Source organism: Panicum virgatum, chromosome 7N (genome assembly GCF_016808335.1).
Source record: "Panicum virgatum strain AP13 chromosome 7N, P.virgatum_v5, whole genome shotgun sequence".
In the NCBI taxonomy this organism is placed as follows: Eukaryota; Viridiplantae; Streptophyta; class Magnoliopsida; order Poales; family Poaceae; genus Panicum; species Panicum virgatum.
Genome location: NC_053151.1, coordinates 24,231,812 through 24,303,900, shown reverse-complemented (window position 1 = coordinate 24,303,900; position 72,089 = coordinate 24,231,812). Strand labels below are relative to the sequence as shown.

General features: G+C 44.2%; 2 protein-coding genes across 2 annotated transcripts; both read right to left on the bottom strand.

Moving 5' to 3' along the window:
- Positions 1-34,607: 34,607 nt before the first annotated feature.
- LOC120683530 (transcription factor BHLH156-like) lies at positions 34,608-36,215 on the bottom strand. Its single transcript, XM_039965608.1, has 2 exons — positions 35,215-36,215; positions 34,608-35,096 (listed from the first exon to the last, which is right to left on the bottom strand). Exons 1-2 carry the CDS (start codon positions 36,139-36,141, stop codon positions 34,980-34,982), a joined length of 1,044 nt encoding a protein of 347 aa, XP_039821542.1. The 5' UTR covers positions 36,142-36,215; the 3' UTR covers positions 34,608-34,979.
- Positions 36,216-45,118: 8,903 nt separating this feature from the next.
- On the bottom strand, positions 45,119-50,073 carry LOC120682421 (small ribosomal subunit biogenesis GTPase RsgA 1, mitochondrial-like). The gene is made up of 5 exons (XM_039964333.1): positions 49,418-50,073; positions 48,303-48,524; positions 46,302-46,490; positions 45,977-46,170; positions 45,119-45,641 (listed from the first exon to the last, which is right to left on the bottom strand). The coding sequence occupies exons 1-5, from the start codon at positions 50,024-50,026 to the stop codon at positions 45,464-45,466; spliced, it is 1,392 nt and encodes a 463-aa protein (XP_039820267.1). The 5' UTR covers positions 50,027-50,073; the 3' UTR covers positions 45,119-45,463.
- Positions 50,074-72,089: the final 22,016 nt, after the last annotated feature.

Here is a 72,089-nt window from a genome sequence, read left to right as displayed (position 1 = left end):
CGACGAGTACCTCTTTCTTTTTGATCCAGAATTTTGAGTGGATATTCGGTATAAGAGAGATCGGGTTCCACTAAAATTTCTTGTTGATCGATGATTTTCGTAGGAACTCGAACACATTTCTTGAGTTCGGATATGTGGAAAACATTATGGATGGCGGCGAGTCGTGAAGGAAGTTGCAAACGATAAGCCACGGGTCCACATTCTTCAATGATTTCATATGGCCCGACATAGCGAGGTGCTAGCTTACCCTTGACTCCGAAACGTTGAACGCCTCGAGTTGGGGACACTCGTAAATAGACGTGGTCACCAACCATGAACTTCAAAGGATCCCTTCTTTTATCGAAATAACTCTTTTGCCGAGACTGGGCTGCTCGGAGATTTGCTTGTACTATTTTTACTTTCTCCTCAGCCTTGACCACTAATTCGGGTCCAAATATTTGACGTTCTCCAGTCTGGGACCAACTCAAAGGAGTTCGACACCGTCGACCATATAAGGCCTCGAATGGTGCCATCTTCAGACTGGCCTGATAGCTGTTGTTATAAGAAAACTCAGCCAAGGATAAACATTTGTCCCAGTGCTTGTCATAATGGATGACACATGCTCGAAGCATATCCTCAAGAATTTGATTCACCCTTTCGGTCTGTCCGTCAGTCTGTGGATGGTAAGCTGAGCTTCGAATTAATTTAGTTCCGAGAGCCTCTTGGAGTTGCTCCCAAAACCTTGCCACAAACTGAGGACCACGATCCGAGATAATCGTTTTGGGTACACCATGTAGACACACAATCCGATCAATATAGATTTGGGCATATTTCTTGGCTCGATATTCAGTATGCACTGGAATAAAATGAGCAATCTTCGTGAGCCTGTCGACATTGACCCAAATGGAATCATGATGTTGAGAGGTATTTGGTAAGCCCACGATGAAATCAATGCTGATATCTTCCCAGTTTCAAGACGGAATTGGCAGAGGTTGGAGAGTTCCAACAACTTTCAAGTGATTAGCTTTTACTCTCTGACATGTGTCACATTCTGCGACATATTTGGCAATCTCTCTCTTCATGCGAGTCCACCAGAAATTTTATTTGAGATCTTGATACATCTTGGTGCTACCCGGATGAATGGAGAATTTAGAGAGATGTGCTTCGTCCAGGATTTGTTTCCGCAGCTCATGATTTTTGGGAACGACTAGGCGATCCTCGAACCACAAAGTTCCTTTATGGTCCACTCGGAAACACTTGTATTTATTTTCAGCTTCTGCTACTTTCTGCTTGATGATACCAACACTTTTGTCATGTAATTGTGCCATGATGACCTTGTCATAAAGTGTCGGTTCCACAGAAATATGATTCAGAGAGCCCTGAGGAATGATTTCCAATTTCAGCTTTTGCATTTCAGCACACAATGTGTCATTATATGACTCCACTGAAAGGCAATTGCAGTGAACCTTACGACTGAGCGCATCGGCTACGACATTGGCTTTGCCCGGATGATAATGAACTTCCAGGTCATAATCTTTGATTAATTCCAGCCATCTTCGTTGCCTCATATTTAGCTCACTTTGAATGAAAATGTATTTGAGACTCTTATGGTCGGTATAGATATTGCAATGAGTGCCCATAAGATAATGTCTCCAAAGCTTGAGAGCATGAATAACTGCGGCTAGCTCAAGGTCATGAGTGGGATAATTTAGCTCATGTGGCCGAAGAGCTCGGGAAGCATATGCTATAACCCGATTGTTTTGCATTAGAACACAACCAAGACCAGTACCTGAAGCATCGCAATAAACATCGTAGGGTTTATTGTTGTTAGGTTGAGCCAAGACTGGTGCTGTGGTAAGATGTGCTCTCAGTGCATGGAATGCTTCATCGCACTTTGCATTCCACTTAAACTTGGATTTTGCAATTCTGGAGAAATCCGGAATAAATCTGCGGTAATACCCCGCTAAGCCGAGAAAACTGCGGATCTGATGAACTGAAGTAGGAGGTTTCCAGTCCATCACTTCTTGTACTTTGCTGGGATCAACTGAAATGCCTTCACTGGATATAGTGTGACCCAGAAATTTGACTGTGTCCAGCCAGAATTCACACTTGGAGAATTTTGCGTACAGCTTATGATCTCTGAGACGTTGAAGAACAATGCGCAGATGTTGCTCATGTTCTGCCTCATTCTTGGAATAGATCAGAATGTCGTCAATAAAAACCACGACAAACTTGTCAAGTTCCGGCATAAATACCGAGTTCATGAGATACATAAAATAAGCCGGAGCATTGGTGAGACCGAAAGACATAACCAAATATTCATAGAGACCATATCGGGTTGAGAAGGCGGTCTTGGGAATATCACAAGGCCGGATTTTAATTTGATGATACCCCGAACGGAGATCAATCTTGGAGAAGATCTTTGCTCCAGCCAACTGATCAAACAGTACATCAATGCGGGGAAGTGGATATTTATTTTTGATGGTCACCGCATTGAGAGGCCGGTAATCAACACACAACCTCATACTATCATCCTTCTTCTTTACGAACAATGCTGGACAGCCCCAAGGTGAAGCACTTGGGCGAATAAAACCCTTGTCCAACAGTTCTTGTAGCTGGATTTTTAGTTCAGCTAATTCTTTAGGTGGCATCCGGTACGGCCTTTTTGAAATAGGTGCTATGCCAGGCTAAAGTTCAATGACAAATTCGATATCCCGGTCTAGCGGCATACCAGGTAAATCGTCCGGAAACACATCTGCATATTCACGGACTACCGGAATATCTTCGAGATCAATATCTTTCATGGCATAGGCACAAGAGTTGTGACATTGATGATGAGGTAAATATAGAACCGAATGACCATGAGTTGGAGAATTTATTTCAACGGCTCGGGAAGAGATATCTAACATTACCCCATGTCTTTTCATCCAATCCATTCCCAGAATAATGTCCATACCTTCTAGTGGCAACAATATTAAAGTGGTAGGAACGGTTTTACTACCCAAACTAAGTGGCGCATTATGAACGATTTGGTTTGATGCGACTTTACCACCCGGAGTAAATATCATGAATGACCCTTTTGTGTGACAAAAATCTAACCCAACCCTTGCTCCGAATTTAGAACTAATGAAGCTATGAGATGCACCAGAATCAAATAAGATAATTGTGGGGTGATGGTTTATCGAGAATGTACCCGACATAATTGGTGCTCCCTCAGGAAGGTCAGCAAGGTTGGTGAAGTTAAGTCGGCCCTGCCTGACTTGAATGGTTTGTCTCTTGCCCTTGTTGTGATCATTTCTGCGGGAAGCCTGCCCTTGAGATTGTCCCGCCTGGGGGCACATCTTGGCAAAGTGATCTGGACTCCCGCATCTGAAACAACGGTTATTGTGGTCAGGGCGAGCGGCTGGCTGAGCATTCGGCCTAGGGCTGAGCTTGCTGAGGAAACCCAAATCGAGTCTGCTGCTGTTGAGGAGGCCGAATAATCCAACGCCCTGGCTGAGGGGCCTTCTGAGAGGGTGCGGGTGGGTTATTCTGCACAATACGATACCTCGGTGCAGAGGCACTCGAGGGTCCAGCAGGTGCCTTGCGCTTCTTTTCAGCGTGGTGTGCAGAAATAAGATCCTCCTGAGATATAGCCATATTCACCAATTCATTGAAAGAGTCTGCTCGGACAAGATTTAGCCTTTCTTGTAACTTGGTGCTAAGGCCTCGACGGAAGCGTTCACGCTTCTTAGCGTCTGTATCTGCGTGATGTCTAGCATATTGACACAATTGATGGAATACTTGGGCATACTGCACCACAGTACGAGTGCCCTGAGTTAAGGCCAAGAACTCGTTGAGCTTACGGCCAAGAAGTCCAGCTGGAATATGATGATCTCGAAAAGCCAATTTGAACTCATTCCAATTCACCACATGATCAGCTGGTAGCATCCCGTGGTAATGATCCCACCACATACAAGCTGATCCGCGAAGCTGCTCCGCGGCGTAGCGAGTCTTGTTCGCTTCGGAACAAGGAGTAGTCAATAGAGAAAACTTGGACTCGATTGTGCGAATCCAAGCGTCCGCGTCCAGAGGCTCATCCGCTTTATTGAACAGCGGAGGCTGAGTACTGAGGAAATCTTGGTAGCTCGCTTCTTGTGCTTGATGAGCATGATGCCCACCCCGCGGTTGTTGCTGAGCTTGAACCAACTGCCGCAAAATTTCTGTCTGGGCGGCAAGAACCTCAGCGATGCCCACTGGTGGAGGAGGTGGAGGTGGATCGCCATTCCCTCCGGCTCCAAAACCACTAGGGGTGCCTCGAGTTGATCCCACCATCTGAAATGTGAGTACTTTTGCATTAGGCTCAACATTATCATCATTTCAAATGGAACCTACAACTCAAAATGACATGGAAGTAATGGAAATCGCTTTAATCATGTTATGCAGCAAAACCAGTGATACGAAAGCACTCATAACTGGAGTTCTGTACATGATGTAAACTTGAAACTTTTACAGGAAATAGATAATTTCATGATCTACAACTTTGGTAGTCATCACAAAGTCAGATTTCCAGAGTAGGTTAGTCGAAAAAAATTCATTTACTCCTCCTCTGGTTTTTCTGTTTTACAGAAAACAGAGCTTCTGTAATTTGCGATTATCTCCTGCGATACTAATCCGTTTGGGCTGAAATTTTGTGAGCATCTTCCCGATGAAGTTTGGAACAAATTTGGTATTCAACTCAGGAGCTAATTCAGAAAGGAAAAGAGGATAAAAATTCGAACTAGCTGCTGCCTTGAGCTTTTCACAGATCACTGATAATTCACATTAGTAGCATTGGGGATTCATTACATCCATCCTCCTCTCATTTCTACTTGGTTACTTCTAACATCAGTACTAAGGGGGTCACTCAACTCTAAGTTAGCCTAGTAGCCATGATCCAAAAGTAGGCTACACTAAGAGGAGTCTACAAAAGCTAAGAAAACAGCGCCTCGGTCTACAAGTTGACCGATGCCTCACTCGCCGCGGAAGTGTGAACCTCAACCGGTGCGGGCTGCGGCGCCTGGTCCTCGGAGTCCATCTCTGAAACGCCCTCGATCTCCTGGGGCTCGTCCTCATCGTCCACCTGCATCTCGTCTGGGGGTGCGTGAAGGGCATCCTGCGCGTGCTGTATCGCGTGGAGCTGCCCCTGGGCCTCGTCCAACTCAAGCTGCAGGTCGTGGAACTGGTCCTCCAAAAAGTTGATCGTAGCGTCACGATCCATCACCGTGTCCTGAAGCTTGTGAACCTGGCCGTGGAGCTGGGCGATAAGAGTAGCCCTGCTCTCGAGCTCGGTACTAGCCTCCTGAAGCTGTCCATCTCTCAGCTGGACCGCCAGGTGCAAGGCCTGAGCATGGTCCACCAACTGAGCGACGGCGTAACTCTGGTAAGTGTGAAGTCTGTAAAGACTGTCCAAGCACATCGCTGTCGTCCGATGTGCCCCGACCGGGTCAAGGGTAGCGACCACGTCCACGTGTGCCATCCGGTCGAGCCAAAGCGGGTCTGTCGGGTCAGGTGCAGGGAACAACCCGAACGCGGTCAGAACCACCTCCAGAGGGTGCGAAGAGCAAAAAGCGGTCATCGCCCTCATAGCGGTAAGCTCCCAAGTGTCCAGCAGGTAGTGACCGGCCATCTGAGTCACGATCGGCTCCCACCCGTTGAGCGGGTGCTGCGGGATCACCATCGTCACACTGCAGCGACGAACTCCATCCTCCACAAACTCGTGGCCATCGTAAATCGGTGGCTGGAGGTAACCGGCTGCACTCAAAAGCTCCCAAAGATGGCGGGGAAACCCGTCCCAGTGCAGGCAAGCGGAGTGCACGTGCCCCTGCGCGTCAACGACCAGCAGCTCTTCCATCTGTCCCAACAAAAGACCGATGGATTAGCTGATGGTAACAAGAACTACTAACTCTGGACAGTGAAAGAAATTGCCAAAATGATAGATACTGTGCTCCGAAATTTTCAAAAATTTACACCAGATCCCTATGATATTAAGGAACGATTAATCTAGTCATCACTAAGATCAATTTGGACTCTAAGGAGGTGATATGCTCAGGTTTTCAGAATGACGTCAACCAGGAAAACTGGGTGTCCAGAGAGGGTGTATTTTGTCCATAACTCTCAAACCAGTTGTAAAAAATTATTAAAATTTTTATGGAAAGATCATCACTTAGTTGTCTACAACTTTCATGTTGAATGATTTTTCGTTTGAACAACTTATAAAGGTCGAAAATTTTCAGTTGTCTATACTGTTCCGAGTTATCAGTTTTACACAGTGTTGATCTAAAATCACAAATACTAAGCTAGATGGCTTCAAAAATTCTCAAACTTTTACAGTAGTTTAGTGATTTAGGTAGCTTCATTTCATCTTACTGACCCATCTTTATTTGAGCAAATCTTCATCTCTTAAAATTCAAGAAAGACATTTTTTTAAAAATTGCAGTCTGTCTAGATGATCCTTGAGATTGTGTTTTACTCTTTTTGATTACGGTTTCTTCCAAAAGTTTCTTTGTTGGTGATTTGAGAATGAATGCAGAACCTATTTGCCCTCACCAAGGAAAAGAATTGCCAAGTAACCTTAGTCTTACGCAATGACTTTGGTGGCATACATATTACGTCTCTCACTATATAGCTACTCGATATAGCTAGATAGCCTAGAATTCGATTTCGAGTTAGCGTACATGCAGAAAATTGACAATATATAGATTGAACCTTCCGTTCCAGCACTCACAAAAGCATTCCCATACATTACCGATCACTATAGAACCAGCATCCATACAATTACCGCCGTATGGACAACGTTAAGCATACTTCATCGAAACAACGTATTGACCGAGTACCGTCTTCGACGGGGAATTGAATTCCAATTTCGAACCATTACTCCCCATATAATCAACCGAAGTTGGTATATGGGCAGCAGCTCAAGTAGGCCACTACTTGAGCTCCAGCGTTCGGCTCGAATCACCGACGGGAAGGTCAGAATCCCTCAGCTGACTGAGTAAGCATACCTCCGCGGCGACGATGTAGTTGCAGAATTTAAATTGCGGAATTTAAATACTGAAAAGTAATGTGCTGGAAATTAGCCATACAATATAAGCCACCTGATTATACCCATAAGATCCCCTAGGGCTTTACGTCCTAGACTTGTCCTTGAAGATCCTAAACTCTTTCAAAAACTTTAGTAGTTTTGAAGTCAAGTTTTAATTTGTTGTTTTGAAAACCGAGGCTGCCATCTCTGGTAGGCTGTCTGCGAGTTCTGATACCAGCTGTGGCGGAACCACCCAAAACTACTGGGCTCGGGTGCACTGATCTTTGTTGCTAAGCAACTTTGATCCAATTTGACACTCACCGGTAGTTCCTCGAGTGAAGCCTCGATAAAAGCCACGCTATTCCAGGATCAGCAGACAACACTCACACGAAGGTGAGCCCAGAGATTACAACACAAATCATTTCATACATCTCAGAGTGATTGCAGCAGAAAGAAAATTTATTACAAACCAGGTTCAGAGTAGCAAAGTACTACAGAGTTCCAACTACTCAAATTATTCAAGTCTCATGGTTCAGCGGAAGCATTAAAAGGTAACTAGCGAAATAACATGACGCATCGATAAAGCCCGTAAGAAAGTGTCACTCAGCAGGAGGGAGGTCAGCACCAACTGAAGGGCCACCCCACTCAACAGACCAACCCGGAGGCAAGGTACACGGCCAAGTAAGACTTGCAAACAGATCCTCAAAGTTAGTACCTGAAAAACAGTGCCACAAGCAAGGCTGAGTATACTAATACTCAGCAAGACTGACCCGTCACCGGATATAACATAGTCTGATAACTAGACATGCAAGGCTTTTTGGTTGGTGGGGTTTGTTTTGCCAAAATGCCGCTAAATGTTGGTCCTTACTTTCAGGTTTTACTTAGCCATATTCTAGTTGGATTAACCATTCTAAATTTGCAATTTAACTCTACACAAACACGGTAGAGCAACCATTTAATCAACCAACAGTATTATCATCATCAATTCCACTTGTTACTCTGTGTGACCGAAAACATTAAGCAATCTCATGCCGTGAGAGGCGGACGATTCCGAATCGAATTTCAACCTGGCCAGGGGAACCTACACCACACGCATGGGGATCGACTTCGCTCCCGCCCATGCTACTTTTCCCCTTTCTTTCCAGTCCGTGGATCCAGAACACCCTCCCCGACTACAGAGTCCGACCACTCTGCACCCGTACGTCGCGACAAAAATATAAACCCTACTTCTACCAGGAGGGTGCGAGATCGTTCCACTCGCCGGTCCAATCAGGTACTTAAGCTTACCGATTACCATATTTCTCCGTATGTGGCTAGTACTTTCAAACGCTTAACGAAATGAGCCACACACCGCGATCTTAGCCATTTTGACTACACCAGCGGGGTATCACAACTACACAATCCCGCCCGTTGTCCTTACATTTCAACAGGAATTAAAGTCAGTACAATTCCTATTTGCTCGCGAGAGGCAGGAAAGCACTCGACTTCTACCGTACCTATTTAGCATGGCAACTAGTCGATAAAAAGATCCGGTATCAAATATAGGTTCCTAGGGATCATCCATCTACGGTTTTCGATCAACGCCTAGAAAACTTAAATGCAGAAAATAAAATATTGCAATACATTAATAAATAGATAGCTGAATGATAATTCGGAAAAATAGTGGGATTATGCTCTGGGGCTTGCCTTCTTGGGCACTGTCAGGCAGAAAGGCCTCTGGGGCTTGGCCCAGATCTTGAGACAAGTTAGTACAGTTCAAAATGACCTCCTGATCCACACGAGAGTCCGCGGGCACCAGTTCGTAGTCACCGTCCGCGAGATTAACCGTTTCTATATGCAATGCAAGATTATGAGTTATTCAAGAATAATGATTTCTTTCCTTCACGATAAAGTTGTAGTTCAACAAAAGTGAATTCAAAGATGATCTTATCAATTTCATTTCATGGGCAGTTGTTTATAGAGTAGTAACCACAATTATATTTCTTCATGAATGAGTGGGGGTTTTGGTTTTCATTCTCAAATTTAACACATAGCATGCTTTCATTATTTTATAACAATAAATCTACTCATGAGCTAGTGATGAAAAACTAAAGTAACACAGATCTAAACTTCAGCATTTAGGGTATAAATTTCAGCATTTAACCATAAAGCAATTACCATAACTAATCATGTAAGTAGATCACTCTAGTTACTTCATCTTTTTGTACAGAACGTTTAATATGGGTTATGGTGATACAAATTTTACGAGAGCAACTTCATAGAATATACTAAGCACTGAAATTTTTCCAGATTTTATGCACTTATACAGCAGGGGTGACAAAAAGAATAAAAACAGCAAGCCATTAAAAAAGATTAATTCTACATAAAGTTTTGCTAGGGATATGGTTCTCAAATTTTTACCAGAATCTAAACATGAGCTAAACATACTCCAGAAAAATTATCGAGCTTTATAACCGCCAGATATATTAGTTATGCATTTAACTTAACATGAATTAGCATAAATTTCTCAAGGTGCATTTAATCAGTAATGCATATGAACTTTTTATTACAGATAGAACATACTCTAAACAAGATCATGTCCAAAATCAGGATCAGTTATGGTGTAGATTGCTCAGAACAAAAACAGTAAATCTAGTCCTAAGTTGCTAAGCATGATTATTCACCAAAGCAAAACTCAGTAACTGCAGCTCAAAAATTTTAGACAGGAACACAGAGCTAAAAAGAGACTTCAGAAATAAATATAGATTTTGCTGAGCATAAGAACTATATATATGAAGAATTAAGTTGATTAATCAAGCATAAATCATGGTATATAGCAAATGAACTCTAATAAATCTTAAATTTAGGTATTAACAGAGTTTCAGTTGCACATGCACGCAGTAAAAATTGCAGAGCAAGTTCATGTGCATATTTTCCAGTATTTAATCGAGAAAGCTAGCAACAGATTAGAGAATCTTGATTGTTCCAACATGATATCTGTTTTCGTTGGGTGTCATCTTTTTACTGTGATCTTAATATTCCATTAGTGATAACATATCCAAAAATCAAGGTCATTTGCTAAGTAGAACTTCCTGAACATGCATAAGGTGGTTTTCTTATTCTTTTTCCCAGATTACATTCGGTTGAGTTTCTGCAGATGTGACTGTTACAAAATTTGTAGATCTTGTTACAAGGATTCCAGATCCGTTGAGTTTGCATTTTTACAATTTTTCTGTGATTTGTTCTGCATTTTAGAAGTTCACTGGTATACACTGGAATACTTGCAAAAACACCCTTGAACGAAAAAAAAGAAATTACAACCGGGCCCTTCACCGGCCTTCTCCGCCGCTGCAGCTCGCCGGTGGTGTTCTGCTAGGCAGGGCTTACCGGGGCTGCAACGGGGAGGCGCGTGGGAGAGTAAGGATCGAGGAACACCCACCCTGGTCGGCGTTCGAGGGTTTGACGCATGGAATCGAGCTCGTCGGCGTCAATGGCGGAGCAGTTGTTCGGTTCGCCGGCGTTGGAGGTGAAGGAGGGCTCGGGGTAGGGGAACAGGACGCGCACGAGCACCGCGTGAGCTTGTGGATGCGCCTGGGGTAGCTGTCGTGCACGGACTCCCTCTGGGCTGGCCGGTCCGCGGTGAGCCCGAGCTTGCCGGCGGCGGTGCAGAAGGGGAACGGCGTCGGGAGAGGGATTGGGTTTGATTCCGCGCGCGTGGAGCTCTACTGGAAGGTGGAGAAGCTACTGCGGTGGTTGGACGGACAATGTGGGGCTGTGGTAGCCGGTCCGCGCGAGCTAGATCTCGCCGGCCATGGCGGAGCTGCGGGAGGAGGAAGAAGGAGCAGAAGGCGCGCGACGGTGGAGTTCAGGGGGTTCTTATAGGCCAAGGAGATCCTGGGTGAGGGGAGTAGCACCTGGGGCGGTTGATTTGGCCCTGGACGGCTCGACGGCGGGGTGGCGGGCGAGCGGGCGGCGCTGCGCATGGCGGGGGTGGCGTGGCGGCTCGGGGAGGCGTCTGGGACGCGTGTGCGCGTGAGGAGGTGCCAAGGGGCGGGCCAGGTGGCGCTGGAGGGCTCCCCGGGTCCATTTGGCCGCGGGCGCGCGGTGGACGAAGTCCACCGGCGGCGTACGGCGGGCGGCGCGAAATAGAGCACCAGAGAGGAGAGAGATGGAGGTGAGGGCCTTTCTGCGATTTCTAAAATTCCAGGGACCTCTCGGTAATCTAAAAATAGCTCCTATTTAGAGGGCTCAAATGAAAAAGTGTTGAATACCACTTTTGCATAACTTTTCAAGATCTACAACTTTCGTGTTGTGCAAATTTTCATTTGAAAGTTACATTTTGAACTAATTGTAAATTTGCAAATTTGCACAAAAGGGTTTTGGTTTTATTCAGTTTTTGACTTTATTTTGGCTGAAGTTCAATTGAGCACATGTCAATTGAAGTACCTCTCATGAGCCAGCTAAAATTTTGTGCATATTTGTGAATTGAAAATTGAGTAGCTTTTCACTCTTTTTCTTTTCTCCTTTAAATTCCTCTGTTTACTTTGACTTTTATTTGACCTCTCCTCTTTGAATTAATTGCTAACATCTTTCTTTTAAGTTTAAAATGTGGTGCGGTGATTGTATTTAAGTGTACTGACACCCGAGGTGTCACAGAATATATCAAATTCGAAGTAGCCGACTTCGAATCTTCCTACCACGCTATCTTGGGAAGACCTGCACTAGCCAAGTTCATGGCAGTACCACACTATGTTTACCTGCTCCTCAAGATGCCAGGCAACACAGGAGTCCTTTCACTACGTGGAGACCTCCTCAAGTCCTTCGAGTGCGACAAGGAAGCAATAGATCATGCCTCCACTACCCGGGTTCCTAGTTCTATCAGTGAAATACTTGCTGCTGCCAAAGAACTCTCACTCAAGGAGTCGATGCCTTCCAAGAAGCCAAGCCATTCATCGGTTAAACCAACCGGTGATATGGGCACCAAGACTATCCAGTTGCAAGAGGGAGATGACTCCAAAACATCCATCATCGGAGCAGGACTGGGTGACAAATAGGAACTCGAGCTCGTCAACTTAGGGCCAACCGAGACGTATTCGCGTGGAAACCAGCGGATATGCCAGGGGTGCCCAAGGAGTTGATCGAGCATGCCTTGAAAGTCGACTCTAAGGCCATACCAAAGAAGCAACGGTTACGGCGTTTCTCACCGGACAAGCGAGAAGCCATCAAGAAAGAGTTGGCAAAACTACTCGCAGCTGGGTTCATCAAGGAAGTTTACCATCCCGAATGGTTGGCTAACCTTGTTCCCGTCCAGAAGAAGAACAACAACGAGTGGAGGATGTGCGTCGACTATACTGATCTAAACAAGCACTGCCCGAAGGATCCTTTCGGGCTACCACATATTGATCAAGTAATCGACTCGACCGCAGGATGTGTCATGTTATCCTTCCTCGACTGCTACTCAGGGTATCATCAGATCACCCTAAAAGAAGAAGACCACATCAAGACGGCCTTCATCACCCCTTATGGGGCATATGCCTACAAGACCATGTCCTTCGATTTGAAGAACACTGGCGCTACCTACCAGCGTGCGATACAGCTGTGCTTCTCCGATCAGCTACATTGCAATGTTGAAGCCTATGTTGGCGACGTCGTTGTCAAAACCAAGACCTAGGAGCAATTCATTACTGACCTGGAAAAGACCTTCAACAGCCTCCAAAAATTTCGCTGGAAGCTCAACCCAACCAAGTGCGTCTTTGGTGTACCCTCTGGAAAACTACTCGGATTTATCATCAGCAACTGAGGAATTGAGGCTAATCCAGAGAAGATCAATGCCATCATGTCCATGGACGCTCCAGCTACTATCAAGGACGTTCAGAAGCTTACAGGCTGCATGGCAGCCTTGAATCGATTCTTGTCCAGGCTTGGCGAACGGGGATTACCCTTCTTCAAACTCTTAAAGTGACAAGATAAATTCGAGTGGACTACAGAAGCCGCGGAAGCACTCGAGAATCTCAAACATCATCTCCAGTCACCGCCGATTCTAACAGCTCCACTACCCGGTGAGGAATTACTCCTCTACATCACGGCGACTACCCATGTAGTCAGTACGGCGATAGTAGTCGAACGTCCGGAGGAAGGCCACGCTTACGGTGTTCAGAGCCCTGTCTACTTCATCAGCGAAGTACTCTCTGAATCAAAGGTTAGATATCCATCAATTCAGAAACTTCTGTATGGAATTCTAATCACCTCCAGGAAGCACCGGCATTACTTCGACGAATACAAGATCTCGGTCATAACGGACTTCCCATTGGGGGACATACTCCACAATCGGGGTGCCACTGGACGAATCTCAAAGTGGGCAGTTGAACTGGGAGACTTAGAAATCAACTTTAAGCCAAGAACAGCAATAAAGTCACAGGCACTAGTCGACTTCTTGGCTGAATGGCGGGAAAATCAAATTCCAGCACCCCAGAACATTCCAGAGCATTGGGTAATGTACTTCGATGGCTCACTCAAGATCGACGGAGGCGGTGCAGGAGTTTTGTTCATCTGCCCCAAAGGAGAACAATTGAAGTATGTGTTCCCAATCTTGTTCAAGGTTTCCAACAATGAAGATGAATATGAGGCACTGCTACATGGCCTCCGACTAGCAGTATCTCTCGGCATCAAGCGATTACTTGTATACGGCGACTCTCTACTCGTTGTTCAACAAGTCAATAAAGAATGGGACATCAACAAGGATACAATGGACGCATACGTTGAAGAAATCAGAAAGCTCGAAAACAAATTTTCAGGATTGGAAATCCACCACGTCGATCGCAACAACAACGTGGGAGCCGATGTCCTCTCCAAACTTGGGTCCACTCGAGCAGCTGTTCCACCAGGAGTTTTTGTCCATGAACTTCACCACCCATCAGTCAAGGAACAAAGCCAACAAGCCACTGACACGGAAGCCCCGGCCACAGTCAGAGAAGTGCTGATGATTGAAGAAGATTGGCGGACTCAGTTTATCGACTTCATCAAGGAGTTCAACCTTCCACCACATGTTGATCCTAGAAGTGCTGAAGCTGCCCGCATCATCAGGCGTAGCAAGGGTTTGGTCATCATTGGCGACAACCTATACAAGCGCTCTGCTTCAGGCATCCTCATGAAATGTGTTACCCTTGAAGAAGGCAAAGACATCCTCTGAGAAATACACGAAGGAATTTGTGGCAATCACGCTGCATCAAGGACACTAGTCGGCAAGGCGTATAGGTCAGGATTCTTCTGGCCAACAGCTGTTTCGGACGCAGAAGACCTGGTCAGACGGTGCCCTGGCTGCCAATTTTTTGGCAAGAAGAGTCACCTCTCAGCACATAACTTGATAACAATCCCTCCATCATGGTCGTTCGCCTGTTGGAGTTTGGACATGATCGGACCATTAACCGTAGCTCCAGGAGGATTCGATCATGTGCTGGTAGCAGTCGACAAGTTCACCAAGTGGATCGAGTACAAGCCCATTGTCAAGATCTCATCTGACAGAGTAGTGGATTTCATCTCTGACATTATCCACCGATTCGGCTTTCCTCACACCATTATTACTGATCTTGGTTCTAACTTCACATCATAATCTTTTTGGGATTTCTGTGACAACTCCTACATTGAGGTCAAATATGCCTCAGTAGCTCATCCTCGGGCAAATGGACAAGTTGAGCGAATCAATGGTTTAGTACTCGACGACCTGAAGAAAAGACTCTATGATGCTAACTCCAAGAAAGGTGGCAAGTGGATTCAAGAACTTCCTCATGTAGTCTGGGGGCTGCGAACCCAGCCTAGCAAAGCAACTGGACAATCTCCTTTCTTCCTCACTTACGGATCAGAAGCTATACTACCCGCTAATATTATGTGGAAATCTTAGAAGCCTATCAAGAAGGAGAAGCAGATGAAGCTCGACAACTTGAGTTAGACTCAGTCGAAGAGGCCAGAATCAATGCCTTAACTCAATCGGCTAGATATCTTCATGAAGTCAGACGCTATCATGATCGCAATATCCATCAAAGATCCTTCAACGTGGGAAATCTAGTACTACGCAGGATTCAGGATGAGACAGGACTGCACAAGTTAAATTCCAGATGGGAGGGTCCCTTCATCGTAACCAAGGTTACAAGACCAGAATCACTGATGCAGATGGCAATGAGGTACCGAATTCATGGAATATCGAGCACTTGCGCAAGTTTTATCCTTGATCCAAGCAATCTATTCTTGTCAGTCGATTTCTTTAATGAAGCAAGGGTTCTTAACAGTATATCGACTACATTAAAGGCAATCTCTCGGTCTAACAGCATCACCAGTTCAGGATAGCTTATACAGTTCTCCATCAGGATAACTACACAAGCCGCTTCATTGCCCTTAATGTAAGGGCGCAACCTACTCGCCTAGCTCGGGAAGGTGTTTGGATACCTTTACTAGTTGTCCATCTTGGGTAACTCGACGGAGTTCATCCTAACAGGTCAACTATGAGGAACTCCAGCCTTGTTATAAAGGCAAAACTACTCGCTTGCTCGAGTACGTTATGAATACTACTACATTTTGTCCATCTTGGGCAACCCGACGGGGTTCGCCCTAATAGGTCAATCTTAGTAGTTACTCCAGTCTACAAGTTAGACACCTTACTCGTCTCGCTCGAGTAAGTTTCGGATATCTTTCTGGCATTTACATCTTGGATAACCCGCCGGGGTTCATACCTAACAGTTTTGCCTTAAGGATTACTCCAGTCCTTGGTCAAAGGACACCTTACTCGCCTTGCTCGAGTAAGCCTTGGATATCCCTATGACATTTACGTCTTGGGCAACCCGACGGGGTTCGTACCTAACAGTTTTGTCTTACAGATTACTCCAGTCCTTGGTAAGGAAACACTATTCGCTTGCTCGAGTAGTTTATGGATACCTTTACAATTTTCTCAAATCGGGTAGTCTGACGGGACTCACCCTAAATGACTAACTTTAAGGATTACTCCATTCAAGTATGGTACTCGATTAGTTCATATTTATCCTATGGTATCAGGTCATGCTTCTGAAGACACATCAACAGGATACAAATTATGGACAACGACAAGAATCCAACGAAGATTATAAGAGTTGTTACAAGCAGTCTACTCTGCCATGTTCTTCAGAATTTCCTCCGCAGTCACTTCTGATTCCTTACAATACTCTCGGAATTTCTCATCATAGCAACTGGGAGCTATTCCTTTAGCTATCGAAGCTAAATCATACTGAGGCAAGTACGACTTGACAACTCCTATCATGTGGGTTAGATAATTCTTGGAAGTAGCCGTCATAACATCAAAAATTTTCTGGGGAGCTTCTTCCAAATGCTCCACCAAGGACTTGCCACTTGATGACTCTTCTTCAGTATCAACCACATCCACAAGAGCTTGAGCTAATGCTATTAGTCGAGTATGGTCTTCCGGACAACCTGATGGGAAGATATCTCAGAAATTGATTTGACAAAGCAAAATCAAGACAAAAGATCGAGTGCTTACAGACTTGGGCAGTCTGCAATTGCTTCTAAAGCCTGGAATTTTCCTCTTGAAGCTTTGATCTTTCTTCTTTAAGGTTCTTAATCTGGCGCTTCATGTCACAAACCTCCAGATGATGCTGCTGACTTGCTTCATAAAGTTTGTTCCGAGCAGCAAGGGCTTCATCCAGTTGTTTGGCAATCATGGCTTTTTGCCCCTCCAAGATCTTTCGGTTGTCTACAGTCTTATACAGAGCATGAGACTTTAGGAAAGATCGATTGGCTACATCCTGTAACATCCAAGGCAAATCTGGTTAGACATCAACAACTACTCGATGAAGACAAGTAGCGGCAGAAGACTCACCTTGGTAAATTTAAAACTCCACTGCATAGAATCTGCAAGTTTCTTCATGTTGTCTAGAGACAACAGTGGATCATCAAATAGTTCCTTTCCCAACTCTTTCTGGGCTGACTGAGGATAGACTGGAATGGTACCAGTCGAACGGAAGGACCTTTTGACCCTTCTGCTCCACTACTCCCAGATCCACCAGCATTGGAGGCTCCTTCAGCAGCCGCAGGAGTATCAGATGTTCCAGGGCCTGGTTCGCTTGGATCCTCAGCTGTATCTGCACTTGGCAAACTGGCAGCCGGGGTCTCGATCAACCCAATTATAGGAGATTCGAGGGCCGATCGACTAGTTCCTTCCAAACCACTCGACACCCAGTTGCGGAAGTCTTGGACTTGATCTTTCTCATGCGCCGAAAGGTGTTGGATTCTAGCCAAGCAAGATTCTGAATAAGAAAGCTGAGGCAAACGGGATACAATCAACAAAATATTATATACTTGCTGGCCAGCATCGAGACGAGGAACTTTCCTCTGCAACATTGATCCGGGAGCCACCTTCCATTTCTTGCTATCGTCAGAATCAGCATTTACAGAAGTCGAAGGCATACAATACCAAGATTTATAATTTTTCTGCAGAAAGAAGCCAATACTTAGTCAGAATATCAAAAATGGTTAACTATAAGTACTCGACATGGTATCTAAAACACGTACCCAGGCATTCTCGGGAGGATTTTGTGCCGAGAAGAGTGTTGGAAGCGTCAAAGATTTGTCGAAGTTATCGAGTACTTTGCAGCATCTCTTTATTACTTCAGACTGAGCCATTGGCTCTGGGGACATCCTAGTGGGATCCTGCGTGCCTTCATATCTAAAGGCAGGATGCTTTCGCAGCTGGAGAGGCTGTGTCCGGCGACCGATAAATGAAAAGACCACATGATCTCTAATGACTCCTTTCTTCTTAACAATGGCAATCGCATGAAGAATGGCTTCAACTTGCTTGCCACCAGGTCCTTTACTTGACCAGCTTTCCTAGACTTGTGGGGCACCAGCAATCCTTTCTGGAAGTAGAGATTCAAAGTTCCCGACATGGAACCAAAACTTCTTCCATTCGGCTCCCTTATTCACCATATCATAAGCCAAGTACTCACTTCGGGTTTCCGGACAGAGTACCAATTCACATCCCCCGACGACGGCGAGATTGGTGGAATTTGGGAGAGGAACAAGGAAGAAGAAATGTTGAAAAAGGTGGAAATAGGGAAGAATTCCAAGGAAAGCCTCACAGAAGCGAGTGAAAATTGAAAGATGCAAGATGGATTGGGGAGTAAGATGGTGTAATTGAATTCCCCAAAACTGAAGAAGTCTATAGAAAAATTCTGACACGGAAAGAGTGAGACCACGTTCTACAAAATCGTGAAACATAATGGTCTCAAGGGTACCTTCCATGGGGTAATCTTCGCCTTCACCAGCGCGCACTGGCTTACGCCCTGCTCTTGGAGGAGACCCATACTTTCCAACTCCCGGACCAGTGATTCAGACATCTTGCTTTTACGCCAACCTGTGGACATATTGGCGATCGTTTCCTCTTCAATCTTGGACTTGTTCTTCTTGGGAGCCATCTCATAGTCACGAGTTTTAGCTCAGGGGCTACGAGAGGGGCTTTTGGATTTTGACTGAGAAGAGGCGAATGTGAATCTGAGTCTGACGGTGGCCATGAGTTCAAGGGGTAAAACCCTTGGAAGTTTTCAACTCGCTTTATACGGTCTTCGGAGGCAATTTTGTGAATATTTGGGACGCTAACGGATTCTTTCCTTCTCAGGGAAGCTTCCAGTTTTTGCCACGAGTTTACATTGATTCTTAAATCTAAATGGAGGGATTTAAATTCAAGACTCGGGGGTTGCAGAATATATGTATCAGAGATTTATTTTTCTATTTTTTTGAAAAATAATAAAGAAGAAAAAGACTGAAGTGACCCTCAGCCTGATTCTACGATTCAACCTAAGGCTCGGGGGCTACTCCATATGGAGCGCGAGTACTTCGCGCATCATATATGATCAAGATTTCGGGGCTTGAGCACCTCACAGCCTCGGAGCAAACGGAATTACTTGAAGCACTACTCGACGTATCTGAAGGAAGAACCGGAAGCAACCGGAAGGATGTTCAGACTACTCGAAATACTCAAAGACGCCTAGCCAAGTACTCGACGCCTGCAGGACTCGGCTACGAAGAGCTCGGGGGCTTGTCAGACCCGGGACAGTGGGACTGCTCACAGGCATAGAATGTTCTAGAGTAAGGGATAGCTCATGGATGTACCTTACCTCTTTTGTAACTACCCGAATAGGCGTAGTACTAGCTGCAGTACAAGGAAACTACCCGATCGTATTGTAGAAGGACTCCACCTGTACTCGGCTAGGACTTTCCATGTAACCCTGTCCCCCCGGATATATAAGGGCAGGCAGGGACCCCCTCGAGAGACATCAACACCTAAGGCAATACAAATCACCACACAGGACGTAGAGTATTACGCAACTCGCGGTCTGAACCTATCTAAATCTTTGTGTTCCTTGCACCATCGAGTTCCAGAGCAGTCGATCCCTACCTACAAACCTTACTGCTAAGGATATCACTGAGCAGGCTTGGCGGTAAACACCGACAGTGAAGGGTGCGCGTATGGTACTGAGCTTACCATCCCATTATAAAGCATGTGGTTTGTATGGAAAAGTGCTGAAGAAACCAGCATCCAAAGAGACGGTCCTTAACCAACTCAAGCAAGTCTAAGCCACTTGGATTCCACTCCCAACATGGCCCTACCACACTTTCTCAAGTCTCGATCCATCATTCATACCTTGTTCATGTTTTAATCTTTCTCATCTACTCAAGTATATTTAAGCAAACACCCTATAGCTCGTGAGTGATGGTGACCTTTCCATCTCTCGACTTCTACCGTAAGCTAAGCATGGCTAAGCAAATTAATTTGAGAAGTCTAAACATACATACTTTACCTAGTATAAGTTGTTCTAGAGCTAAAAGGGAAAACATGCCATGTGGGTTCTACACAAATCACATGACTAGATAGGGTTAAGCCCATGCACAAGCAATAATTTATAATAGCAAATTAAGATTCAAAAGTAAGGTTTGAGATACATAGGTGCCTGCCTTGGTACTCCGCAACCGCGACACTCCGGAACGTCATTCTCTAAGAAAGTAGACAAATGTATGAATTAGAAAGGATGCCAATGCATATGCTAATGATGAGTTAGAAAAGATGCCATGAGTGATTGCTAAGAGATGCATATGATATGATAAGCTTGATTTATTAGTGCAAAACCATGATAAAAGAGGCTAAATACATAATATATATGGGGATCAAGTATAATTAAAAGTAATGGGATTAAATGACTATCAAAGGACCATATTATAGGAGTTCCCGGACACTCCGGACTTCAGTCCGGATACTCCGGACAGTCAACCCCGGATAGTCCGCGTTTCAGCCTCGGATAGTCTGGGCCCCGGACTTTTCTACAGTAACTTCGGACTTTCCGGCAGCTCGACGTATGAACATTGAAAAGTCCGTTTCCGGTGATTCCGACCTCGGTTTGGGGTGAGCTTATTTCTAAAGGTCCGTAGGAATGTGGGGAGTCTATTTTGATAGCTAAAACCAACATGCATTGAGGTTTGAGAGCTCTAGGTCATCAATGGTGAAAGGGGCTCCAATGGCTCCTACCTAGGGCAAAGGGGATAGATCAAGGGAGGAGATGAGCTCACCGGCGACCAGTGCTACACCAGTAGGGTCTTGAAGATGGTGGTGAGGGCTTGGTGCAGCTCGAGCTTGTCCTCCTTGCTTGCTTGGGGCTTGAAGCAGAGGAAGGAAAAGCTTGGGGGAGCTCCTAGCTCCAAGGATGAAGATGAAGCCAGGGTGGAGCAGCTCGCCGGCGTCGATCTTCGGCATCCTCCGGTGATGCTCCGGCGAGGTGGAGGGTGCTCAATGGTGGGAGGAGAGGGGGAGCTCCTCCATGGCTTGGAGTTAGAGAGAGAGTCAGGGAAGGGAATGAGGGTGAGAGAGAGGGCAGGGGGTGGCCTGGTAGGTATAGGGCTCGGGCTGACATATGGGCCCGAGAGGAGGTGACGTGGTAGCAAAGTGATGTGTGTTTGACACGTATTCGACTCGCAATACCCGGATACTCCGGGTGTCGATTCCGGATACTCCGGACCGAAAAGTTACGTAACATTAGAAAACTTTTTTTTCTCGTATCTCCTAAACTAATCTTCTAGGCCTTCAAAAAATTACACTAATTTTTGTGTTGATATTAGAAATCAAGAGCAATCCATTTTGCTTGGAATTGGTAGAAAAACTATTGTAGATTTGAAATAAAAATTCTTCCCGAAATGCTATTTCTGGGTTTTTGGCTAAACTGTTTGGCTTCAAGATGGTTTCCTAAAATCCGGGAAAAATCACCTAAATTCAAGTTTTTGAAAGTAGTATTTTATCAAAATAATTCCCAACATAAGTCATATTATAAAAATGCAAGTTGCTTCACAAAGCATGGGTTCCACAAGTATAAACAATTCAAAATTAAATTTAGATGCATTCAAATCAACCACAAAATATTTATGAATGCTTAACAAAAGCTCATATGCAATGCTTAACATGATAATTACATTTGGGTCGTTACAAAAAACATTTCTACCCCAGTTTGCATCGAAATGATGATTTTACCCTTAATTTTTTAACTTTGTGATTTTACCTCTACGATTTCAAAATGAAGCCAGACTTTACTCCTAGTCTGTTAAGTCCCTCTAAACGTGTTAATTTTTGGATAGATGGACAACTTTGCCAATGCGTTTTTGCCCTTGCTTGTTATGAGAATTGTGTTTTTACCCTGTATTAGATGAGCAAGTTGACAGTTTGTGTACGGGAATTGTCTATGAACTATTTATGCATTTATGTATCCATGATCAGGCTTAAATAAGATCTGTGTGTGCCATTTGGTTGCTTCTTTTATACAAATGAAATTAAAGATAAATGAACATCAGGATTGCCGTGCCTTTTGGAGCGAACATACATCATATGCATTGCCCCAGGACTGGACGCCATGAAATTTATCCACCATTCATCCCGTCATCCAAATTACGGATACAGGCAAGCACTGCAACCAAACTAACATATCTCCCATGATTAAGAGAAGTAACTCAAGACTAGAAGCAGCTCTAGCACTAGCCGAGTTCAGATAACAACTACATATAGCTATATTCAAAGAGCACTTGTCCACATGGCATTAGAAAAATTACACAGTATATGTCTTATATATTTAGTCTGCTATAATATCTAGTTACAGCCGGGGGCTAAACAAGAACAATTAACATCTGGAGTATCTAAATATCAACCCTCCTCAAAGTGACTTGGAAGGACAACAATGGGCACCCATCACCTGGAAGCTCTGTTCCGTCTCCATCAAAATTATATCTCCAACTATATAGTAGAACATTCAGGTCGCCATTTATAAGAACACTAGCTAACTGTTTGTATTTGTAACAATTTGAAAACAGTCAAGTACTCAGTGGTGAAATAATCTGAACTGAGTGGATACACTAGCTTTCAATGTGACGGCTGTATTGCAAAGGCGGAGGGGCATTGGAGGGGGGCGACGCCGGGTGTGGCGTGTCGGGCGGGTGCCTGGGCGAGCGCGTGCCGACCTCTGTGCACCGGGCTCCCATCCGCCGGGCGGGCGTCTGGGCGAGCGCGAGCGCGAGCCGGACGGCCGTGAGCGCATGCAGGGACGGTGGGGAGGGGGCGCGTGGAGGGTGGGGACGGGACCGCAGGCCACCGGCCGCCGAGTAGCGCCGTCGCCGGTGCAGGCCCTCCACGGGTGGGGAGGGGTCGGTTTCTGAGATCCCCATTCATTCCCCACGGTGAAAGGAGATAAGGTCAGGGGGTATTACTATCTTGGCAATATATGTAGTGGAAACCACAATATTTGCGAAAACCCGTGCAAATCACGACAAAATAATCATCAGAATTCATCAAAAAAATCACACATGTAGATCATATGTTGATACACAACCGTACAAAATATCTTGTCCAAACTCGACTTCGTTTGTGAGATATAAAAATAACAAATTTCTAACAAATCATCTAGACAGTTTTCTAGATTGAAAATTGTTATTTTTGTATCTCACAAATGAAGTCGAGTTTGGACAAGATATTTTACAATGTTATGTATCATCATATCATCTACATGTGTGATTTGTTTGGTGAATTTAGACGACTTTTTTATCATGGTTTGTACGGGTTTTCATGAAGGTTGTGATTTCCACCCGATACATTCCCATCTATCTTTTCCTCTAGGTATTTTTTTATTTTTCAATTTTTTCTTCCACTTGATTCTAGCAAGGCAAATGGTGTTACAGAGTAGGAGCAAATGGTTGCTTCATTTCAAAATAATAAGGGCAAAATCACAAAGTTTAAAAAGGAGGGGTATAATCACAATTGAACTTTGAAGTAGGGGTAGAATCACTTTTTTCCCATATAAAAATATGTATCGCAAAGTGATATATTTATATTTTTTTGAAAGTATTTTTCAAGACAAATTTATTCATATAGTTTTTTATTTTGAAACTCAACAACTTAAAAGTTATTCATGATTTATATTCCTAATATTTGACCCAAACCTTATTTAAAATGACTTTCTTTTCGAGTATGGGGGGAGTATGATTGTGATGGATCGGAAACAGGTTGTTCATTCAACATTCAGGGTCTGATCGGTTAGATGGGATTGGACCTAGGAACCATTCCATCCCGGGGCTTGTTAGGTTACACATGAATTCATTCCAGTCCGGGAATGATAGAAATAATAAGAGACATAACAAAAGACAAGGATTTTTTTATTTTGGGTTGGAAACTAATTGCAACAAAATAGACTCATAATAGGTACAACAAGAGACCATGATTATTTCCACACCTCTGGACTCATGGATTGATTTCCGGTCTCTTATTGTAGCTATCATGAGTCTATTTTATTGAAATTGGTTTCTGACCCGGAATAAATGCCAGTCTCTTGTTATGTCTCTTGTTATTTCTATCATTTTCGGCCTGGAATAAATTCATGTGTAACCGAACATGTCCTTATCAGTACTATACAAATTAGTGAACCATTCCAACCGGGATCGATCTAGGGACACGTTCTAGAGTAATCGAACGAGCCCTCAATGGGGTAATAGAATAGTCTCAGTGGAGCAGTAGTGTGTAGTGACAATAGATGTGTCAGGGAGGGTGGTGTAATAGGGTAAAGCCTAGTGGTCTCTTAACTAATAAACTTGGCCTTTACATATTTTTAGCTTAAAACTAGAAAGATGCGCGCCCTTGGCGTGCTATATGAACCCATCACCGGCACACATATCTTTGTGATTATGGAGAGATTGCCATGATATTGTCATAATTAAAATGATAATTAGGAAGCTGTGTAATAAATGTCTGCTACCATATAGTTGTATAATATAAAACATGTTAAGATGGTTGAAAGATGTCTCCATTGTTTCAACTAGACAGGATAAATAGAATATAGCATAATTAACTTTTGCATATTACAATCCTGAGGGTTTGAACATTCAAACGACACTTTGTGCATAATATATACAGACTTCATCGCATCTGATAGCAAGAGATGTTGAGTTCGCAAAAGTATCAAAAAGAGTCCATTGGTGATGTTGCTTGCTGTTCATCTGCATATTTGTGAGGAAATGTTTGTTTACTTAGAAAAGTAACAATTGAAAGTATAAATGGAAAATAAACTAAATTAAAAGGAAACTTAAAATTGAATGTCAAAAAATGAGGAGGTAGATGGGAGATTGGTCTTACTGTTTAGATTTTTTGAGTTTTGAATTGGTGTCTCCTCAGGTTGGTCAGATTCCAAGGTTACTCATCTTTTATTGGTTCCTTTTTGTTCTTCTCTGGGGTAAAAAATGCAGTAAAATGTATAGTTAGATGTGTAATTCAAGGTATGTATTATTTTGTTTTTTAAGTTTTGTTTTGTAATGTGTGCAAAGGATCCTTTGTTGGAGCTTCAATTTCTTTTGAATCAGCATCATTTTTTTTCATTGTGAGATTCCTGCAAGATATAGTCAATGTATACGCAAGTATACATGAATTTGTATACATGAACAGATAAAAATGTTTTAGTGTACCTGTTGACTTTAGCTTGTACTATCACAACGTTGTAGTGGTGGTAGGCTTTTTAGAATATTGGATGTTGCTGAACTAGAACTTATATTTTGTTGGTAGTACTTTTTCATCTGGGGACTGATTTGCAATGAAAAGGACTTCATATGAATTGTTGGGGCTTCCAGCTCTCTTTATTGGTGAGATTTTTACTATAAATGTAAATTTTTACCCAATTAATGCTTGTATCTCGTGTGGGACATTGTCTTTGTTGTAAGAATCAATTAACTTGTCAACTGGCTTTCGAATAAGATGTTCTGCTTTTTTATCAAAAAGTACGAATTCCAGCTATCACTTGCCATTGTACAAAGTTTGTACCTGAGTAATTAACATTTGATGTTTTGAAATATATTTAGATGAATATTCATTGACTTGTACCATTGTGGGTGGTTACATTGTGAGTGGTACCTGTTCATTGACTGAGTGTAGTTGCAATCAGGTTTTGTGCATTTGTATTGGCTATCTTGAAATCGAGTTCTTGAATGGCATGACTTGTAGGCAAGGTACCACCATTCTTGGTCTGGAGCCAGCTTTGTTACTGTTGCTGTGCATTCAAATCTTAGATTCTGTGGAAGAGAAGAATCTAAGTTATTCTTTGTTAGAGATATGTGTCATGATTTAAATGTAGTCATAGGAATAGATAACATAATTTTCAAATAGAGAAGTTTCTATTTTAATTATAAAGGTTTCATGTGATCTAATATGTTGTACAAAATAATATAAAATGGTGTATGAGTAGAAGATTTTCTTAATTCTAGAATAATCTCTGTTTTTTTCATTACTGCAGGTGCACGTGTGTATGAGGACTGGTGTTTAAAAAGAGGGAAGGGACATAGTATTTACTCTATGCTCAAATGGATTAATTTCCTTGTTGAGCTGGAGTAGTGTCTTCTTTTCAATATTCTCTACATTTTGATCTTCATTGTGCTGTTGGACAATTTGCATGTCTTCCATTTCTAAGGCTAAGCTGCAGGCATAGTTAATGTCATTATCAAATAATTGGTTGGTTGTTTCAAAATATCTTTGTAAATACATGGTTACCTTTCACATAAACGTTGTATATCCTCTATTTCTTCATTTATATACCAGCGGCAAGTAGATGATCCACTTGGAAACCTAATTTTCATAAGCATGCCAACAAATATTATAATAACCACTACTACACAAATCTTTACTAAGGCGGGCAAAAAGCATTTACTGAGGTGGTTTTTGCAACCGCCTCAAATCTATCGTCACAATTAATATAGCATTAAATGAGGCGGTTTCCTGCCTGCCTTAGTTAATGGAATAGAAAAAACAAAAAAAACAAAGGGGTAGACCGCCAAGCCCATTTAGAGCCTTCGAAGCCCATCAAGGCCACAGCCCGTCCGGCGCCGGCCGTCGGCTGCCGCCCCAGAGCTACCGCTCGCCAGGGCCACAGTCCGTCCTAGCCGTCGCGCCGTAGTCCGCCGCCGCAGACCACCCTGGCCGCCGCGCCACTGTTCGCCGCGCCCACCCCGGCCACCGCGCTCTGTGGCGCCACCAGCTACCGCTCACCAAGGCGGCGTCCGCCCCGACCGCCGCGCTCCGTGGCACCGCCCGGACCGCCTCCAACCACCTCGTCCGCCCCGATCTGAGCAGAGTGGAGCAAGGGCCGGCGGAGGGAGGACGCCTAAGAGGAGCGGAGGGAGAAGCGAAGCAAGGGGTGGCGGCCAGGATCTGAGCGGATGAGGGAGAGAGAGAGAGAGAGAGAGAGAGAGAGAGAGAGAGAGAGATAGAGTTAGAATTTGGCTCGGGTATGTGGGCTTTATTGAGGTCGGCCCATTAACTGAGGTGGTTTTCTATAATGTGTCCTCATCTGAAAATAGGGGTATTAACAGAGGCGGTTATGTTAAAGGTGATCGTCTGTGTTAATCGATTTTGCGAGGCGGCTTCTGTAACCGCCTCAGTTAATAGAGAATGACTGCCTCTGTTAATACTTGACATTAATAGAGGCGGTTATTTTTTTGCCCGCCTCAGAGCTCCAAAAAAAGGTCATTGTTAATCAGTTTTTGTAGTAGTGAACTAAACTTTGCTTTGCGATCTTCGAGACCACTTGTTTTGGAAATTCAATCACTCTTTCTCCAATTAAGAATATTTGTAGTCAGTCCCCACTATTGACAAAAGAGATATTGTTTTTAAATTTGTGAACAAAGCACATTAAATTGAGGTGTATGAAGAAACATGCTTTGATCTTTGAGGGTAAAGTTCCTTCTTAACTGCAGCTTATTTCCAGAAAAGACCTTTGTCACATTAGAGAATACTATTTGCCTAAATGGTTGTTTAACCTGTTTACACACCGTATAAACACTACATAGTGGTATACCTTTTCTGTTTAATTGGTTGTTTTGACCGTTCAAATGGCCGTTTTGCTTATTTAAACACCCGTTTTGCCCGAGTAATAGGCTAAACGGCAGGTGACCGAGTATTTACCGCTTAGAGTTTAGGATAACACAAGCAGTAACATATCCAATGGCATCTGTAATAGAGAAAAAATATAGCAGATTTGTTAAATATGCGAGAGAGATGGCAAATTGTGGTACATATTTTTTTTATTGCAAATAAAACACATGATGCATACCTAGAAAGCGAGTAGTGCTATTAACATGAGATGGAAGCTCTTAAAATGGCACTAAGTTGTACACAAATCTTGGGAAATTCGTTGGTTTTGGAACCATTTTGTCTATCTGATTGTACTTGGTAAATCTGATGATATAGTCAGCTTCAACAACTCTCAATGATGGTTTCACTTTTTGTACCAAGAATTTATTTATCTTGTTCACTTCTCCTTCAGCAACATGCTCTTTGAGCTGCGAGATCAGGTCTGCTGGTATCTCAACATTCATTTGCATTGTTCAGTATAGTAAATAGATGAATTAGACTATTCATGGTGCAGGTAATAAACTGAATGGTATGGTGGATATTTATACTTATTCATCAACTGTGACAAGGTCCAAGTGGTGGACATCTCCATCGCCAGTAGGGCCACGATACTCCCACAACGTGGAAACACAAACATATATCTACCAATAATCTAGTCATCCTGGACTGATCTTTGAGAGTAAGTCGCTTGACATCTGGAAGAATATTATCGTATGTATGTAAATATTTCACGACATACAATATTTGAAGTTTCATTTGTACATTTTTCATCGCTATCTCCAATAAGTAATTCAAGGCCAGATTTAGCAGTAACTCTAGATAGTGCTACATACAATTTCCATGAGTGAAAACTGATTTTTTTAAGCATATTCAAACATTATGTAATGTTTGGTCTTGGCTTTTATTTATTGTCATGGCATAGCAAACTTTAATTAGATGATGATAGGTGTCGTGGTTTTCCTGGGATCGCTGGTTTGAGGGCCTTTTCTTACAGGAGGTTTTTTTCCCATCCTTGGCATCTGAACAGGGCGAACGGGGCGCTTGTGATTTTAAACCTTTTGACGCTCAAATGTCACTGCCCTGGAGATGTATTGTAGAAGAGAAAGAGTCTATCAAGAAAGTTCCAGAGGGGACTAGTCCCATGGCACGTTGTTACGTGGTTGTGTGTCTCGCCGTTTTTTTTTGTCCTACATGCTTGATTTACCCTTCCTTAACTGATCAACAGCCGGTAAAAAGATGCTTACATGGAGGGCCTGAACTTTGGAGGAATGCACGAGATTTAGTTGGTAAGATTGTATATAACTAGTTAAATACCCTGCACGTTGCTGCGGGATTTCTTGACAAAAATGCTGAAGTTGAGTGTATTAAAAAAGATGGAGATATGAAGTTGTAGCCAATTTTAGCATTGGAGATATATGGTATGGTTGTATATAAGGTGTGCTTAAATACTAAAGTTGATGTACATATAAGAAGTTCAAGTTGCTGAAACTGATAAAAAGAGGAACCATAATAGGTATGGTAAGATCACTTTAATTTTATTATGGGAGGAAATGGAAAAGTCTGCATCATTTTGTGAAATGATTCGACTTTGTATCGACTCTCTTGGCTAAGTTTCTGCAAATATTTTGAAAAAAAATTGAACTGTGAGGAATGCAGTTGTGTGAAATGTTGATAATTGGAAATATAGTTGTACAAATATAGTTGTATTGAACATTAAATATTAAGAAGGAACCAAACATAGAGTCAATATCATAACACAATGAATGAATATGCAACACTGAAGAGAAGAGGCCTAGAACAAGCCTACAAAAAAATTTATATAATCGGTGACATGAATCCATGGTTCCCCGAGAATAGATTTTGTGAATGATGGAATTAGTACTCTAGTAATGGTGCAAGAGAAACACGTGCAACAACGCTACTCCTCAACTCTTAGGGGCAGAGGCGGAGAACCCATATGGATTGATGACATCTCTGCTGCACGGTGCTCTTCTTGCATGTCACAATGATGCAAGGTAGAATTTAAGAGTAGCGAAACAGCTACAGAAGGCGAGGAGCTGCCAGAACCGAATGGAATAATGGAGCCGAGGGTGTGTGCAACACTGCGATGGCTTCAACCGGGCAAAATATATAGAGCGCTGGGGCTGTATTGATCATGAGAAGTGGGATGGGTGGTGGTGGCATTGATAGACAGAGAGACTTAAGGAAACGGCAACTTGGATGATCAAGTTACAAATATGAGAGAAATGAAGAGACAAGTTCAGAAGGTGTACGAAGGAGTACTTCTTCCATCGTTGGTGGCTCAATGAGGTTTGAGAGAAATATAAATTAACGATTCCTAGTGGGATGCATCAATATTAGAAGATAGAAAGATCATAGAAGACGAATTGTTTTGCATTTTTTGTACAAATGTGAATTTATTTATTTATTAATATTAGATAGATTAATATTTAATTGATAAATGAAAATAATGTTCATGGGGTAATAATAAAAGGAAATAAAGAGAGGGGATTTTAACACATGTATATTACATAGAGTAATATTTAATTGCTAAATAAAAAGTTTGGTTGTTGGGCTTCTTCTTTATTTATACTTTTGATGAACCGCAACATAGTGGAAATATATGGAAAATATGATTGAGAGAAATAGAAATTATGACACTTAGTGGGTTGATGACGTGGCAGCACGACACTTAGTGGGTTGATGACCCACCAAACAAATATTTACTCACAATAATTTTACAACTAGATGCATCGACTAAAACCATATGATCTGATTGGTAATTAAATAATTTACTTGTGTAGCATACCTTGTCAAATATATTGGAGAGACGTGGAACATTGATGTGGATGATATCATGCTTCTCTTCTTGATGGCAGCCCACAGTCGTATCCGTCATGGACCGGTCACACCAGTGTATAGATCCGGTCAAACCGGTCATTCCAGAGCTGCTGGAAATCACCTTGTGCTGACATGCCAATATTCCCTTGTTGCCTCCATTGATATGTTCATTGACAATGCCATGTTCTTCACTGCTCAACTTTTTCTCAGCCAGAACTTGCTGCTTAATAACGCGGTAATCACTAGACAAAGCACAACACCTTCAACTTCATGAAAATCAAATATAACTGTTTTATTGGATCTGACATGTTTTTGTATAGCAGGACTTGTTTCTTGTGCTACAATAGATTCAGAACAGTCTTTATTTGATTCGATTCTTACTATAATCGAATTGGTATCCATGTTTGAATTATTCTCTTTCTCCTTTTCAATATCATTAGTGACCAATGCTTATTCTTCTCTTAGAATGAGACCACATATTTAAACTTTTTCAATTTTTCGGCCTACCCATATTGTTTTAACATAGATTTCTCAATACCTCTCTATTCGAGCATTAAAAACTCCATACGAAACATCAAGAAATATATCACGAAGTAATTTCTCCCTAATGATTTTGAATTCATTCGTCGAAGTAATATGAGTGTGGCCGAAATTTTGCAACTGTTCTGGTGGCAAAATGTCTGTTGCACTAGTGTATGAATGTGCATGCGAGGTAGCTGAATTTTCATCAATTCGGCTTGCGTTAAAAGTAACACTTGGAGCCGGATCATAAGAATTCAAATCTACATTCATGCATATTTGAATTCTTATGATCCGGCTCCAAGTGTTACTTTTGTGCAGCATATGAAGTGAGAATAATTGGCCGGATTGCTAAAATTAGCATGGCCAATGTTCTCACTCATCAGCATGCCCCGAGATGAAATCAAATGTGAATTTGCTGCCAATGAATAAATATGTGAAACACTTTGCTGAATAATACTAAAATTATTAGCACATGGTGTCTCATAGAGATTGGCCGAACTCACCATGTTAGTTTGACCAGGATAATTGTTCATTAGCATGTGAATTTGTTCCGCTGCTGATGTATGAAAGGGTGTATGTTGTATGTTGTTAGTAGCATCGAAATTTGAAGTATGCATATTGTTTGACATGGGACTTTGCATGTAGTTTTTCAAAACTATGACATGCATAATTAAAACCATTATCTGAATAATGACTAACCAATACAACATACATATTATCTTTATATCTAGCAACATCAACATGAGAATTCGTGGTACTAGCAAAATAATCATTACAAACATGTGGCGTATTTACATGCTGTATCTCAGGTGTGTTGTAGTAATATTGCTGTGAAGCATATGAATGACCCACCATGTATGCTCAATAATACATCTTGATGCTTCTGGTTTTGTTACCAATAAATCTAAATATTCTTGATAATTCATGCAATCAATGACCAACACTTTGCTTTTCTTTTGATCTTCACAATACAAAGCAACAAGCAAAACACAATGCAATAGGCTTGAGCAACCTGATGCAGTGTCAAAATAATAGATGCATCGGTCCACAAGGACCGGATGCGGTAATAATGGCGAACCAAAATAGTAGATCAATTTGGTAAGTGGGTAGGGCTTGATAGAACAGTTTGAGCAACCAGATCTTTCTTCCCAGCAGAGTCGCCAAAAAATATGTTGACGCAAATCTGGTCAACACAAGAATTACTAGAACATAACAACCCGGCTAGACCGGATTCTTAGGGTTTGGCCTAAATCGGTCATTCGAGAGGGATAAATACCACGCTTGCGTGATGGAGGATGGCCAGGTTTACAAGCAAACTAGCAAAGGATAACCAACGTATGGACGTGACGATGAAGAACGACTAGTTTACGAGCAAACTAGCAAAGATTGTCGATGCTCACACCCCAAATTTATTCACATCCAATTACCCATACCTATTGGATAATGGGTAATAAATTGGATAAAATTAACTGAACCTCCTGCTCACCGACGATATCATGGCCCTCGCTGTGCGCATCTACAAGCTGGGCTCGCTGCCGCCGTTCATGTTCATCTTCGCCGGCCGCATCGCGTCAGTGTGGATCACCGGTGGAACCAGCACGGCCTCGGTGGCGACAACAACCGCGGGCTCCGCTGGCAGCCTGTTGGACTGCAGCGTCAAGGGGAAACCCTAGGACTGACGTCGGTTAGCCGTGCCCGCTCGACGCCATCTGGGCCAAGTAGGACATGCTCCGGCAGTCCGGCCTCCGGGCGGCCGCCAGCATCGAGAGCTCCGAATGACAGATCAGTACTCAACGGCGCTGAGCATCCGTGAGCTCGTCGATGGTTCGTCTTAAATAAATCAACTTCAAAAATAGCTCGTCAATGGTTCATTGCTCTCGCATCTTTTGCCATTTGCTTGCTCTCGAACCTATCGCCATTGCTTTGCTTCTCACCCTCCCGGCCATCCACTCGAGCCTAGGATTTCCCGTCGCAGTATGATGTCTTCAGAGCTATGCTAGCTTTGCGTGAGATCCATGCTGTGGCAGGGTCTTGCTGCTTGCACATGCGGCTGTGCGCATGGCGAGCGACGCGGCGGAGATTGGACGAGCGCGGAAGAGACGATGGAAACAGGCAAGCTCGACATAGTGACGGGTAGAGACGGGGATACCCTCCCCGTACCTTTTCAGTGATGGGGATATCCATACCCTACCCATATACTAATGGGTACAGTATTTTGTATCCATCCCCTACCCGTTTCGCTGGGTGTGGATTTGGAGAATGGATAAGGGTACCCAACAGCAACTTGATTAACAATGTTGTGTGTAAATAAAAGATAAATATTTAAACTATTTATTCTAATTTATAGACTCCAAAGTCCAAACTTGACTAGGAGCTGACACTACCGGAAACCGCGAGTTCGCCGTGTGCCTCAAGGTTTGCCGTGTGCTATTCATCGGGCACACGGCGAAGAGCCAATTTGCCGTGCGTATAAAATAAACACACGGCGAACCAAAAGCACACAGCGAAGACAAAGTTCGCCGTGTGCTCCTGGACAGGCACACGGCGAAGCTACAGTTCGCCGTGTGCTACAGCCACGACACACGGTGAAGTCTTCTGTCACATCGTTAGGCCGTCGTCACGATGTCAATGTTTTTTTTTGCCGTGTACCCTTGGATACACACGGCGAATGTGTTTGCTGTGTGCCCGATAAATGGCACACGGCAAACTAGGCATTTGCCATGCATAGCGCTGCCGTCGGGGGTTCGCCGTCGGCCACCGACGGCGAAGACTTCACCGTGTGCCTACTAAGCCTTTGCCGTGTGCTTGGTGCACACGGTGAATTAGCCAATTCCGGTAGTGTGAGAACCGGAGCTTTATGCCGTATGAATGCATTTCTGTTTTATTTCCACTCTTCTTCGTGTTGTCTGCTACGGCACCATAGATTTTCAACGGGACACTGCAAAGAGATGCCTGACAGATGGATGGTTCAGAACACACAAAGTTGACCAAGCCGATAAGACCTGGCTAGAGCGGGAACTAACAAAATCAGTTGACATCAGCAGAGCCGAGAGCGGACGCCCGATGTTGAGTTTACAGTTGCCTGCAAGTTTCCTTCCTTCCGGTCGATTTTTTCCACCGCAGCACATGGTGGGCCTTACTGTGCTAACATATCTTCTCTCCTGCAGCACATATCCCACTCACGTGATCCCCCCTCCTCACCCGCTCCCTTCCTCTCTATCTCCTTTTCTCTTTCTCCTTCTGGATCCAGGCGAGGCGAGCGCCGGGGCCGGCGGCACTCCCCGGCGAGCGACACGGCGGCGGCGCTGGGGAGCTCTGCACCCCAGGCGAGCGGCGCGGCGGCGGTGCCGGGGAGCGAGCGGCGCGGCGAGCGGCGCGGCGGCGGCGCCGGGGAGCGAGCGGCGCGGCGAGCTCCTCCCCTATGGTGAGCGGTGCAGCGGCGGTGGCCCGACGGCGGCGCTGGGGAAGCGGCGCGGCGGGCCGGCGACGGAGGTGGCGGCGAGGAGCGGAGGCGTCGCAGCAAGCTGGTGGCGGGGAGGAGGGGCCGCCGCCGGGTTGTTTTTTTTCTTTTTTCTTTATTTTTTATAATCTGAATAAAAAAATTTCTACCTCAATTTTTTTTATGTAATTTTTTCAATTGATTTTTGCACAAATTTTTTCTCATTAATTTTTTCCCTATCTCTTCATAATTTTTTCCATCTCTCTCAATTTTTTTTCTTAAAATTTTTTTATCTGTCTAAAATTTTTCTTGAAATTTTTCTCTCTCTCTAAAATTCCCCTTGAAATTTTTTCTATCTCTCCGAAAAAAAATTCTGAATTTTTTTCTAAACCTTTTTTATCACAAAATGACAAAAACTTACGAAAAAAGAAAAAAATCTATCGGAAGATCGACCGTAAGGAGCCGTCCTTATGGTCGACATAAACTAGCAGGACCCGCCTGGCGCGCGCCGCGAGTTAGTATTTCCTAAAAGGGAAACAACATATTTCCTAAAAGAGAAAGAAAACTATGTCCGAGAATCGACCGTACCAACATGGAGGTTACGGTCGACCGCAAATTAGCAGGACCCGAGCGGACGATGCCTAAGTTAATTTGGTAATACTTGATTGATGGCTCTCTCGTCCTGGACGGAGTCTGAACATCAGTTAATCCGTCATCAAGCAAGTGCATCATGAGGAGATCTCGACCGTTGCTTCGGGTCTAAACCCCTCCTTGAGCAGAGCCGCTATCACCCAGAGCTTCACCGAGGCCTCGCAGATGGTCGCGTCCCCTACTTGCTCGCTCACCTGCACGACGCAACCCACTTGTTCCAATCAGTACGACGTAAATGACCAATCCATCTTCAATCCTTGATGATTAACTAAGGCCATCGAAAATGCGTGTGCGTGTCCAGCAACAATGTACCTTGAGCGTGAGCGTTGACACGAGGCGGTCCGGCCCCGACCGGACGAGGCTGGAGCTCTCCACCCGGAAGCACGCCAGCGACTCCACGGCGGCGCACAGCGGCGCCGCCACGCCGTCCCGCCGCTCGCACTCGACGGTCACGAAGAACCGGCCCTCGCCTACCTGCGCCACGCCCACGTGCGTCACCCCGGCGCCGTGGCCCCGCCTCCCCGCGCCGTCGCCGCCACGGTCCTGCAGGCGTCGACCCGCCGCCGCGTGGCCGCCACTGCGCAGCTGCTGCTCGTGCCCGGCGGGCGGCCTCGGCCGCGCCTCCAGCGCCGCGACCTCCTCCTTGAGCTTCCCGGCGTGCGCCTCCAGGTTCTTGACGTACACCACCGCGTCGGCGATGATGGAGGCCTTGTCCATCTTGGTGATGTTGGGGACGAGCGACCTCAGCTCGTAGAGCTTCTCCTTCATCCGGACCCTCCGCTTCCGCTCCGACACGATGGTCTTGGACCGGTCCCTCCGCTTCCGCGTCGCCGGCGACGCGTCGTCGCCGTCCTCGCGGTCGCGGTGCGGCTCGGAGGCGAGCACCCCATCCCCGGCGCCTTGCTCCACCGAAGGAGGGCTCCCGTCGCCATCCACCGACACGCTCGGCGGTGGGTCGTCCGGGGACCCGCCGTTGTCGTCGTCGAACTGCCACGGCTTGTGATCTCCCGTGCCGACGGCGATGACATCGCCGCCGCCGAACAGCTCGTCGCCGAGCTGTATGAGGTCCTCCACCCACCCACCGTCCTCGATGCCGGCCGCGACACCGACTGGCTCGACGACGAACCCGCCGGTCTGGAAATGCGCGGGATGGCCGCCGTCCACGGCGAAGAAGCCCGGGCTGGTCATGAAGTGCTCCTGCGGCGAGAAGTGCAGAAGCTGGTGCTCCACCATGTCCATGGCTGAAATGGTGGTGGTGGTGGTGGTGATCTTTTTTTTTCTTCTTTTTTTTATTCGTTGAGAGGGGATTTGTAGTGCTCTGACTCCGATCCAGCGAAGAGCTCAACTGGGGTGAGCTCATTAAATAGATGGAGTGTGAAACCGAGTCTGATACCTTTTGTGCTGCGTTGTCAGCAATTAACAATGCATCGAAGACGCGCCCCATTGGTGGGGGATGAACACGATTAATCAGTAAATATTGGAGAGGATTAAATTAGGTACGGGTTGTATTAGAGGTGCCAATGGATAATCATTAGGTGCCCCTCCAACTCTCTCTAGTTCAAAATTTTATACTAATTTTCCAAAATCATATCTTAATTTAGAAAACTAGTACAAAATTTTGAACTAAAGAGAATTGGAGGTACACTTAAGGGTCACCCATTTACACCCCAAGGTTGTATGTTAGGACCCTAGTAAATTATTATATTATTGCCTGTAACAGCTCGCCACGAAGCAAGCTGTGAGCCTATGACACCATCCGAAAGGAAATCAACGATGATTTAGATAATCAAGTGGCGGGCGGCATGAGATGAGCGATCGATCATGGGGTGGGCAGGATAGATGTTGAAACTCTTTTTATTTTTATTCTTATTAGGATTACTGCTAACTTTTGAGATACCTAAAATCTGAATATCCTCAAAAGCTAGAAACTAGAAAGCTCGCGGCCGGGTGCTTCTGACTTCCAACTTTTAGAAGCTTTTGATTTTTGTAGATCTCAAAATGGATGGTCCAAAAGTGTGCAAAAGTTTAAATAAATATGATCTAAGGGTGTTTTTCAGTTTGATCAACTTCTCAGCAGTACATGCATGGTTGTGAGCGAATGAAATTTTTTCAATGTTCAACAAAATACTAAGATTGTTATTAGCTATCCATCACTTGGATTTTCAAGTTGCAAACAGGCTTAGAGCGAGGAGGCTAGTGCGCGCATGCTTAGATACAGTGTTTTTTTTTTTTGAGAAAGACACTAAAAAGGTGTCTCATATCTAATTCATATAAAGGAAAACAATTGGTGGTACAAATGAAGGATAACTTGACACAAAACGATATGAATAAGATAAAAATATATTGAAGAGTTCTATGGTACGGTCATCTTCTTCATTCAATTGTTCGTTGGAACTTGAAAGATGTACTGGAAAGGCAACAAGGAAAAGATAGTGTTTGTTGGTTTTCCATTCTGTAACATAATCAGCCCAAGGAATGAGAACTTTAAAAAGTAGAGGGATTTGAGATCCCCTCGCTTATGTACGGGCCATCGTTGTTGGGTCCACACGTTGGTGAGAAAGTCCTTCAATTATTGCCAGGAAGACTTACCCGACTTGGGATGATTAGAAAGAGCTCCGACTTGGGATGATTAGAAAGAGCTGGCCCGTTTGGTTACTCTCTATAAGTTCTTAGAATGGACTTTGACCGCTAATTACGGTGTCAAACAAAGTCAGTTTACAAATCCAACTCCAGAACCCCTGACGAACCTAATGATATCTTTGACCGCGTGATTAGTGGATGATTACTGTAGCATCACTGTAGTAAATCATGAACTAATTACCGTTATTAGATTCGTCGAGAAAAATTATACCCATCTTTAAAGAGGTTTTACAAATAGACTTCATTTAGCATTTCATGCGGAGTTTAGAAGACGCAATCTAGAGTCCTAAAATGCAACCAAACAGAGCCAGTGAAGCGGTCACACGCAAGCACCGCGTCCATCTGAGCGCTGAACATGCATAGTGGTACGGGGTGCTCGGTGATGAGGACATCACTGTCGACAGTCATGGCCACGTTCCGCCGAGCCGCCATGGCCATCTGCACGAACCACGTTACGAGAGGTGCGATGCCAGGAAGCAGGGGCTGGCCGCCGCCTTTGGGATCTTGCATTGTGGCCATGCGCACCCTCACCGGCATCTGTTTGCATTTACAAAATCACCATGACCATTGAAACAAGTAGTATATGTTTGATTCTCAGCGAGCCGTATTTTGTTAACTAGTCAACATAACATCCTTCCGTACACGTACACAGTATTTATTGCTTTGTGCTTAACTCATAGGTCTACAAATCCACTCGAGCTCTTCTTAGAGAAGTATTATTATATTATAACAGATTATAAGTAGGTTAAATACTGAGGTGGAGGTGATATGAGAGAGAGGAAAAACGAGTTGCAAGTTTACAGTCATGTTCGACACAAGAACCAAAAAAAACTTTGTTGAGATAAACAAATAGGCCCTACATTATGGTGAAGGGTTTATGGCTGAGAGATAGTCCGCAAAGATCCTTACAACCACCAGCTAGTTGTATTTTAACCTTGTTCTTGTACCGACATGGTGAATTCCATGCGATTTCATTTCCCCACTTGTCAAATTTCACCACTACAATGTCTAATGTAGTACAAACCTCCTAGCTGTAAACATTTTGATCCCTACATAAATAGAAAGAGAGTTTCCCCAAACCAAAAAAAAAACTATATTCGACTAGGCCTCTCCAAATAACTCTATCCGGAGCGCTCGCAGTTTTAAGAAAATAATCGATCCACTATCTCCTAAGTCTGCCATAAATAGCAAATTAAACTCATTGTAGCGCATTTTATTAACCACTACAGTGCCTCACATGCCTTGAGGCGGCGGCAACGGCTGCTGATGCACGCTGCATTGCTTATGTATGTGGTTGCTTGTGTGCTACTATTGCGTTCAAGCTGTGTCATGTGTTTCTGTGATTTTTGCTTTATCAGGTTGCACATTCCTTAAAGTTTGCACTCGCTATGATGCTTGTAGACGTATCGTGCACCTGCTAGCTACACACCTTGCTATGAGATATAACTTGGCTACTATTTAAATTTATATTACTTAAAACATGGTAGGAAGTAACATTCAATATACGAAGAAATAATTTCTGTTATAACTTTGACACTTTGATTTGCACTATTTAAATGTGGTAGGAAGTAACATTTAACCTATGAAGACGTAACTTTTATTTTTATACGAAGAAGTAGTAACTTTGTCTCAGTACTTTTTAGGCTATTCTTAATGCAAGTGTTATATGAGTTTTATTATCATTAAATGACATGACACATAGGCAAAAGTGATGACATGGCATGGAATTTAAGAAGAAAGAGAAGAATAGAATTTCATGGGGATGAAACTTGATGTGCACAGTTACCAAGTGCATGAAACTGGAATGAAATTCCATTGAGAGCATTTGAGTTTCATCAATACACATTCATCAACTTCTATTGGTCACATGGTATATCTGATCATTAATACCAATCAATAATTAAATGTGATAGCTTATCTATGAAACTGTGCGATAAAACTATTCATTGAGGGAGGTGGTTTCATTCTAGTGTCAAAGGTGACATGGCACTCTTAGGTCAGTCTCAGTGGGAGTGTCATCGACACAGTTGTCAAGACTGGAAATTTGAGAACTGTGCCAGTGGAGTGTCATGGTGATGACACTCCTCTCACATTTTACGACACTCCTCTTACTCTCTCCTCATACTATTGGTACATGTTAGCAAATTTAATATCTATGACACTCCTATAACACTCCCACTGAGATTGACCTTAGTAACTGTGTGATGATACTATGCATTGAGATTGGCCTTATAGTCCGTGAGTGTAACTTATGAGTATAAAAAGTAACTTTGTATTTTGTGAAAATTAAAAAAATAACATTTTAGTTGATAAACATTAAAAAAAGTAAACTTTTTTGTCAGAAAAATTAACTTCACAGTCCATCGATGAATGTTGGAGAAAGTAACTTTTTTGGTCAGAAAAAATTAACTTCACAGTCCATGAATACACATGATAGAAATTAACTTTTGACTAATTTATATAATAGAGAAAGTAAGATTTCATTTGACAAAGTGACTTCGCTTTTTTAATCAAAGAGATGGTGATGTACAATGACAGAGTTACCCTAAAAAGAATCATATGCCGCGGCAAGCAGATAAAATGGTCAAAGGTAAAGGTTTTCTTATAGTTTGACCATTCTCTGACCCAGCTTCCATCAGTATATCCATGATGATTCCGAACCCCAAACAGTGATGCTTGCAGTATATAAGTTTGTACTCCGTAGTACTTGATGTGACTTTTTCGTACGTACAGCAAGACACGGAAGAAGTGAAGAGCCAGAAGAAGGCATTATGCAGGTAGGCAACCAGCTAAGACGAGACAAAACTGCAGCGAAACTAAAGTCACATCGTTGTCACTTCTGCGTGGTCTGAGTTCACGCTCTGTTCCGCTGGCTGTGGCTGATAGCTGGTGCTGATTTGTTGTCAGTGAAAAGTACTGTTGGCTGGTAGCTAATGCTAATTTAGTATGAGAGAAAAACACTGCTGGCTGGCTAGCTGACAAGCCATCTGAACAGAGCGGAATCAGCCAACAGTATTTTTCACTGACAACAAATCAGCACCAGCTACCAGCCACAGCCAGCCGAACAGAGGGATGTGTTTATTATGACAGGAACAAATGGAATCTTATGATTTCTTTTTCAGTCTTTTCTCCTCTCTACTATAGCCTAAGTAATAGTTATCTGTTTTATAACAAATTTGCCTTTTCTTATTCCCAAAAAAGAAAAAAAAATTGCTTAGCTCTTGGAAAGAAGTCGTTCGTCTAAGGTTATGTTCTCGAGCAGCTTCAAAGCGATGCCTATCAACTAGATGGAGTTGAGGCCGATTTTGCAGGGAAGCAAAAGGAACTTATAACAAATAAAACATTCTCAAAAAACAACTTATAACAAATAGAAGCAAACAATTAAAACCAAGCTATCTAAAAATAAAGAAGCAAGAGATAATTTAGATTGTAGTATATGTAGCCCAATGCTCCAGGCTATGCCTATAATTAACCACCGTACCTAAATTCATCTAGTTGTGGTGATAAAAATGGTGCCACAATTTAGATGTGCATGCCTAAGAGAATCTAGTCACAACTCTTTATACGAAAGCTTTCAGGGAAACTAATGGACAATAATCACATAGCAAGAAGCAAACGCTTGTCTAAACGTGCTTAGGAAACTATGTAATAAGACGTGGCGAAGTTTGGCATCAAACCAAACAAGTCATGGTCCTTTCATGCAATGTTAAGGACAAGGCTTCACGATTTTCTTCGACCAATATACACTATACAGTCGTGGAAATATGGCAACCTATTATATTGAGTACAGAAGCTGTTTCCAGAAGCAAACAATAAACATAGCAGGCTGCAAGTGGGAATACTTCTATTTGTTTGCTGCATGCAGGCTGCAATCTGTTGCTAAAACCGTGAAGGTCACTTCCCGATGATCGTGTTCGTTGGGGCGTTACCATCAAAACACTACATTATTCTTATACTAAAAGGTTGTGGATTATGCTGCTAAGACATAATAATGCTGATCAGTCACTGGTCATCTAGTGGCTCTGCGTATACGTAGTACTCCAATACTAAAAGGGTTAGGTTTTTGATATCAAATGATCCAATTAATGCCTGACTTCACTGTTCGATCCGGTGGTTGTGCATTTTCGAGACTTGTATACATTTTTAATCTGAATCAATATGCATGGACGCTATCATTCATGCCGCATCACCGATATGATCACACATTTTTGTATAGAGCTGGTGATTGCCCCACACTCGATTCTTATCATACACATTACCTAATCATAACGTTGTGACGACTGGAAATGCACCTGAAGTACACTATCTCAGTACAACTGCGGCTGTCATGAAGTTGAAACTTGAAAGAACCACAGAAGCTTCGCAATCCTTGTGTTGCGTTCAACTGAAGTGTGGACTCCAGAGTTCTGCTGACTTTTAACTGATCAATCTCTTGGCGTTGAATGCAGATATGCTTGATGAATGCAGTGAGCCTCACTTTAGCAACATTGATATAATGCAAATTAGTAAGACGGTGTACTACAGACATTTAGCAGAATGATTACATGAAGTTCTAATTTGTCTGAAACGATCCTTTTTTTTTGCGGATTTAGGATATGGAGAACATGCATGGTCAGGTAACCATAACACAACTGTCTCTAGCCTGAAGATAGAACATTATACCATTTCTCTCGTTTTTTTCTTAAAGTAAAACTGCAAACCTTTTTTTAAGGGAGTAAAAAGTGCAACCTAGTTAGCTTTGTTATTGTTCGCTTGCATATAGATTGGTTACCGCGCAACACAATAAATGGTGATTAAGTTTATCGAACTTTTTTTTGGTGTGCTAACTTATTAGTGGGTAGGGGTGCGTGATTAATAGCCTCTCTTTACTCATGGGTTCGGTGTTGGGTTAGAAAAGCACGTTAATTATCCACGTCATATAGATAACCCACAAACCATATGCAGCCTATGATGGAAAGCTGTTGTAAAAAAAACTCGGCCCTGGGGAATGAACTCCCCCGATGTTTGACACGAAAGATGAAAGTTTTCTCTTCCATAGGGTCTCTGCCCAGGACGTGCTACCGACGGTGAGGGCACACCTGCAGATGCGTATCACGCTGCAATCATTAGTGGACTGCGCATTTCTTGTTTAAATAGCACAAGTGACTTTTTTTTTTACTCTGTGAGCACTAGCATGCTGAACCTGGGTTTTTTTTAATATGGCTGCACACCGCAAACCTTTTGCCATTCGAGCTAACGGTCGGTCTCGATGGAAAGCTATTGTAAACTCTTCATTCCTGCCATGTACCACACCCTGGTGACGACTCAAATTGTGTGCATCCTTTCTAGGGATATATAGCAAATGACCGCCCTAGCTAGGTAGGTATTAGGGATCATCCCATATTAAAACCTCCATCACTCTTTTCTTTTAACCCATTACATGTACTCCAATCCAAGAAAGACAGCTAAACCGCAGTTAACAATCCTGGTATGACATATCCATGAGGTGCAAGCTTTTGATGAGAAGGTTCTGGAACAATACCCTGTTAGTAGTTCTACTTGCAGCCTAAGCATTTACTAGGGACAAAAACCTCTGAAAATTCTAAAGAAAACAGGGTAAAATAATTATATATCGTGCATGACCTCAGCAGATTAAAATTTGGTACTGGGAAGGAGCCTGCCTGAATGACACCTACCAGAACAAACATTTCAAAAATAGTACAAGGACAGCGGGAGCCACAGATGGACCTGAACTCTCCAATATGAAAAACCAGAAGAAAAAAACAGAGAAAGAAAGCATGGTGTCACCGCCGCCGGATTGGCGCCATTTCTTTTACTTGTTCTCAGCAGCTCCATTAGAATACACGGAAGGGCGGTTTGTGATTAGTAGGAGAGCCCTAGCAGCTAGCTTAGTTTAATGCTTTACCCAGGCTTGCGCAACGCCCTGATCCTCCATCTTCCATCTTCCCCTTGTGAAAACAGCGAGCGGACTCCAAACTTTGGAAGACTGCAACAGGTACTCGGTATTTGGCCAGCAGTTGTCGGCTCCCCTGATTTCGCCCCTCTTCCACCATCATCCTCCCTCCCAGAGCACTAGGTCGCCACCACCAGACCAGGAAAAACAACAGCAGTCGCATCGCCAAGGAAGAACAAGCATACTCCAGTACAAAGGCTATCCCAACCCGACATCCCCAAAGAAACCCAAGATTGGGAAGCCCCCAAACTCACAGATCCAACACCGGCACCGGAGAATAGTGGCAGTAAGGACCTTGTTGTAATTTATAGATTACTCAGGGACCTTTTTGTAAGAAGGGAATGTAATGTACTCTCTTTTCTAATATAAGTGACGTTACTTTTTCGCAAAAAAAAGCTAGCTTAGTTTAATGGGGTCGTCACGTTCCTGCACAAGGGAGGCCCGTGGCTGACTGCCCGGGGCACGAGGAGGGCACACATGGGCGCGTCGGCGGCGGAGGTAGGCAGGCGGCGAGGCGCGCGGCGGAGGGCCTGCTTCGTGTGGACCTGGCGCCGGAAATGGACGGCCAGGGGAGGAGCCACCTGACAGCCGGACAAGCCTGTTGATTGTTAAGTCCTCTTCAGGCCATGTTTAGTTTCCAAAAATTTTCTAGATTTCTTGTCACATTGAATTTTTGGATACATGCATGGAGCATTAAATGTAATTTGAAAAAAATAATCAATTGCACAGTTTAGCTGTAAATGATGAGATGAATCTTTTGAGCCTAATTAGTCCATGATTAGATACTAATTATCAAATAAAAACGAAAGTGCTACAGTACCTGAACCCAAAAAATTTCGCGAACAATAAACACGTCCTCAATGGCTGATCAGATAGATTTTTTTAGGCCTGCTGATCAGATAGAAGGCTTTTTTTTATGCAGCTGAGGCTCCGTTTAGTTCTCAAAAATTTTCGTGCGCTACAGTAACTTCGAACGTTTGATCACTGATTAGGAGTATTAAATATAGATAACTGACAAAACTCATTCCACAATCCCTAGGTAAAATCGCGAGACGAATCTAATGAATCTAATTATGCAATAATTAGACAATGTCATGCTACAGTATCAATCTCTAATGACGGATTAATTAGTCTTAATAGATTCGTCTCGCGATTTCCCGTCCATCCGTGTAATTAGATTTATAATTAGATCATGTTTAGTCCTCCTAATCTTCGGTTGAAAATTGCTACAGTAATTCCCCCCCCCCAAATTTTTGGCAACTAAACGTGCTCTGATCTGATAGAAGCTTGTGGTCGCAGTTCGCATATGGTACCAGCAGATAGACATGGACTGATGGACCTTTCCTGCCTGGCTTCGGCGCTGGCTAGCTCAACTGCTCCCGGAGTACGTTCGAGAGAAGAAAACTCCAGCGGCGAACTGGCAATGCGGTCCTCCAATTAGGCTCCGTTTGGCATTCTGTTAGATTCATAAGATTCCTCAGGACGGCATCACAAGTTTGACCCCTAAAGTTCGCTGGTAATATAGGACTAGGTAAACGTCAAACACGAATTTCTCTGTCCCAAATCCAGGTTTCCAGATAGACTTCACAGCAAGTTCAATTATAAGAAGGCGAGTACAGATTATGGCTGCGCCAGTGACCTCGCCACGAACATGGTGGTGCATGGAACCAATTCGTGAGACAGAAACAGTGCTTTAGTTAGTTAACTTAACTGTCATCTTACTGTTCTGCCAGCCGCAAGGAAACAAACCACTCAACGTCAAGAATCAGTTGCAAGCGTCTACGGTTTCCCCACTAGACTGCTAGTGTTTCTCCCCTAGACTGCTTGTGCGCATCTATTTACAGTGATCAGCTTATCCATTCCCGGGCACAGTATAGCACCGCAAAACGAGCTCTGTACAGCACCTGTAGATTCCTTCCTACCAATGATGAGACTTGTGTAGTCGTTAGATCATCAGATGAGAGGCAATTATCGTTTCCTAGAATGCTGCTTGACATCAAACTGGTAGTCATCATCGAGGTCATTGATGTCATCTTCAATTTCATCAAGAATCGATTGGTTAATCTTCTTTCTAGACACCCTCCTGTGCTTCTTCAGTTCAAGGCGAGGCTCCGCTTGCTTCACCCCCATGACACCTGTTTTGTACCTGATCCAAGATGGATACACTATATTGTCAATTATTACAGAAAGAACAATTCGATAGCTACTAACAATAGGTTTTATTGTACCAAAGCTGGTTATCTATTTACTATAATAATTTAAAGCTGGTTATTTATTTACCATAATAATTTAGTAAGTGCACTAATAGTGTTCACCAGTTTGTTAAGTAAAAGAAAGGTACATCTGCTACAAATTTGCCAGCATATTTGCTAATGGAAGTATTTCTAGGAAACTTACTTTCGACAGGTACAAAGTGATAAGTTTATACCATCCAGGCCTACCATACAAGATAATGCTCGTAGTGACATCTTTGTTGCCTACCTGACATCACCTTCTCGTTTTGTTCCAAATGTCCGTAGCTGGATTTCTTCTCTAATTTTGATCTCATCAAGCATCTGGAGATAGAACGGATACCTTTCCCAGTCACCTTTCACAACGCATCCTCGCTCGCCAAGGTGAACACAATCATTAAATAAACATTTTGAGGGCTCGTTCTCTTTCAGCATCTTTCTTATCTAGAATACCAAATGAATATTACTAGTAAGAAAACGACATAAAACAGAGATATGGCCTTAACATCGTCATGCAGACAATGCAAGTTAGAAAATATTAAACAGATCAAAACTAAAAACAGAGCAAAACAAACCTCAGGAAATGTTTCTGCGAGACTCTTTTTGGTCACTTTCATCAGGCTAGGCTGGTTAAATCCAGGAGTATCAGCAAGGAAGCCTCCACCAGGTATAGGAAGCAATGAGACATGGCGTGTTGTGTGTTTTCCTTTACCGCTTTTCTTGGACACAGTTCCAACACGTTGTTCACCAAACCATTTACTATTCTGGAGAATAGTGTGCAAAAGAAAAAAAATCAGTATCTACAACAAGACAAATTCTAGATCTTTACTATCACTGGGTTGTGAAGCTTTGTAACAATGAAGCGAGAAGTAGAAGACATGAAACACAAGTGATATAGAGTTTGTAATGTTCTCTGGAAAAGAGCAGAACATATTTATTTCAAGAAACAGACCACTTTGCACTCCCGATGGGCATGGACCAACCTTGGAGCGACCCGCAGCCGATCCAGTGATCCATTTGATGCTTAGAGGAGCACCGATTGATCCATTATAATTAGCTTCCTCACCCCCGGTGCTCCAATGGATACCGCGGGTCGAACCATATGTTCGGAGACGGCGTCTAGCTGCGAAGATCTTCCTCTGTGATTACCAGTCAATCTGCTGCGTCGTTCTCGTTCGTGTTCAGAAGAGATGCTTCGATCCCTGCCCACTGTCTCAATCATGAACGTCGACTAGTCGACGTGCTACAATCAGAGGTTTGTCACTGAGTTCCACCTTTACGGTGGCCACACCATCGGCGGCTTGGAAGGAGGCACATCCGGCGGCGGCAACGACTTGCCGATGATCTTCACGGTGTCCACCGTCCACCATGCTCGGCTGCCGCTCGCCCGGGTTCGGGTTGCCGCACGCCATGCCAAGCTGCAGCAGCCGTACAGCCTCCTCGTCGAACTCACCGACGGTGACGGCGGCGAGCACGGCGGCGTCGACGGCGGCGGCGAGCAGGTTCCCCTCAACGTGAAGGCTTCAGAACCAATCTGTGACATGCCCAAACTGCACGTCTCTGCCGACTGCCCTCTTCCCCATGACGATCTCGAGGACGAGCATTCCGAAGGCGAAGACACATCCTTCTTCCTCGTGGCCTTGCCGCTGTAGATGAACTCCGGTGAAGGACGCGCAGGGCGGCTGTCTTGCGCACTGCGAGTCAATGGAGCTGCGGGTGCTGGACCAGATGGGTGAAAGCGGCAGCGTGGGAATGCGGCCGGGCGGCGGCCAAGGCGTGCGGCCGCCGGCTGGCAGGCCACTGCGGGGGCAGGCAGGCAAACAGCAGCAGCCATGGAGATTTGGTCAGGCGGAAAACATTTGGGCGCGGATCGATCCGCTTGAACCAATGGTTACAATGGTTCCGATCCATTGCACTGGCATCATTTCACTGGTTGGATTAGGGGCCCATTAGATTCACTTTTATGGAGCAGTTCGACAAACCGTCGGGTCGATCCGAACCACGCCCATCTTTACTTTGCACCTCTTCGGCAAGTCTCGTCCCACCAGTTCTTCAGACCAAAGCAACATGCAAATACAGTATCAATCACAGATGCTGTCATCTCATGTCAGAATTAATCCTGGATTCCACATCGGATGTACTAGCTCAATGCACTACTATCATAGTGAATTATGTGATGGAAGAGGGCCATTTTTATAGAAATGCTAATAAAACCACAACTATGAAATTCTCAGTGAATTATAAATGCAAATCAAAGCTTCAGAAAATGGTAAAAAAAAACTAATCATGCAAATGGCATAAATGATGGAATGTGTTAGTGAGATGTATAGGCTGGCCCTATGGGCTGTTGGTTAGCCGGCCTTGTTGGCCTTTAGGGTTGGGTATCGCCCCCCCTGATGGTGCTCACCCCCCTCTGGGATCTTCTCTGATTTGGTTAGGATAGGCAAGGATCACTCTGATTAGGCCTTTCCATATACCTAGGTCATCCTTGCCTATATGTATCACACCTGTGCTTTGCACCCTGATCAATATAGTACAATTCCCAGCCACTATTGCTTTCAAAATGAATATATCACCTGCTCAAGGAGTTTATGTATTGGATCTTCTTCTGATATGTTCTGGTTGCACCTCAAAGCATTGATCAGACTGGACTTCCCAACGCCACTTGGACCAACAACTACAGTTGTTTCTCCTTCCAGCATCTCTTCAAGAGCACTAAATCCAGATTGCTTGCTAACACTTAGAAAGAGCGGATCATAACCCCAACTCTTCAATCTCTCTCTCCAGTATGCTATTGTCTGCCTTGCAAAAAACAAAATAATACCAATCAACCATATCATATAGAAAATGGAGCAATTGAGTGCATATAACAAATGCAATTTTACATATCTTATTACACATTTACGCTTGAAGAACACGGGAAGTTGAGCAGTTGCACATGCAGACATGCTAATTGATCAGATTAGAATAATGGATAAGGAAAACAAAATCATGAATGTATGAGTAGGATGGCCCCTTGCTTTGCTTTTTACCAGCCCCATCTCGGCTCCTAATACAGGACACCATTCTCAATGGTGGGGTTTCTAAACAATACATTTATCTCCGGGTGACCTTTTGTGCATCCAAAGGAGCATGTTCCCAAACATATTTACATTGTACATGGTGGAGCAATGGAATGAGTGGTATGGAATCTAATATGTGCACCATTGGTGGTATTGTTGATTATTTGATTGACAAAGGTGCCACCAATAACACATTAGAGCAGGAATGAGTCTTGATTGATAGATGTTTTTTGTCCTTATATGAGATACAAATTGGGAAAGGGATGATCAGTTCTGACCATTGATACTGATGGTAATAATCTGAATGACAGGTTAGTCATGAAAGCTAAACCATTGTTCCTGAGCAGCCAAAACAACTCAGTCTTGATGCTTCCTATTATTGGGATTGAAATTGGTTCGTCATCCTTTATGTTTTTACAATACCATTTTCTCTGGTTCCCACTTCATTGAGCACATCGCAGCACATTGTCGAATGAACTAGGGAAATGCTTATCCACAGACCGCATTTTGTATCTCCAATACAATGCACTATGGTACATACAATCCAGCCAATCTGACTCACAGCCAATTGAGCAAGCCATCGGGATGCGGGAGTGAATAGCCACACGGGGCACCGGTTGAAATGGTACCTGTTCGTCGACGAGCTCGACCTTGTTGAAGACGAGCACGAAGGGGATCCCCGTGGACTCGGCCTCGACGAGGAACCTGGTGAGTGTGGCGGGCTCCGGCCTGGGCTGGTCGAGCGAGAAGAGCACGACGAGGCGGTCGACGTTGGCGACGGGCGGGTCGACGACCTCGGACCTCCGCTCGAAGACGTCCTCGATCATGCCGCGGCGGTCGGCCCAGTCGACGGCCCCGACGAGGACGCGGTCCCCGACGAGGACGCGGCGGCGGATCTTCTTGAGCAGCGCGCGGACGACGCAGAGCAGGTCGGAGCCGCGGTGGTGCTCCAGGCCGGGGGGCGCGGCGTCGACGATGACGCGCATGAAGTTGGCCTGCGACGCCGCGACGAGCCCCGTGGCCTGCGACCGGGGCAGCTCCTCGGGGGGTGGGGGCGGGAGGGCCGCCGCCAGCGGGAGCAGGCGCGGGTGCGGGGAGGAGTGGTGGGGCGCGCGGCGGAGGGGCGCGAGGGGGTGGGGGCAGTGGCGGGGTGGGAGCGGGAGAGGCTGGAGAGGGAGGCGCAGGCGGAGGCGGGGCAGCGCCGCTGCCGCCGCCGCGGTGGAGGGGAGGAGCGGCATTTCGGAGTTCCGGAGAAGGGGGAGCGGACAGCGGAGCGGAGCACAGTGGATAGACACTGGTGCGGTGGTGCCCCCCGTGGGTAGGCGAAGTGCGGCGGGGACGTCAGGAGCCGAGGATTTTGCCGGGGATTTCGGGGGGTTTCTGGAGGCCCAGTGGGCGGAGGGCCGCCGCGGCGGGGTTCTTCTAGAAACGGCAAAGAGAAATCTGAGGGTTTGTTTTTCTCTCCGGGCCATAGGTTAGCGTGGTAATGATTTTATTATGGTCAGCTGTACATTTACGATATTGTACGGCAGCATAAATTGACCCTCCACCACCACAAGAACAGTGGCACATGCAAGTAATTTTAACACTAAAAAAAATTGTAGTTTTAAACCATCCATTAAATTTAAATTTTAATTGCACAATTATAGCTCGAAATTTTTCGAAGAGACCTTCAAAATAAGACCCACTTGAATGTATTTTGACAATATTTTTCAAAACGCATAAATTATTTTTTGTACAATAAAAAATGCTAAAATTAATTAGTTAAAATGTTTAACCGATCTGCTAAAATTGCCTATTATTATTATGTAATCACACATTCACCTACCTAACAAAGTTGTTTACCCTTATCCACTAATAACATTAAACAATCTATCTTCATAATATGAACCCAATATCCACTTAATTGAACGTAGGCATGCAAAGCAACATTATGTAAAACCATAAGCAATTTTTGCAAAAATCAGAAGCAAATTAGAATACGCAAAAAAAATACTTTCTCTCAAAAAAATTATATCATTAAAACATAGTGGTGTGAGATCTTGTTTTGAAGCTTTTATTGAACCAAACACAACTGTGCAATTGAATTTTAGTTTCGATGCTCTGTTTTGAAACTATGATGCTCTAGTTGCCTCTCACGTGCATGCACACACCACTGATGGGCAGTCGTACGATCGCTCTAATTTACGTCCAGCCGTAAGTTAGCCGTGTCCACTTTTTTAAATAAGAAAATTATCCGGTCTTAACATTTACACACGAATGTCTATGATTGTAAAGAAAAAAAAATCTGGCCACATCACCGAAAGATACAAGAACACTTAGACTCTACACCTCAATACGAGGAACAAAGGGAACAAGAAAGAAAGAGACTAAGAAAGAAAGCTAGAAAGACTAAAGAACAGAAAGTACAAGAGACCAATGAACAAAGGGAACAAAAGATTACCGTGGTTATGTTGTATTGCCTTGTGTCACTTTCTTCGGTAATTAGTGATTTAGTAATTTTTCAATGTCATTCATCACCTCTTTTCATATAGTATAAGAAACTCAAACAGTGTAAGATATATAAGCTAAAATCTTGCGGATGGATGTGAATCCCATTTTGGCTAGTTCTATGCACAAAGCTAAAAAATAAAGACCCCCAAGCGTTATTAGACAAGTTAGGCTGGAGGAGTATGGCCCAAAACATATTATTTTAATAGTGTAATCGGTCTCAAGTCCGATGAAACGCTGGCCTGCTCAAGCCCATTCGTGTGTCTGAAGAATGACTTTTTATCCAAAAGAAACTAGGCTTTTCCTTAGCCTACCAGTGAGGAGAAATATAGCAAGACGATGTATGCAACTAGACACAATATGTCCAATTTGCAAAAGGTTTGATGATGATTGTAGGCATATTTTTTTCAAGTGTAAGCATGTTAAGCAAAGGTGGTGATCCATAAATATGGAAGCTGTTAGAATTGAGTTGATGAATTGTCAACTCGGGATAGAAAAAATTAGCAACATATGGGAGCTGGAGAAGAGCAAACAAGTGAAGGTCATTGGGCTCTTGTGGAGATGGTGGTTAGCAAGGAACAAAGTAAATGACTGTGGAAGGGTGTGATGCGCAACTAAAATTCATGGCCAGTTACTTTCTTCTTACTTGAATTTAAAATTTTGGAGGTTAATGGAAAGAAAGTTCAGTCCCAACCATTCAACCTTGGAAGCTTCCACCTAAGAACTTCTACAAGATCAATACAGATGGCGCATATGATTGGAACACCAGAACCAGAGGTTGGGGTTTCATGGTGAGGGATGGTAAATGTGAGGTGGTGCTGGCTGGGGCTGGTAAATTATTCGAGCCGCATCGCCTATACCAAGAATTTGGAGTTTGGTCCCAAATGACTGAAATTCACCCATTTCGGTGAGGACCGAAATAAAACTGAATCATCCTAAAACTTCGTTTGAAGTTGAATTTTATGCCATGACTATGGTCCATACAAGTCGACATACTCCTCTAGGTATAAAAAACATGAATAAACCGTAATTATAGACCTCTTTTGTGCCTCTCTCTCTCTCTCTCACTCACTTTATGATAGTTATCAAATGCTAAATAGTATGATTTTGCCATTTTTCTCCTTAACTTCTTATTGTATCTCCCGAATTCTCCCCACCATTTACTACTGGAGTGATCAATGGTCAAATTTCGATTAAGCTCTATCCAAATTTTATTTAAAAATGAATTCATATATTGGTCAAACAACTGAATCTTGATACAAAACTCTTGAAATTCATCCATTTCGGTAGCGATCGTGAGAGGATCTGAAGATGCCTAGAGGGGGGTGAATAGGCTAGATTTGAAATTAAAACACTTAAAAATCGGATTAGTAACAGGTGACCTGGACTGTCCGGGACAGGGTCCCCGGACTGCCCGGACTATCCGGGTGAAAACCCGGACTATCTGGGTCGCAGTGCGATGTGCCAAAACAACAGCTAAAGGAGGTATGAAACTTGAATCAAATGAACTTTAAGTTACCAAGAAGAGCTTCTAGGACTATTCGACCAGATAGGCTTGACAAGAACCTTGTAATCAATGAGATCGACCTCAAACCCTAATAAAGTCAACTAGCACACAAATATCAAGTAAAACAAGTAAAGCAACAACAAGTGACGCAGGATTTGTTTCCCGAAGTTCACACCCGAAGGTGCTATGTCTCTGTTGAGGAAGAGTTCAAGAGACGGTGCTTAAGAACCCCTATGCTCCTCACCCAAGGGCGAGACCAACGCTCAAGCCCGAGGTCATTTACTATGGATTCCTCGGAGAGAAATGAAGCTTACAAACTTCTCATGGAGCTCACAATGCAGCTTGAGCACACACAAGCACGCTTAGACGTCTAGGAGCTCAAAGCTCCAAGAGTTTTAGACTTGAATCCGTGGGCTCGACGAAGAACTAGTGCTCAAGGGTTGGAATGGATGTTCACTAGCTCGAATCTCTTCTCTTGCAAGTCTCTCACTTGAATCCCTCAAGAAATCTCTCAAGAATCAAAGGGGAGGGAGTGAGAGAGCTTGTTCTAGGGTTTGGACCTGGTCTGGTTCGAAATGGGCAAGAGAGAGAGTAAGTGAGGGGAGAAGAGGAGTATTTATACTCCTCACGCTGAAAAATGGCCGTTGGACAGAAAGGTACCCGGACACTCCGGGAAATGGTCCGGATACTCCGGACACCCGGACTATCCGGGCTGAAGTCCGAACTAACCGGACCCAGCTCACAAACTCACTCACTGCTGCTTCTTTTTGGATTTTGTGTGTCAAAGATCTCTCATTGGTTTTGTTGTGGTTCCTTGAGCACTAGAACTTAGTCACAACCTTTGGATCGACGTCCCTCTTGATAGTACAGCGTTCCTAAACTCAATTTATAAATCGAAAATCTAGTTCTATAATTTATATTCAACACCGCTTTTTTATTTCCTTTTTGAGGGGCGTACTTCATCATTCTTGATCGTTTATACAACCGTAGCTCCTGCACACATGTTTAGATAACACATTAAACGTACACGGTTTTGTCGTCAAACACCAAACCCACATAGGGGCATAGATTCCTTTCAATCTCCCCCTTTATGGTGATTAATGACAACACTATGTACTTCATTTGATAATCGAAACGAATGTAACTCACTAGTATATAAAGAGCTCCCCCTAAACATATGCCATGAATTTGAATTTCAAACTTGACTTCTTAAACATCAAATAATGGCAAAACGATACAAAACAAGCCGCTCTTTATATAAAATACAGTGGGGTGAGTGTGTGCGCTAAAGAATCAAAAGTGAATGCATATGACAAGTCATGCACACAAAAAGGTGTGTTTGCAACCTAAATCCCGGACTATCCGGGTCTGAGGTCCGGACTATCCGGACCAGGCAAGCAGAACACAAAAAGATCAAACTTCATTTCAAATTCTAAGAATCACACTACCACATATTTGCCTTAAAACATAATAAACAGATGATTAAATCCACAGAGTAGCACACATTATATAATTTCTCAAGCCACAAAAGGTCCTTACACGAATAGATAGATAAAGTTCAAGTTCTCACAACCGAACAACCGAAAGACCGAAATGACTTAGAGTACCAAGAGTGCCACACACACAATAGATAAGTCGTACAAGCCGATACAAGTGCGAGGCGCTAAATGAGTACATGAAATCTTTTCACTCCCCCTTTGTCAACAAGCCCCAAAAAGGGAATGAAAAAGCAAGTAAAACATCACTCATCGACATCGGGAACGTCGTCGGAGGTGTCATCATCTTCATCGGAGTCGCGGTGCTCCTTGTAGCCCTGGGGCTCTTCTTCTTCGGTCTCCTCGTCCTCATCGAATATTTCTTGACTAAAAGAAGGACGACGGGGCGCATGAGCGGTGCAGCTGACCTGGCGGCAATGCTGGCGAGGAAGAGGAACAAAGGCCGGCTCGGGAGCAGCATCGGCGGCATCCCACTCGGCGAAGGGATCGTTGAACGCCGGAAGCTCATAATGAGCGTCCACTGGAAGGCCCGTATGAGCCTTGATAGCTTGAATGTCCCAGCGATTTTCATTCACTTCTAAAGCAATAGTCTTGCACATGCAGAAGATGCTGTGAAGGGCCCTCTTGATGAAAGAATCACTGCGGTCACGACGAGAGGTGCCCGAGTAGCTAGGTCCAGCAGAAGAGGATGGTGCTAAGTCTGGCCTAGAGATCCTGGTGGCTCCAGCATGCCTAGGTGGAGGTGGTGGTGCATCACCTGAGTGAGGACGGAGGTGAAGGGGCTCATGCTTGTGATCCTTTGGGAATGTGATCTTGGTCACCCTCTCAATCATATACATGATGTACGGTGCACATGGGAGATGCTTGTCTGGATCAATCATCACCCTCCAAAGCTCATTCCACATGTAATCCATGATGCAAAAAGGCCGACCACCGGGCAAAGTCCTTGGTAAGAGATTTACTGCATAATGGCGAAGGGCTGTACCATCTCCTTTCTTGGCATCAACTATGTTTCTGAAAAACCTATTCAATCCATAGTAGCATGGCAGAAGAGTGCTTGCATTTCCCTCATTTGCTAGCACAGGATTAAAGAATAGCTGTGGCACTTGATGACTCCTAAGCACCTGCTCAACATGAATTGGGTCACGTTTCTCATCTTTTGATCCAAGTCCAAGGAGTCTTGAAAAAGTCATGTAGTCAATGCCATACTTTTCTCCCTCAGTAGTCCAATAGAAAGCGACTCCATATGCATCATAATACAGAGAGGAGAGAAACTGAGCAAGGATTTCAGTGTTCCAATCATACCTAAACCCCATGATGTCATAAAGCCCAAACTCCTTGCATATCTCCATGGCGGCATTGTACTGTGGATCATTCAGTTTCTCAAAGTAAGGCCAATCCACATACTTGCATGGGACAATAGGTGCCTCAGACCCCTTGAGCATAATAGATGAATAGAAGTCATGGTAAAGCTGACACCAAAAGCGTCTCTCAAGACCCTCACACTTCTCCAATCTATAGACATCTTCTTGTCTAGCATCCCTCAGTGCCACTTCTTGCCCGCTGTAGTTCCTGGGTAATTCAATAGCAAAACCTTCTACACGCTGTGGACGAGCAAGTCTGGGAAAGCTGTTGTACCTTCTCTGATCTAGAGTGAACTCTACTTGCAAACGAGGCGGAGTCCGAGGACATATGTCATAGGCAATACCTCGCCTCTGAGGGTTGGCCCTGGATGGAGGAGGATTAGGCCTGCTCTGCAAGATGTAGGGAGCACGACGAGGCTCACGAGCTGGAGGTGCCTGACTGCTGCTGCCCGCGGGTTCCTTGCCGAGGCAACGGCGAGGACGCAGCTCGCGCTGAGGATGTCTAGGAGGAGACTCGTCATCCTCCCTCAGAGAGCTAGGTCATGGCGCTGCTTCACCCTGCGCTCCCTAGCCATTGCCTGGACAGAGAAATAGTGAAGGAATGAATGTGGAGTCTAGGTAATTTTGAAAGTTTGAAGCTTCGAAAACACCAGGTCCGGACAGTCCGGGTTTGAGCCCGGATACACCGGGGTCTGAAGTATCCGGGGTCCAAACCCGGAGTATCCGGGCCAGGCGCCCGAAACCCTAACTTAATCAAAACTGAAAATTTCTCCATGAGATTTGACTTAAATTGAATCTACAGGTTCCTAGTGATTCTAGAAGACAATGCCCTAAAGGAAACCCTAGAAATCCTTCTACATTTGGAGACCAGAAGGAAAGAAGTTCAAAGTACCTTGAAGCCTTCAAGAACGCGCGGGAACTTCAAATCCAATGATTCTTCGGAGAATCCGGAGTGGAGGAGATTCTTCCCTCAAGATTTTGCGAGAAAATGATGGTAAGAAGGTGGAAATCGCCCCTAGGGCGAATCTGGGCGGTGAGAGGCGGCGTGAGGGTGAAAAAGAAGAGGAAACGGTAAAAACCCGTCCCTCACGCGGTATATATACCCTAGGAAAACTTGGTCCAGACTATCCGGGTCCAAGTCCAGACTATCCGGGTGAAAGTCCGGACAATCCGGCTCCCCCTGAAGATTTGCAAATGTGTTTGAGAATGAATGATTTGGAATTGAAATCTAATGAAGATCTAGTGGCCTGAGATTCATTACTTACTTGAGATCAGCCAACAATCAATCAAGATGAACACTGACCTCAAGTAAGCAACAAATAAATCCAAACTTTTCGAAATCCAAACTTTCATGGTTTGTTTTGAATTGAAATTTTCTTTTTAAAAGATCCTATACTAGTTTCACACAAGTATGTACAAGAGTTCAAGCTAGGTTACGAGAATCCAAAATATTTAGTTCACTCCTCAAAGCACAAAACCTTTGCTCATCTAGAGGCTTAGTAAAGATATAGGCAAGTTGCCCGTCAGTGCTTACATGTCGTAAAGCAATATCTCCCTTAGCCTCATGATCCCGTAAGAAATGATGTCTTATATCTATGTGCTTTGTTCAGGAGTGTTGCACGGGGTTGTTAGCTAGTTTGATTGCTCTCTCATTATCACATAAGAGAGGAATCGCACTAAAATGACAACTAAAGTCGCTCAAAGTTTGCTTCATCCACAAGAGTTGTGCGCAACAAGCACCGGCGACGACATATCCGGCCTCCGCCGTGGACAAAGCAACCGAATTTTGTTTCTTAGAGCTCCATTCTACCAAGGACCGGCCAAGAAATTGACAAGTCCCTGTAGTGCTCTTTCGATCAACTTTGCAACCGGCATAATCCGAATCGGAGTAGCAAAGTAGGTCGAAAGATGAGCATTTGGGATACCACAAGCCAAGGTTAGGAGTGAAAACTAAATATCTCAAAATTCTTTTAACCGCCATCAAATGACATTCTTTCGGATTAGCTTGAAACCTTGCACACATGCACACACTAAGCATGATATCGGGCCTAGATGCACAATGGTAAAGAAGAGATCCAATCATGGAGCGATATACCTTTTGATCCACGGCCTTTCCATCTTTATTGAGATCAAGATGTCCTTGTGTAGACATTGGAGTTTTGATGGGCTTGGCATCTTCCATGTTAAACTTCTTTAGCATATCTTTGGTGTACTTAGTTTGACTAATGAAAGTGCCATCCTTGAGTTGCTTGATTTGAAATCCAAGGAAGAAGGTCAATTCGCACATCATGGACATCTCGAATCTCTTTGTCATAATCCTACTAAAATCCTCGCACCAAGTTTGATTAGTAGAGCCAAATATGATGTCATTGACATATATTTGGCACACAAAGATATCTTTATCAACTTTGCGAGTGAAAAGAGTAGGATCGGCTTTGCCTATCTCAAAGTCTTTCCTTAAGAGAAAATCCTTAAGGCATTCATACCATGCTCTAGGAGCTTGCTTTCGCCCATAGAGCGCCTTATGGAGCTTGAACGTGGATTAGAAACTTGGGATCATCAAAGCCCGGTGGTTGCTCAACGTATACCAATTCGGAAATTGGTCCATTTAGAAACGCGCTTTTCACATCCATTTGATATAGCTTGAAATCATGGTGAGTAGCATAGGCAAGTAAAATACGAATTGACTCAAGCCTAACTACCGGAGCATAAGTCTCACCAAAATCCAAACCTTCGATTTGTGTGAATCCTTGGGCAACCAACCTTGCTTTGTTTCTTGTTACCATGCCATTTTCATCTTGCTTGTTTCGAAAGACCCACTTGGTTCCTATAGCATTTTGCTTGGGTCTTTCTACTAAGGACCAGACTTCATTCCGTGTATAGTTGTTCAACTCCTCTTGCATGTCCATCACCCAATCCGGATCATGCAAGGCTTCATCTACCTTTAATAACTCCAAAGAAGAAACAAACGAGTAATGTTCACAAAAGGTAGCCAAACGAGAATGAGTGGTTACCCCTTTAGTTATGCTTCCAAGGATGTTGTCCACCGGATGATCTTTTTGGATACTTTGATGTACTCTTGGATGAGGAACTTGCGTTTGTTGTTGAACTTGTTGAGCCTCTTCTACAACTTGAGGTTGATCTTGATGATTGGATGATGGTTCTTGATCCATATCCCGGATATTCTAGTCCTCTTTCCGGTTAGACCGGATTTGAGACCCGGAGTCTCCGGCTTGATTTCCGGAGTTTCCGGAATACGCTGCGGAATGCGTTCTTGATGGACTTGGAAATACCATCTCATTCTCATCTTGATCCTCTTATTCTTGAGACTTTATCTCTTCAATAGTTAGCTTCTTGATTGCCTTGCTTGATGGTTCCTCCAAACCGACAACATCATCAATTTGCTCTTCTTGAGAGCCATTAGATTCATCAAATGTCATCTCATACACAATCTTAACACAACCGGAGGTTTTGTTAAAGACGTGATAGCCGTGAGCATTTGAGGCATAACCAAGAAGAAATCCTTCATCTACTTTAGGAACAAATTTAGAAGTTTTGTTTTTCTTATTTAGAATGAAACACTTACTCCCGAAGATCCTAAAGTATGATACATTTGGCTTTTTACCAAGAAGTATCTCATATGATGTCTTGTTCAAGATCTTGTGAAGATAGAGGCGGTTGATTGCATGACATGTCATATTGATTGCTTCCACCCAAAATTGATTCGAGATCTTCTATTCATCAAGCATTGTTCTTGCCGCTTCTATGAGAGTTCTATTCTTCCTCTCAACAATTCCATTTTTTGAGGTGTGTATGGTACCGAGAACTCATGAACAATTCCTTCTTCATCGAGATACTCTTCTATGTTGGTGTTCTTGAACTCGGTGCCATTGTCGCTTCTTACTCTCTTGATCTTGGTTTCAAACTCGTTTTGGGCTCTTTTTGCAAATTTCTTGAAAGTTTCTTGTACTACACTTTTGTCATGTAGAAAGAATACCCAAGTGAAACGAGAATAATCATCATCAATGACAAAACCATATTTGTTACCACCAATGCTTATATAAGCCACCGGTCCAAAGAGATCCATGTGGAGAAGCTCAAATGGCTTGACGGTGGTGACGATGCTCTTTGAAGGATGAGGAACACCAACTTATTTTCCTGCTTGGCAAGCACTACACACACGATCTTTCTCAAAGGAAACATTTATTAGTCCTAGGATGTGATCCCCTTTTAGAAGCTTGGTGAGATTTCTCATCCCAACGTGGGCTAGTCGGCGATGCCATAACCAACCCAAGCTAGACTTTGCCACCAAACATGTGTCAAGTTGTGTCGGACCCGGGGTAGCGGGACTGCTTATAGGCATAGAATATTCTAGAGTAAGGAATAGCTTATGGATGTACCTTACCTCTCTTGTAACTATCCGAATAGGCGTAGAACTAGCTGCAGTACAAAGGAAACTACCCGATCAGTTGTAGTAGGACTCCGACTGTACTCAGCTAGGACTTTCCATGTAACCCTGTCCCCCCAGATATATCAGGGTGGGCAGGGACCCCATCAAAAGATCATCAACACCTAAGGCAATACAAACAACCACACAGGATGTAGGGTATTACGCAATTCGCAGCCCGAACCTGTCTAAATCTTTGTGTTCCTTGCACCATCAAGTTCCAGAGCATTTGATCCCTACCTACAAACCTTACTGCTAAGGGTATCCTTGGGCAGGCTTGGCGGTAAACACCGACAGCTGGCGCGCCAGGTAGGGGACTCGGCGAGTTCGATGGCCACCTTCGCTTTCAGCACCATGGCACCTCCTCATGGCGCCACCTTCGTCTTTGGCTCATGGGTTTGTGTCGACAACGGTTCGGGCGGCTTTGATAGCCACCTAATCAATCCACCCACGCTGAAGGCCACCGCATTGGAAAGCTCCAACAAGCTTGCCGGATCAGACGATCGTGGCGTCATGCTGCTTCCCGACCTAGCAAAGGAGATCGAGATGAAACTCGAAGACAACTCGAGTTCCACTCGGACTCACATTAATCTCAAACCGAATTCTACCCGGATTGAGACTCCACTTTCTCAACCCGTCTTTGGGTTGCGCAATGCATCATCTACTTACAAACAGATGATCAGATCCATCTATGAAAATAGCTTGGATCATCTTCTTTATGTCGAGAACCACTCAGTCACCGCTGGCTGGGAGGCACCCGTTTTTGACGTATATCAAGATCCAGTCGAGTCATCTCAAGACAGCCTGGATTTTATTACCAATACGCTGGCAAAGATCCAACTCAAGACCTGCCAAAGTCATACACTCGCAGAACTACTCGATAATCTTCGAGAAGTTGCCAGCATTGATGATCTCCCATTTCAATACGGTATTCCCCTCGTAACCGAGAGGGAAACTGGGTCCGGAGGAACTGTCCTGGATAATTACGAATCAGACCTAGAAAAAGCTTCTCTCCTGAACGTCTGGTTTTGGTGATCAACCAACAAGCCGGAGGTGCTCCTAGCCAGCAGGACCCCAACGAAGCCTTGGATCAGATTTCAGAAGAAAATTTGACCCGAGATGCTCCACAAGATGAGGATGAAGCTACTCACACAGCTCGTAGGGCAAGAAATCAACGCAAAGGAGAACGTAGGGTTCGAGCTGCTGAGCGTGCTCGCCTTCCCCCACGCAACCTCAACAACGAATTGAACAACGTCACGGATCCAGTCTTCACTACCCCAATCGCTGCGATGACAGAAGCAACCCTGTGGCTCATGCAGATGCCTCAAAATCCGGAGATGGAACGTGTCATACACCTTGCCAAAAAACGTTGTTGAACAGCTCGAGAGACAAAACCCGTTGTCTCGCTTCACGGCACCCGGTCGAGAGCTATCGCAACAGTCATACCTCAAGCAAGCCGTACCCCCGGAGGCCATCACCGACAACTATAGCTGGAGCAACAAAATCAAAGAAACCAAGAGGACCAGGAAGTCGCAAGATTTCATCGCCCCAGGGGTGGCCAGCCACCGGCAAACCAAGCTCCTGGACCTCAACCAAGTCGCAACAACAACCGCGGGCACAACAGGGAGGAAGTAGCCGACTCCATAGTGGAAGCACGGGGCATCATCAACACAAGACGCAGATCGCAGCTTGCAGACAATTCCAGACAACAGCTGGAGCAGCAAAATCAAAGAAACCAGGAGGATCAGGAAGTCGCAAGCATCCATCGACTGGATCAATTCATCACCGACCTGGAAAAGACTTTCAACAGCCTCTGAAAATTCCGTAGGAAACTCAACCCAACCAAGTGTGTCTTTGGCATACCATCTGGAAAACTACTCGGATTCATCATCAGCAACCGAGGAATCGAGGCCAATCCAGAGAAGATCAATGCCATCATGGCCATGGATGCTCCAGCTACCATCAAAGACGTCCAGAAGCTTACAGGCTGCATGGCAGCCTTAAACCGGTTCTTGTCCAGGCTTGGTGAATGGGGCCTAACCTTCTTCAAGCTTCTCAAGCGACAAGACAAATTCGAGTGGACTACGGATGCCGCGGAAGCACTCGAGAATCTCAAGCACCATTTCCGGTCACTGCCAATTCTTACAGCTCTACTACCAGACGAGGAACTACTCCTCTACCTCGCTGTGACAACTCATGTAGTCAGTACGGCGATAGTAGTCGAACGAACGGAGGAAGGCCACGCTTACGGCGTCCAGAGACCGGTCTACTTCATCAGTGAAGTACTCTCTGAATCAAAGGTCAGATATCCATCAATCCAGAAACTTCTATATGGAATTCTAATCACCTCCAAAAAGCTTCGACACTACTTGAACGAGTACAAGATCTCAGTAATAACTGACTTCCCATTGGAGGATATACTCCACAATCGGAATGCCACTGGATGAATTTGAAAGTGGGCAGTTGAACTGGGAGCCTTGGAAATTAACTTCAAGCCAAGAACAGCAATCAAGTCACAAGCACTAGTCGACTTCTTAGCTGAATAGCGGAAAAATCAAATTCCAGCACCTCATAACGTTCCAGAGCATTGGGTAATGTACTTTGATGGCTCACTCAAGCTTGACGGAGGCGGCGCGGGAGTTTTGTTCATCTCCCCCAAGGGAGAGCAATTGAAGTATGTGTTCCAAATCATGTTTAAGGTCTCCAACAATGAAGCTGAATACGAGGCACTACTACACGGCCTTCGACTACTGATCTATGGTGACTCTCTACTCATCGTCCTGCAAGTAAATAAAGAATGGGACATCAATAAGGATACAATGGACGCATACATCGAAGAAATCAGAAAGCTTGAAAACAAGTTCTCAAGATTGGAAATCCACCACGTAGACCATGACAATAATGTGGGAGCGGATGTCCTTTCTAAACTCGGTTCTACTCGAGCAATCGTCCCACCTGGAGTCTTTGTTCATGAACTTCATCATCCATTAGTCAAGGTACAAAGCCAACAAGCCGCTGACACGGAGGCCTTGGCCACCGTCAGAGAAGTACTGATGATCGAAGAAGATTGGCGGATCTAGTTTATCGACTTCATCAAGGAGTTCAAGCTTCCACCACATGTCGATCCCAAAAGCGCTGAAGCTGCCCGCATCATCAGGCGCAGCAAGGGTTTCGTCCTCATCGGCAACAACCTATACAAGCGCTCTGCTTCTAGCATCCTCATGAAGTGTGTTACCCTTGAAGAAGGCAAAGACATCCCCAGGGAGATTCACGAAGGAGTTTGCGGCAACCATGCTGCATCAAGGACGCTAGTCGGCAAGGCTTACAGGTCAGGGTTCTTCTGGCCAACAGTTATTTCAGATGCAGAAGACCTTATCAGACGATGCCCTGGTTGCCAATTCTTCGCCAAGAAGACCCACGTCCCAGCACACAACCTGATAACAATCCCTCCATCATGGCCATTCACCTATTGGAGTTTGGACATGATCGGACCATTAACCGTAGCTCCAGGAGGATTCAATCATGTGCTGGTGGTAGTCGATAAGTTTACCAAGTGGATCGAGTACAAGCCCATTGTCAAGATCTCATCAGATAGAGCAGTGGATTTCATCTCCGACATCATTCACCGGTTCGGATTTCCTCATACCATCATTACGGATCTTGGCTCTAACTTCACGTCACAATCTTTTTGGGATTTCTGCGACAACTCTTGCATTGAGGTCAAATATGCTTCAGTAGCTCATCCTCGAGCAAATGGTCAAGTAGAGCATATCAATGACTTAGTACTCAACGGCTTGAAGAAAAGACTCTACGACGCCAACACCAAGAAAGGTGGCAAGTGGATTCAGGAATTACCCCATGTGGTCTGGGGGCTGCGAACGCAGCCTAGCAAAGCAACTGGACAGTCTCCTTTCTTCCTCACCTATGGGTCAGAGGCTATACTACCCGCAGATATCATGTGGAAATCTCCAAGAATAGAAGCCTATCAAGAAGGAGAGGCAGACGAAGCTCGACAACTTTAGTTAGATTCAGTCGAAGAAGTCAGAATCAATGCTCTGACCCAATCGGCTAGATATCTTCAAGGAGTCAGACGCTACCACAACCGCAATGTCCAGCAAAGATCCTTTAATGTCAGAGATTTAGTTTTATGAAGGATTCAAGATGAGACAGGATTGCACAAGTTAAATTCCAGATGGGAGGGACCTTTCATTGTAACTAAAGTTACAAGACCTGGATCATACAGAATTACTGATGCAGATGGCAATGAGGTACCCAATTCCTGGAATATTGAGCACCTGAGCCGATTTTATCCTTGATCCAAGTAACATGGTAATGTCAGTTGATCTCTTTAATAAAGCAAAGGTTTTCATCAGCTTCTCGACTACATTAAAGGCAGCTTTCAAACTGGCAGCATCATAACTACTCTCCAAAAAGTTCATCCAACCAGGGTAATCTCCACTGATTCATACCAACCTGGATAACCCGTTAAGGATAGCTTACACAGTTTTCCATTGGATAACTACACAAGCCACATCCTTGTCCATAATACAAGGACACAACCTACTCGCTGGCTTGAGAAGGTATATGGATACCTTTATTAGTTTGTCTATCTTGGGTAACTCGACGGAGTTCATCCTAATAGGTCAACTACAAAGAACTCCAGCCTTGCGTTAAAGGCAAAACTACTCGCTCGCTCGGGTATGTTATGGATACTACTAAATTTTGTCCATCTTGGGTAACTCGACGGAATTCATCCTAACCGGTCAATCTTAGTAGTTACTCCAGTCTACAAGTTAGACACCCTATTCGCTAGCTCGAATAGGTATTGGATATTTCTTAGTAGTTTCATCTTGGATAACTCGACGGGGTTCATCCTAATAGATCTATCTTAAAAATTACTCCAGTCCTTGGTCAGGACACCCTACTCGCTTACTCGAGTAGTTTATGGATATCTTTACAGTCTTTCTATCTGGGTAATCTGACGGGATTCACCCTTACTGATCAACTATAGAGATCACTCCATTCTATTGATCGAGTAGTTTGTACTTATTCTACGGTATCAGATCATCCTTCTGAAGACACACCAACAGGATAAAAAGCAATATATAATGTGAAGATCTTACTGAAGATTACAGGAGTCGTTACAAGCAGATTACTCTGCCAAGTTCTTCAAAATTTCCTCAGCAATTACTTCTGACTCTTTACAATAGTACTGGAATTTCTCATCAGAATAATTAGGAGCTATTCCTTTGGCTATAAGAGCTAAGTTATGCTGAGGCCAGAAAGACTTAACAACTGCTATCATATGGGTCAGATAATTCTTGGAGGTGGTCGTCATAACATCGAAGAACTTCTTGGGAGCCTCTTCTAGACGCTCTACCAAAGACTTGCTACTCGATGACCCCTCCTCAGAGTCTACCATATCTATAATGACCTGAGCTGCTGCTACTATTTGAGTATGATAACTTGAAGAGCCTGAAAGAAGAATATTTCAATGATTATCATCAAAAAAGCAATATCAAGACAAACAGATCAAATACTCACAGGATTGAGCGATCTGCAACTATTCTTGGAGCCTCAACTTCTCTTCCTGAAGCTTTAATTTCTCTTCCTCAAGGCTCTTGATCTACCGCTTCATGTTACAAACTTCTAGATGATGCTTTCGGTTTGCTTCATACAACTTGTTCCGTGCAGCAAGGGATTCATCTAGTCATTTGGAAATCAGGGCATTTTGCTGCTCTAAGATTTTTCGATTGTCAACAGTCTTATATAAAGCATGAGATTTCATGAAAGACCGATTGGCAACGTCTTGTAAAATACAAGACAAAATTGGTCACATATCACCAACCACTCGACAAAGGCAAGCAGCAGCAACAAAATAAGGTTTACCTTGGTATATTTAAAACACCATTGTATGGAATCTGCGATTTCTTCATATTGTCTGCAGACAACAACGGATCATCAAAGAGTTCCTTACCCAATTCTTCCTAGGTAGACTGTGGCATTGACTGAAAGGGTACTAGTCGAACAGTGGGATTCTTCGACCCTTCAGCTCTATTACTGCCAACTCCGGCAGCACTTGGAGTACATTGGGTAGTTGCAGAAGAAGAAGATGCGGGTACCTCAAGAACTGGCTCCTTTGACGTCTTAGGCATGTCTACGTTTGGGGAGAGAGTAGTCGAATTCTCGACCAACCCAATTATTGGAGATTCTAGGGTGGATCGAGTACTTGTTTCTGGACTACTTTCCATCCGGTTGCGGAAGTCCTGGATCTAGTCTTTCTCCTGTGCCGGGAGATATTGGATCCTAGCCAAGCAAGACTCCAAATAAAAAGCTGAGGAAAATAGGATATAATTAAAGAGCATCATATTCTTACTGGCCAGCATCGAGACGGGGTATCTTACTCTGCAACAAAGCTCCAGGAGCTGCCTTTCGCTTTTTGCTTTCATGAGAAGCAACATCTCCAGAAGTTGGAGGCATGCAATACCATGTCTTGTAATTTTGCTGCAAGAGAGGCAAGGACTCGTCAGAAGATCAAAAACTTTATCTACAAGTACTCAGCAGTATTTCTCAGCACTTACCTTGGTTTTTTCGGCAGGATTGGCTGCCCAGAAGAGTACTAGTAGCTTCAAAGATTTGTCAAAGTTATCAAGTACTTTGCAGCATCTTCTGATTGCCTCAGAATGAGCCATTGGTTCGGGTGACAGTCTGGTGGGGTCTTTCGTACCTTCATATCTGAAGGCAGGATGTTTCCGATGTTGGAGAGGCTGGACCCGACCGCTCACAAAGGAGAAGACCACATGATCACCGGTAATTCCTTTGTTTTTCCAACTGGCAATGGCTTTAAGGATGCATTCGACCTGCTTGCCACCAGGTCCTGTACCCGACCAGTTTTCTTGGACTTGCGGGGTGCCTGGAACTCTTTCTGGAAGTGGAGATTCAAAGTTCCCGACATGAAACCAGAATTTTTTCCACTCGGTTCCTTTACCTGTTGGATCATAAGCTAAGTACTCGTCCCAGGTTTCAGGGCGAAGTACTAGTTCGCATCCGCCAACAACGGAAGATTTTGTGGCATTTGGAATGGGCAAAAGGATGAAAAAGTGTTGGAAAAGATGGAAATGGGGAAGAATCCCAAGAAATGCTTCACAGAAATGAGTAAAAATAGAAAAATGCAAGATGGATTGGGGAGTCAGATGATGCAATTAGATTCTCCAGAATTGCAGAAGACCATAGAAGAATTCTGACCCAGGAAGTGCAAGACCGCGTTCTATAAAATCACGGAACACAACGGTTTCAAGGGTACCTTCGAAAGGATATTCTTCACCTTCGCTTGCGCGCCATTGAATCACAGCCTGACTTTGGAGAAGACCCATATTCTCCAGTTCTTGAACAGCCGCTTGGGACATTTTACTTTTCCACCAGCCCGTTGAAAGATTTGCAACTGCTTCGTCTTCAATCTTGGATTTGTCCTTCTTGGGAACCATCTCAAGTTCACGAGTTTACGCTCGGGGGCTACGAGAGGGGCTAACAATGTTACAGGCAGTTGAGAAGTGTGAATCTGAATTCGACGGCGGCCAGGAGTTAAAAGGGTAAAACCCTAGAAGTTATCAAACAGGTTTATATGGTCCCAGGTGGCAATTTTGTGATTACCTAGAAGATCAACAGATTCTTTCATTTCCAGTGAAGTTTCATCACTTATTTTGCCACGAGTTTTATTTGACTCCTAAATCTAAATTGAGAGATTTAAATTTAAGACTCGGGGCCTGCGGGATATGTGCATCAGGGATTTATTTTTTAAATTTTTTAGAAAATGATGAAGGAAAAAGACTGAAGTGACCCTCAGCCTGATTCTGCGATTCAACTTAAGGCTCGGGGGCTACTCCATATGGAGCGCGAGTACTTCGCGCACCATATATGATTAAGATTTTGGGGCTTGAGCACCTCACAGCCTCGAAGCAACCGGAAGTACTTGGAGGACTACTCGACGTATCTGAAGGAAGACCCAGAAGTAACCAGAAAGATGTTCTGACTACTTGAAGTACTCGAAGACGCGCAGCCAAGTACTCGACGCCTGCAGGACTCGGCTACGAAGATCTCGAGGGCTTGTCAGACCCAAGGCAACGGGACTGCTTATAGACATAGAATATTCTAGAGTAAGGGATAGCTCATGGATGTACCTTATCTCTCTTGTAACTAACTGAATAGGCATAGAACTAGCTGTAGTGCTAAGGAAACTACCTGACTGTGTTGTAGTAGGATTCCAACTGTACTCAGCTAGGATTTTCCATGTAACCCTGTCCCCCCAGATATATAAGGGCGGGCAAGGACCCCCTCAAAACAATCAACACCTAAGGTAATACAAGCAACCACACAGGATATAGTGTATTACGTAACTCGCGGCCCGAACCTGTCTAAATCTTTGTGTTCCTTGCACCATCGAGTTCCAGAGCAGTCGATCCCTATCTACAAACCTTACTGCTAAGGATATCCCTGAGCAGGCTTGGCGGTGACCACCGACACTATACATCATTGATATCATCAAACATATATATTAATTATTCCATAAGACGACCTCACCGGTAGAAAAATTTATTAATGCGTTGGATGGGCGATATAGTACAAAGAGATCGGAAAGAGAAATAGTAACACCACGGGTTAAAATTTAAGGCTGGTCTGGAGAGGCGGATTGCCAAATAGGTAACTCAACTGCAGCCACTGTTAATGAGCAGTCGAGCTGAGTGTCGTGTATAAATTTGTACACGATGTGGTTTACATTAGGAGCGGATCCTCTGCAATCGACTGCACAGTGATAGGGTCACTGCATGCGGGCCCTAGTGCCCATCGGGCCCACGTGACAGTGTCTGCAGTGGACTGCAGATGGTCTCAACCTGTTTACATCATAGGGAGGCACACGAGAGACACAAGATGGCAGTCACAACCACCATGATGCATGAACGTAAAATCAAGCGGCCACTCAATTGTTAATCCATAACGAGTCGGTGCTGCTACGGTAACTATTAGAGGTCCATTACGTGATCACACGGTCGCGTCGCTTTTAATTATTCTTCCTCTTTAGAAACACAGAGAAAAAGGCCAGCCGCCCGCCATTAATTAGGAGCACACGAAGCACATGCAGGCGCCGAAGAAGCCGCCCTTGCAGTGTCCGCCCCGGTTCATCTGCAAGAGGCAAGCCGCCGCGCAGAGTACCTCAACGCACGGCCCATAGCTTTCTCGTGGCAGTCATTCTTGGGAGACACCCGTCCCCGCCGTCGCCGCCGCTACCGTCGTCTCTGACGAGCTCCTGCCGTTGGCTTTCGTCCACTTGCTGGCACTTGACGCGATCTGTTGTCATCCAAACACATGCCAGCAGCTTATGAAACACATGCCAGCGCTTACAAATCTGTACCTGCAAAGATGAACGAAACCACTAGAAGTAGGAGGATTGTAAGCGCAGCAGTCTTTGGAGCCATTTGTTGGTGGACTGCAATGAACGTGGGCTGCAGGGGAGTCTATGCACTTTAATTTTATAGGCGCTTGAACAAAGCATACTATCATGGATTCCTTGCAAGATCGAGTATTGATTATTCTAAGACATACATAGAAATTGATTATGCTTGTAATGGGTGTCCAGTTGAGGATATCCTTATACAACATTTGTTTTTTAGTTTGGATATCCTTATACAACATTTGTCTTTTAGTTGTGTTCATGTGAAGTTTTTGTGGCACGCAGTTTATGTAGTGTTTGGTATATCACAACCGTCTTGTATGGACGATCTGTTGAATCGATGGTGCAAAGTGGGGGGTATCAAACATAATTTGTTGTTACTAACTGCAACCTCGGCTATTTGTTGGATAATTTAGATTTTTAGGAATGAGATTGTTTTTTATAAATGTAAACCAAAATCATACTTGCAAGTACTTTTCAAGGGAACGTATTGGCTACGCCAATGAGCATCGTGCCCTCGTCCTTCAATGTCAGCAGCTTGAGGGGCACTTCGAGTCTTTGCGTCCTTTGGTTGGTTATCGTCGAGTCGATTCGGTTTCCATTAATCATGAGAGAAACTAGTTACTGTTTGTTAACCTTGCTTGGACTTGTTTGTTCAAGAGTATGGAACATTTTACTCGTTTGTAATAAGTGGACTGATTCTACCTTGTGTAGATGAAGCCGGATAATATCTATCCTTTATCTAAAAAAGTTGAGGATATCCTTACTATAGTTGCATGGGTTACTTGTTGTTTACTTAGTTTTTTACATATATACTCACAAAAAAATTCTTTGTTTTTATATTTGCACTAAAAAACAGGCCATTCTATCGTTCAAATTTGTCCAACAAAAATATGTTTTTTAGCTTTTGAATAGCTAGTGGAGGCAATAAGCGTAACTCTGCTGGTAAGGTTTCTTACAGTAAACCTACTCATCGGGGTGATTTCTTGACTTAGCCAGAGATAAAGTATAATAATTATCCTCATTATAGAGTTGCTGCAATAATAGGCCTCCACCGACACAAGCATTCCACGTCGGTTGTTATTGGGCTGTACACTATTAGTTCTAGAGGACGTGGGTTTGCCACCTTCTTGTGGGCGCATAGGCATTGGCGCCCACCACACATCTGGGGCCTCCCCACTTGTGAGCGTGGGGACACGGCGATAGGGGTGTCCCCGTCCTGATATTTTCACCAACCAACCCTGCCGAGGATTAGGTCAAAATGTCTAAGGACAATAAACGTCAGCAAAAGCAATGGGATCCAATGTACAATATAGCCGCCCAGTGGATGATCTACAGGTGGAGCGGCCGGGGCTAGAGCCCCCTGCCACCGGGGAAGCTGTGGAGCCCCCTAGCCTCCCCTAAAATTTTCTGCCATGGGAGGGAGAGAGGATAGGAGGGTCTGAGAAGCGTCTGGCCGGTCTTGAGGTTGAAGACTAAGTCCATCCGGCGGCGGCGGGGCTGCTCTACTGGCCACTGGCCCAAATTTCTTTCCTCTGTCAAGCCCAAATGTAAAAGCCCAGCAGCTGCTGCGCGGCCCAACAGAGCCGGCCTTGTTTTCACTTGTCGGCCTCTCTCTCGATCTCTGGTTCTCTCTCTCGTCTCTTCGCATCTCACCCTCTCCTCCGCGGGCGGCCGGTGGCTGCTCTCCCAACGAATCGCCTGGGCGGGGGGCGTCTCAGCTGCTTAGGCCGCTCGGCCCTAGTAGGGCGGGGGCGGCCGGACGGGGCCGCGGCCCACGGGGAGCAGCGCGCCAACGCCACCAGGTGCAGCCGGCAGGCGGGCGCGCAGCCGAGCTAGTGCGCGGTGCAGCGGCCGGGCGGACGGGCGTGGTGGTCGTGTGCGCGGCGCAGCAGCTGAGTTCCTCGAACAGGCGTTGCAGCACGCGCAGAGGAGATTTGCCTAGGTAATGGAAAATTCGCTAGCTTTGTATAGCGTTAATCTTGTCTAAGTCCATGAATGTCTGATCCAAATGTCCATGAGTTAATGGGAGATGAATGGCTTAATAACTTGATGGCATGCTACACCGAGAAGGAACTATTTAGAAACATTAGTGATGGAAAAATCATTAAGAGATTGAAGAGATGATAGACGTCATATAGTGATATACCATGAACATGAACTTGCTCTTATACTTGAGCCCCCCTATATATTTTTCCTGGATCCGCCAGTGTAGCCACCCACACCACCCTATGTTTCATTGCTCTCTTGATGCTACCGTCCTCCTAGTTGCTCGGTGCCTCGATCATTCCTCTTTCCCCTCTGTGTCTATAATAACCTAAAGAATGGCTCTCCTCGTTAATGCCATCGTCCCAACATCCCACTCCATATGTGCCCACCTCATATGAGCCACACTTATAGATCTTCCTTGGTCCATCGAGCCATACACCTAGTCCACGTAATAGTATATTGATTGATAGGTAAACATTAACCGTTGACCAATAGCCTTACATGTAAGTGACTCAATATTTTCAAACAAATCATTTCTAGAATAATATTCTAGACGAAATCGT

What these genes read in the sequence shown, in the direction of transcription:
- LOC120683530 (XM_039965608.1), bottom strand. Translation starts at nt 36,141, where the DNA reads ATGGACATGGTGGAGCACCAGCTTCTGCACTTCTCGCCGCAGGAGCAC. An exon ending in TGTCAACGCTCACGCTCAAG is followed by an intron (nt 35,097 to 35,214) that starts GTACATTGTTGC and finishes TGCGTCGTGCAG; the next exon opens with GTGAGCGAGCAAGTAGGGGA.
- LOC120682421 (XM_039964333.1), bottom strand. Translation starts at nt 50,026, where the DNA reads ATGCCGCTCCTCCCCTCCACCGCGGCGGCGGCAGCGGCGCTGCCCCGC. An exon ending in TCGCAGAAACATTTCCTGAG is followed by an intron (nt 46,171 to 46,301) that starts GTTTGTTTTGCT and finishes TTGGTATTCTAG; the next exon opens with ATAAGAAAGATGCTGAAAGA. An exon ending in AAACGAGAAGGTGATGTCAG is followed by an intron (nt 45,642 to 45,976) that starts GTAGGCAACAAA and finishes ATCTTGGATCAG; the next exon opens with GTACAAAACAGGTGTCATGG.